Genomic DNA, 72,089 nt, shown 5'->3' with positions numbered 1-72,089 from the left:
ATGCAAGCTTGAGGAACAGTTTATCTTTTGTCTGGGCACATTGCAGCCTGCAGGACACTATACCAAATTCTCCGACACTAGATATCTCACTCTCTCTTTCCATCTGTTCAGCACTGGCTACTTCTTCCCACAATGCTTGTCTCCAGTTTTCTCTTTCTTTCTTCTGTTTTGTATAGTCTGTCTTGCTGGGATGTCGCACAGCTTTACCATTACACAGACAATGAAGCATAATCTGACCTTAGCTGCCCCTTAACTCCCACATGAGACCATCTGGTCTCGACCTATCGGAGATATTCCCTTTGTTCCACCCATCCCTCCCCCACCGTTTCTGCCAACTTGTCTTCACCCTTTCCGAGTTCAGATGAAGGGCCTAGACCTGAAATGCTGACTCTTGTTGCTCTTTCCACAGATGCTGCCTGACCTGCTGAGTGTTTCCAGCATCTTCTGTTCTTTTCCCCTGCATCAGGGTAAATGTTGGAGGAACTGCAGATGTGAGGAGAGCAGGTAGTGTTGTGAGGTGCGAAAGCGAGCCTCTTCAAGAGCGGGACCCAGGAACCATATGGAGGGGTCTATGTGCTGAGACATCAAGGAACCAGGTGCTAGGGAGGAGGACCAAATCAATTGCAGCTGATATAATGTTTGATCTATGTGCAAACGTCCTGAGGAAGATAGAACAGAAGGGTAACAGGACATCAGTAGCACATGCAGAGGAGGATAGTCAACAGCAGACTGAAGACCCAGCCCCAGGGAACCTGGAAGCAGGAACAGTTGGAGACAAGTTTCACTGTATATTTACTGCCTTAAGTTGAAGGTTGCCTTTGTACCCCTCGGTAATGCTCTGACTTAATTAGAGGACTCAAAGCCATACTTTTCAGATCCAAATTGGTCGAGAATCCGAGGTGGCACCAGTTAGGTGAACACTGTCTCATTAAAATTATAATAACTAAAGAGGGAAAATTCTCCCTTAAAGTGCAATGTATATCTGGTTTATCTACACGAGGTGCTGCCTCTAAGTCAAAGTCAAGTTTATTGTCATATACACAAGTACATGTGTGCACAGGTGCAATGAAAAACTTACTTGCAGCAGCATCACAGGCACATAGCATCAGTTAAGCAGCATTCACAAGAAAATCATAAGTTAAACATAACATTGTACACAATTTTTACAAGAAAGAACACAATTAGAACAAAAGTAAAACAAAGTCCATTTTAATGCAAGGTGATCAAAGTGGTCATAGTGTTGCTAAGCTGTAGTGATTAGGGTTTTGCCAGTTGGTTCAGGAACCAAATGGTAGAAGGGAAGTAGCTGTTCTTGAACCTTGGTGATGTAAGACTTCATGTTTCTGTATCTCCTGCCCAATGGTAGCTGCGAGAAGATGGCATGGCCCAGATGGTGGGGATCTTTGAGCATTGATGTTGCCTTCTTGAGGCAGCGTCTCCTGTAGATACCACCGATGGTGGGGAGGGATGTGCCTGTGATGTATTGGGCTGAGTCCACTACTCACTGCATCACGAAGGCAGCATCAATCATCAAGGATCTCCACCATCTGGGCCATGCCCTCTTCTCACAGCTACCATTGGGCAGGAGGTACAGAAGCCTGAAGTCCCTCACCACCAGGTTCAGGAACAGTTACTTTCCTACACCCACCAGGTTCTTGAACCGACCTGCACGACCCTAACCCTACCTCAGCAACGGAACGCTATGGACCACCTCTTGCACGACCATGGATGTCTCTGATTTGTTTTTTTTACGCACTATTGTTTTGCACAGTTTTTTTTCTTCACTGTCTTGTATAATTTATGTATAACGTGTTCTGCGTGTTGTCTGAATCTACGTACCTGTGATGCAGTTTCAAGGAAGTTTCTCATTATACCTGTACCTCACCGTACTTGTGTGTCATCTTGACGTACTTGTACATCAGCGTGCTAAATGAAGCAAAAACAACAATCATTGAAGCCTACGTTATCAAGAACCAACTAAGATGGAGCGGTCATGTTGTTCGGATGAAAGACAAACGTCTGCCGAAACAAATCTTCTACTCCCAGCTTAAAGTAAGCAAACGTATAAGAGGCAGACAACAGAAGAGATTCAGAGACGTCTTAAAAGTCAACATGAAGAAATGTAACATCGACATCAACAATTGAGAAACCAATGCCAAGGACAGGAAACTCTGGCAAACCATCATCCGAGAAGGAACAGCAACCTTCGAAGCCAACAGATGTGCAGAATTAGAGGAAAAGAGAAGAAAATGTAAAGAGATTCAGCAACAACCAAAGCCCGATCTGCCATCTGGAACCACCTGTCCTGAATGCGGAAGAAGTTTCAGAGCCAAGGTTGGACTTGAGAGCCCATAAATAGATCAATGGAACGAAGACCATCATCCTCGACCTCGAGGGATAGTCACGGCGACGACGACCGTACTTGTGTACATGACAATAAACTCCACTTGACTTGACTTATCCTGTACAGAGCAAAAGAAGTAAACACATGGCACATCACCGAGTTACATTGTTGTGCAAGTTAACACATGAGGGATCTCCATTTGAAAAAGACATTGGGCACCATTGATGGGTGTGACTGCTTGCACTGAAGCTGAGATGGTAACCTGTAGTTTAACCAGCACTGCTGCTGTGCCCAGGACTCTGGGAAGGGAGAGCCCTTCCCCCACCACCCCCCCCCCCCCAACCAGGGCCATAGAAGGAGCACCCACAATGCTGGATCTTTCTAATGGCCAATCCTACTTCATCAGTCATGGACGAATCCTCAGATGGCTAAGCATAGTTCAATGGACTTGCTGATACCATTGAGAATCAAGACGTAAGTTGGACCCTGTATTCAGAATAAATCGTTGCGAGAAGATCATGGGATAGGGTGGGGGCACCATCTACCCCATGACACAATTGACTTTGGGTGCTTAGTTCCATCATCAGGGGCTTGGAAGGTAAGTTTCTGAAGTGAGGCCAAGCCACTGATATTGTTTCCATATTCCATATTTCCTTGTGACATAGAAGGAAGCTTTTCAGTCCATTGACTCCATATTGGTTCACGGACTAATCCCATTCCCCACTAATTTTCCTGGCAACCTGTTCTCCTTGCATTTCCATCAACTCCTCCCCGGATTCTACCACTCATCAACACACCAGGGGCAACTGACGTACTAACCTGCGCGTCTTTGGGCAGTGGGAGGAAACTGGAGCATAGAGTCATAGAGTTATACTGCAAAGAAACAGGCTCTTCGGCCCAACTTGTCCATGCCAACCGTTGCCTCCCTGAGCCAGTCCCATTTGCCTGCATTTGGCCCATATGACATGATAGAGACGTACAAGATGATAAGAGGCATAGATCGAGTGGACAGTCAAAGACTTTATCCCAGGGCGACAATGGCTAACACGAGGGGACATAATTTTAAGGTGATTGGAGGAAGGTGTAAGGGGGATGTCAGGGGTAAGTTTTTTACACAGAGAGTGGTGGGTGCATGGAACACACTGCCTGCAGAGGTTCTGGGGGCAGGTACATCAGAGACATTTAAGAGACTCTTATATAGACACATGAATGATAGAAAAATAGGGGGCTATGTGAGAGGGAAGGGTTAGATAGATCTTAGAGCAGGATAAAATGCTGGCACAACATTGTGGGCCGAAGGGCCTGTATTGTGCTGTAGCGTTCTATGTTCTATGTTCTATATCCCTCTAAACCTTTTCTTTCCATGTACAGTACCTGTCCACCTGGAAGAACCCCCACAGTCATAGAGAGAACATGTAAACTCCACATGGACAGCAGTGGAGGTTAGCATTGAACACAGTTGTTGGAGCAAGAGTCAGTAGCTCTAATAACTGTGCCACCGTGCCACCTAATGTTTTCTTTTAATTTCTTGTTGATCATCTAATAGCCATAAGTTGAAGAGCAGCAGGACATAATGCGAACATCCCCAGAGGAGCCGTCTATGCAAAATTGTCTGCAACAGCCCTGCCAGGGAACGCATCAGACACGTGAGGCGAAAAGTCAAGACGTGACATTCTGAAGATGCTGGGATCTGGAGCAACACACAAAAACTGCTGGAGGAACTCAGCAGGTCAGGCAGCATCCGTGGAGGGAAATAAACAGTCGACGTTTCGGGCTGAGACCCTTCAAAAAGTCAAATTGCATTGGTTTGTTCAGCTGGGCAGTGAGAAGCAATGGAAAGCGGGTGTGTCAAGACAATGAGACCAATTTTGGTCTGCAGCATCACAATTTAAGTCAAACAGGCAGGATTTGTCACAAACAGTAAACGTCACATCCGGTCAGTCCGGTGTGGGATTATTGAAGTAAAGAAATGTAGCATCAGAAGGGAAACCTATGGGAGTCAGGGAACAGAATCAGCTGAAGTGTTTTTATTGCATTTGCATATTGCACGATGTCATTATGGCCTTTAAACCAACTCAAACAAGTGGGTAGGAAATTGGAAATATTGCTATAGTTATACAAGAAGCTGGTGAGGCTACATCTGGGGAGCCGTGTGCAGCTTGGGTCTCCTTATTGGAAGAAGAGAATAACCAGGCCAATTCCTGGGATGAGAAGATTGTCCCATCACGAGCAGCTAAAGAAGTGGTATCAGGATCCTTTGGAGTTTAGAAGAATGGGAAGAAAATTGGTAAATTGGTTTATTATTACCACTTGTACCGAGGTACAGTGAAAAAATTTATTTTGCATGTTTTTGGGTGATTTTATTGAGCAACGCACAAGATGCTGGAGGAACTCAGTGGGTCAGGTAGCATCTATGGAGGGAAATGGAGAGTCGACGTTTCAGGTCAAGACACTTCATCTTGACCAGAAACGTTGACTGTCCATTTCCCTCCACGGACACTGCCTGACCCGTTGAGTTCCACCAGCATCTTGTGTGTTGCTCCAGATTCCAGCAGCTGCGGTCTCTCGTGTTTCAGGTGATCTTACTGAAATTTATAAACAGGGTTGTGGATGCAATGAAGAGGGACATACATTTATGAGAGATCGCAGAACTGAAGGCTCTGGGGAACTGGCATATAGGCGGAGTTGAGACCAACACAGATCATCCATGATCATATTGAATGGCAGGGCAGGCTTGAGGTGCCAAGTGCAAGACGTACGGGTTAGGAAGTTGTGGGCATGCTACATTGGCACCGGAAGCGTGGCAACACTTGCGGGCTGCCCCCAGAACACTCTATGCAAAAGATGCATTTCAATGTACATGTGACTAATAAAGATATTGTAGCGACTCACTGTCCGGTCAGGCGAACCGGCTCGGCAGTCGGGTCGCGCGGCGTCGGAGCGACGAGGCCCAAGATGGCGGTGGGCCTCGTCTTTCCCGAGCGACGGGGAGAACCCGCGTGCAGGAAAGACTTGATGTAGTACTTACGTCATTGCCGGTTGCATTGGGCAGGAACAGTCTCCCTTAAGAGGCCCACGCAAGGCGGGAAAATAAACCAGTTCTTGTCTGACAATCCTTCGACTAGCGTCTTGTTTTATTTCGTGGTAGCAACCGCTACAATATCTTAAAAGTGGCCTACTCCTGCTCCTATTTTCTTCTGTTCTTGTGTTCCTTTAGATATTTGCTCACAGGATGTAGATGCCACTGGCAAGGACGTCATTGACCACGCATCCCTAACTGACCCTGTGGGACTATTCTTTTCTCTTGTCCACCTACACTTGGGTTGTTGCTTGAGTTGTCAGCCACTGTGTAAAAGTCCTGATGTGGGATTTTTCGTAAATGATCAAAAAATACCAAATTTCTTATTCTGTGGTGAAGTACTTTTACCGGAGGTTCAGAGGTCATAGTGATCTTAAAGTAACAGCTGGCATTACAGTAGTACTCCCTTTGTCTCTATCCCTCTACATTATGAGATGAAAGCTGCATATACTCCTAGTCCTTCAGAGGCCAATCTGCTGACGATCTACTGAAGCACAACCTCTGGTCATCCTTCCCCATACTACCTGGCCCAAGGAAACAGGTTTCCTCCTCTTCTGACTGATATCTATGTCAGCTGTTTGATATAAAACATTACACAGTCATAATTCTGAACTACATTCCGGGTGGTCACACACAATTTCTAGTTACAACAGTTTGTCTGCTTCAGTTGGGTTACAAGCAGGAAAATCAGCTTCCATTTCACAACAGGGTTACACACGAGATAGGGAAAGTAAAGGTGAGGTTATTTTCTCAAAAGTGTACTTTATTCATAGTATATATAGTAAATACAATGGGGATATGACTTTCTCTACATTCATCTGTTCAATACATTCTTTTACAATGTTTCGACATCACTCCTGTTTCCTCCTGAAACATTGGGTCATTTGCGAGGCTGTTACACAGGGCCCAGCCCTTGGTATCCAGTGGTGACAACACCCTAGAGTGTTGTCTCAGCCCCACACATCCCTCCCTACCATCGGTAGTATCTACAGGAGATGCAGCCTCAAGAAGGCAACATCCATCATCAAAGATCCCCGTGCCATCTTCTCGCAGCTACCGTCGGGCAGGACGTACAGAAGTCTGAAGGCCCACACCACCAGGTTCAAGAACAACTAGTTCCCTTCAACCATTCGGTTCTTGAACCAACCGACACAACCCTAATCACTACCACTGTATAGCAACACTGCGACCACTTTGACCACTGCAATGGTCTTTGTTTTTTGTTCTAATTGTATTCTGTCTTGTAAAAATTGTGTATAATTTATATTAATTTATGTTTTTCTTGTGAATGCTGCTTATCTGATGCTCTGTGCCTGTGATGCTGCTGCAAGTAAGTTTTTCATTGCACCCGTGCACACATGTACTTGTGCACGTGGCGATAGACTCAACTTTGACTTTTGCCCTTTCCCGCAGGGTGGCTGTAAAGGTGAGTATTTTACTTAAAGTGGAACCACTTGAGACTGGGCTGCCAGCACTTGACTCCCTGTTCTGGCATCCGCTCAAGCAGGTCCCTTTTAAGCAATAATGAATGAGGCCTCACTCAGACTGTTGCTGCTTCAGCGTGTGTGGTCTGTGCCATCGGCAGAAGTCACAGGAAGGGTATCCAGGCTTCCTTCTGCATTATAGTGTCACAGAAACTGTGGCACTCACTTGATTTCCCTTGACAATTTTCTCCTGAAATTTAATCATGCAGTATTCAACAACTTAGAGTTATGAGAGCCACGTTCTGGGTCAATATCTGGTCATCGCTGTTGTTTGAACCTTGCTGTGAGAAAACTGCACAACATCCCAACAGTGACTGTGAAAGGGCTTCAGCGACTGTGAAATGGGGTAGTGATGGGCGCTACAGAAATGCAGACTTTTCCTTTATTAAATGACACAAATAATGTTTATGTTATAGTATTGATGCTCAACTTTAATTACATCATAAACTGCCACATTAATTTCACCAATTTGACTCTCAATCCAGTTTTCACACCTGGGTAGATTGCGCTGCTGAGAGAGCACCATTCGTTGGACAATTAGGTATAAAATAGATTCTTGCATTACGTACATCTGGGATTAAGTAATTACTCTGTTATTCTGGTTACACAAGTTTCCTGCATCACAGGCCATGATTCTGCACTGCATTATGATCCAAAGGTGTGCCATAGAATACATGATGTGGCCAGGACTCGAAGGACTGAGTTATAAGGAGAGGTTAGACAAGCTGGGCCTTTACTCCTTGGAGCGTAGGAGACTGAGGGGGTCATCTCATAGAGGTAGGTAAAATCATGTTGGGCATAGATAGGGAGAGGAGTCTTTTTTCCCAAGTTGGGGAATAAACTAGAGGACATAGTTTTACAGTTTGAAGTAGAAAAGTTTAGTAAGAACCTGAGGGGCAACTTCTTTACACAGCAGATGCTGCCAGAGGAAGTGGTTGAGGCAGGTACATTAGACACATTTAAGAAGTATGTGGACAGGTATGTGGATGACAAGAGTTTAGAAGGCTATGCGCCAAGTTCTGGGAAATGGGATTAGCTTGAATATACATGGACACATATGGACTGAAGTGTCTTTTTCCCTGCTGTATAACTCTATGACTATGATTCTATGACTTTATAACAGGGAGGTGTTGGGCACATCTTGTGTCATGGATATTGGTGATGAACTGTCTCACACCCCTTGATGGTGCCCTGTATTAGACTTGGGTTTATGCCATTACAATTCTTGGACATGCTCTGTATAACCAGCCTTGGACATCTTGGCCATCCACCATCTTATGTTCCACGGGTGTGCACTGTATTATAGTCCTCGGGTACGGCCACCCTTAGGTGTGCCCTGTATTGTGTTCCTTGAGTGGACATGTTATGGTCCCTCAGTGCACCCGATATTTTGGTCCTTGAGTCCGTCCTGTATTATAGTTACTGAGTGCACCCTGTAATAAAGTCCTTGGGTGCACTGTGTATAACAGTCCTTGGGTAATTGGTAATTGGTTTATTATTGTCACATGTACCGAGATGCAGTAAAAGGCTTTTGTTTGCGCACCATCCAGACAGATCATTCCGTACTTAAGTACATCATGGTAGTACAAAAGGAAAACAATAACAGAATGCAGAATATAGTGTTCCAGTTACAAAGAAAGTGCAGTGCAGGTAGACAAATAAGGGGCCATGACGAAGTAGATTGAGAGATCAAGAGTTCATCTGTATCGTATAAGAGTCTGTTAGCAGTGGGATAGAAGCTGATATTGAGCCTGGTGGCATGTGTTCTACTACTCTCATTGGGTAATACATATATTATCGCCCTTGTGAATGCCCTGCATTGGAGTTTTGGTGTCCCCTGTATTACAGTCATTGAGTGTAGCCCATATTATAGTTCTTGGTTGTGGCCTTTATTATGGTCATTGTGTGTGGCCTGTGTTATAGCCCTTGCATACGCACGGTCCTTTGTTATACCCTGAATTACATAGCTTGAATGATCTGTATTCTGGTCCTGGGGAGAATCCTGTATATTGTACCTTGTATATGTCTTACCTTTTGGTGCTTGTGTGTGCCTTGCAGGTGTTCTTCTGTATTAGCACTTAGATAGTCTTTGTGATTTTACGGCTTGGTGACAATTGACATTGTTAGCACTCTGTAAGCTCACCGTTAGAACTGTTACAACCATCATTTCCCATGTTGTGCCCCTAAAGCTGCACAAAGAGCTTGGTAAAAGCCACTGAGAGGGACAAGGTGGCCTCCGCTGAGTGCCCCAGGTTTGCTGCTCCTGATCCCCAGCGAGCGGCACTCTGGCCAATACCGAAATCTTCTTCCTTTGAAATTATCACAGAATTCTTTAACATGATCCCCTCTGCTTCTCTCAGCACCTGCCTCACTGTGGGACTCCCTGCCGCATTCACAGTGTGAATTAAACTTGAAAGCAAGTTCTTATCGATTTCTCTTGCAAGGCCATCAATTCTTATCATATCTGTTTGGCTGCAGTGATGGTCCCCAGGCATGTCAGCTCTTCCTGGATTTTGCCATAAGATTTATCACAGATTAGATTTACTTTTTGTCTTCATTTTGTTTTAAGTTAGTGTATAGCGGCATAGTCTCATAGTTCTTGGCAATAAAACATTATCAGGGTTGAGCAAGAGTTGGGCACTGTCCTTAAAGTGGGGTGTTAAATTGCCGCACTGTTTTGTTCCATGTTTAACAAAAGATACCACCCTGGTAAGGATTTAATGACAACTTGGGAATTCTGGAGTCATAGAATTATGCAGCACGGAAACAGACCTTTCAGCTCAACTCATCCATGTCGACCAAGTTGTCTATCCATGCTGGTCCCATTTGCCTGCATTTGGCCCGTATCCCTTTAACCCTTTTCTGTCCATGTACCTGCCCAAATGTCTTTTAAATATTGTAATTTTACGCATCTCTGCCACCTCTTTTGGCAGCTCGTTCCACAAACCCACCACCCTCTCAGTGGAAAAGTTTCACCTCAGGTCCCTTTTAAATCTTTCCCCTCTCACCTTAACTCTGTGCCCTCTAGTTTTAAACTCCCCTACCTTGGGGAAAACACTGTGACCATCCACCTTATCGAAGCCCCTGATGATTTTAGATACCTCTTTAAGGTGACACCTCAGCCTTCTACACTCCAGGGAAAACAGTCCCAGCATCTCCTTGTAACTCCCTGTGAATCTATTCTCCACCCTTTCCAGCTTAATTACATTCTCCCTATAGCTGGGCGACCAGAACTGCACACAATATTCCAAATGTGGTGTCACCAACGATTTGTACAGTTGCAACATGACGTCCCAACTCAGTGTACTCAGCGCCCTGACCGATGAAGGCAACTCTTTTATAGAATTATAAAATTGTCATAGCACAGAGTGAGGCCATTCAGCCCACTGTGTTCATACTGGTTCCTAGTGGAGCAATCCCATCAGTCAAGTCAAGACAAGTTTATTGTCATGTGCACAAGTACGGTGGTTCAGACAACACACAAAATATAAATTATTCATAAATGATACATAAATTATCCTCCCCCACTCCCTCCCATATCACTGCAAATTATATTCTCTTTCCAATTCCAATAGAGAAATGGGGGCTATGTGGGAGGGAAGGGTTAGATAGATATTAGAGCAGGATAAAATGTCGGCACATCATTGTGGGCCGAAGGGCCTGTACTGTGCTGTAATGTTCTATGTTCTATGTAATTCCTTTTTGAATCATGTTATAGCTCCAGACCACAAACTCTCTCTGTGAAAATGTTTATCCTTCCTGTCCCCTTTTTCCCAAACCTTGAAATCCGTGTTCACTGATGGGAGCAGCTTGCTGCTCTCGACCCTCTCTCTGCCAATCATTATCCCACAGAGATTGTTCCAGTGAGAGTTGATTGCATGTGAGCCATTCTGATGGATAGCTGGCATCCAACAGCAATGGACTAATAGATTAGATTAGATTAGTTTATTGTCTTATTCACTAGGGTGCAATGAAATTCCTTGTTCACATGAAGCTCACAGAATAAACAGTATACATGGTAATAGTAGATACTACAATAAATACAACGTCGAGCGCAAAATAGCAGAATGGTGCAAAGATTGTCGTAGAGTCATACAGAACAGAAACAGGCCTTTCGGCCCAACTGGTCCCTGCTGACCAAGATGCCCATCTAAGCTAGTCCCATTTGCCTGCGTTTGGCCCATATCCCTCTAAACCTTTCCATATACCTGTCCGAGTGCCTTTTAAATGTTAATGTACCTGCCGCAACCACTTCATCTGGCAGCTCGTTCCATATATTTCCCCTCAGCTTCCTATTAAATCTCTCACCTTCAACCTATGCCCTCTAGTTTTTGATTCCCCAACCTTGGGAAAAAGACTCTGCACATTCACCCTATCTGTGCCCCTCATGATTTCATACACCTCCATAAGATCACCCTTCATTCTCCTACGCTCCAATGAATAAAGCCCCAACCTCCCTCCATAACTCAGGCCCTCGAGTCCCAGCAACATCCTCGTAAATCTCCTCTGCACATCTTAATGGCATCTTTCCTATAGCAGGGTGATCAAAATTGAACACAATATTCTAAATGCATCTTTACAACTGCAACATAACATCCCAACATCTATACTCAATGCCCTGGCTGATGAAGGCCAGCGTGCCAGAAGCCTTCTGCACCACCGAAGATTATAGTGCAATCTGAGGTAGTGTAAAAAGAATACTAAAGTGACAATAACGAAACAGCCAGTCAGCTTTATAACACTTTGGTCAGCCCGCACTTGGAGTATCGTGTGCCGTTCTGGTCTATATGAAATAGTAAACTATTCCGTATGGTATGTGGATTCCACGTGGTCCGTATCCCTCCATCCCCTGTTTATTCATTTGTCTGTCTAAATGCTTCTTAAACGTCACTATCATATCTGCATCCACCACCACCCCCGGCAGCACGTTCCAAGTACTTAGCATTTACTGTGTATAAAACTTGCCCTGCACATCTCCTTTAAATTTTCCCTCTCTCACCTTAAATCTACACCCTCTAGTATTTGACATTTCTACCCTGGGAAAAAGGCTCTGACTGTCTACCCTATCTATGCCTCTCATCATTTTGTAAACTTCTATCAGCTCTTCCCTCAGCCTCCGCTGCCCCAGAGAAAAAAGTTTGTTCAACCTCTCCTTATAGCTCATGCCCTCTAACCCAGGTAGCATCCTGGTGAACCTCTTCCGCACCCTCTCCAAAGCCTCCTCATCCTTCCTGTAATGGGGCGACCAGAACAGCACACAATACCCCAAGTGTGGCCTGACCAGAGTTTTATAAAGCTGACTGGTTCCTGATGTTCAGAGTTCTTCCACAAAATGACTCTTGCTGGTGAGTCTTTCTCCTTAAAATGAAGAGATGTTTTACGGGTTTCTCACTATAACCAGCAAAAAGATGCCCTCAATAATTTTATTCTCAGTATTGCAACTCTGTTTTCAATGGAGACTGGCTTTTTGAAATGTGATCCACATTCTGCTCAAACTCAACTGAGACTGTTCGATAGGAATAACAAAATTAATAAACTCTGGCGTCATTTTATCTGGCTGGAAGATTATTAGTGACACTAGATTGTCATTAATGCATGGAAACTGAAAGGATTTCTATTCTTTGTTGGATTCAATGAGCAAAGGGAAATGATTTTGGAAATTACAGAACACTTCATGTTTCTACACGGTCACTGGCTGTACTATTACAGAAGATCACAGCCTTCTGTTAGTCCTTACATTTAACTTTATTTTGGTCATGGAATATCAGCATAGAATTATCACTGAAAGCTTGAAGAGAAAGAAAGCACTTCAGATTATTAAAATACAGAATACATTACTGTAACTGTTGAAGCTGAATAAATTACCACATCTAAGATTAAATTAGATAAATATTGGAAGAGGAGAATCATTAAAGGATTGGGGGAGGAGAAGCAGCAACTGGACGGCTGCTGTGTGGGTCCAGCACAGGTAAAAGATTCAATCGGACAAAGAGCTCAAAGGAACGGAGTTCAATATCCCTGCTTGCAATGTATTCAGGAAGGGTATAAAAGAAGGGGGTGTATGGCAGTACCGATCAAAGACACTGTTACAGTGCTGTAAAGGAATTATGTAATTCAAGGTTTAAGCACAGTCTACATGGAGCCAATTAAAGAAGAATATAAGAGCTATTACGCTGATGGGTGTATCTATTACTGGACAACAAGTGGTGGGAGGGAGTGAGGGAACGAATTTACAGACTCACCTCACCAAGATTCAAGGGAGGTGATAATTATCCAAATATAGACTGGAGAAGTAACGATGCAAAGGGCAAGGAGGGGGAGGAATAAACTGCAAAGTAAGTGGAGAACATTTTCTCTTCGGCAAAAATGAAAAGTGAAACAAGTTAGAAGGAGTCAGTCTATTGGGAGGGAAACTGAGTCAATTTTTCAGAGTAATGACCTTCCATCATGTTCCAGTATCACCGAAAGATGATCTACTGTGGAGTGAGTTACCCACATAGAAAAACAAGTTAACGAAAATTGTTGAATTTGTTATTGAATCCACTATCTCAATCCTATTGATTCTGTTCCTCCACAGATACTGCCAGACTTGTTGAACGTTTCCAATGTTTTATTTTGATTTCAGATTTGCAGTATCTGCAGATTTTCGCTTTACATGATTAAATGGAACGTAGGAATAGTCTGGAAGGGCTGAATGGTCGGTGCCTAGGGACTTGCAGAGAATCTCTGCAATTCTCTGCCCCTGAGGGTTGTGGAGTCTGGATCACTGGGAGCATAAAAGGGGGAGGAAGGGTAGGAAATTGAGGGCCATGGGGAATCTGAACAGAGGAGGAGATGAGGCCTGGGGCAGATCAGCCATATTGAATGGTGGGGTAGGTTTGAGGGGCCGAGTGTTCTACTTCTGGTCCTATTTTCTCTGCAAGAAGAAATTCATAAAACATAGAACAGTACAGCACAGAACAGGCCCTTTGGCCCACAATGTTGTGCCGACATAGCTAATCCCTCCTACCTACAGGAGGCCCATATCCCTCCATTTTCCTCTCATTCATGTGCCCATCCAAGCCCCTCTTAAAAGCTCCCAATGAATTTTCCTCCACCACCGTATCAGGCAACGCATTCCTGGCATCCACCATTCTCTGAGTAAAAAACTTATCCCTCACGTCTCTTCCGAACTTACCTCCTCCCACTTTAAATGCATGCCCCACACAGCTTACCCCTCCCACCTTAAACCTATAGTTTGGACTCCCCTACTCTGCGAAAAAGTCACTGATGATCTACCTTATCTATGACCCTCATAATTTTATAAACCTCTCTAAGTTCGGAGGCTGAGGGGGCAACCTGATAGAAGTTTATAAAATTGTGAGAGAACTCGAGAGGGCAAACAGTCAGAGTCTTTTTCCCAGGGTAGGAACGTCAAATACTAGAGTGCATAGATTTAAGGTGAGAGGGGGAAAGTTTAAAGGAGATGTGTGGGGCAGGTTTTTTTACACAGAGAGTGGTGGGTGTCTGGAAGGCACTGCCAGGGGAAGTGGTGGAGGCAGATACGATAGTGATATTTTAGGGGCAAATAGACAGGTACATGGACATGCAGAGAATGGAGGGATATGGATCCTGTGCGGGCAGACGGGATTAGTTTAATTCGACATTGTGCTCGGCACAGACATCGTGGGCTGAAGGGCCTGTTCCTGTGCTGTACTGTTCTATGTTATAAATAACTGTTCCCTAAACTTGTAACGTTCTCCCCTTGTTTGGGATTCCCCCATTTGTGGAAATGAGGGATCTTGGTGAACTCTCTCTCCAGAGACTGTAAGCTATAGGATGGTCCCTTGGGAACTTACTGGAGGGTTTGCAGCACAGTCTGAGGTTCTACCTTTCCTGAAATCAGAAACCTATAGTTATTCACGCTACGCTTAATCGGTAATTAGTTTATAATTGTCACATGTACCGAGATATAGTGAGAAACTGTGTTTTGCCTGCCATCCATACAGATCATTCCAAAACATAAGTACATCGAGGTAGTACAAAGGAAAAGCAATAACAGAATGCAGAATATAGTGTTACAGTTACGGAGAAAGTGCAGTGCAGGTAGACAAATCCCGGATATCAGTTCACAAATTCCAGATAACCCATGTGGAAAAATGAAGAGCCAAATTGGCCTGGTATATCCCTGTCATGTATGCAAAGGAAATATTTCCAGGATATGTACGTGTGTGTGTGTGTGTGTGCACTCATGTGCACGTGTGTGTGCACGTCTGTGGGTGTGCACATGTGCATGTGTGCACGTGTATGTGTGTGTGTGTGTGTGTGTGTGTGCACGCGCATCTGTGGGTGTGCACGTGTGCATGTGTGAATGTGTGTGTGCGTCTGTGTGTGTCCGTGTTTGCAAAATAAGGCTGCCACCACCTTTGAGAGAAGCAGGGCAATCAAAGAGGTAGCAAGTCTGTGAACCAGAAAATTATATCTTGAGCCTGTAAAAACATATTGGTTGGTGCTTCAGACTGCAACATCACTCTGATGGATGAGGGATGTCAAATAGTAAGAGGAGGATGGAGAATACCCATCATACCGCGCTAATTAGTGAATTCAGCGTTGAATCTGACTTTATGTTCAGTCATTCAGGAGCCTAACTAGACATAGCCGAGAGTGCAGGTGGAATGCAAGGAGGTGGGAAGTTCCTCATAGAGTTATGGATAACAGCACGGAAACAGGCCCTTTGGCCCATCGAGTCCATACCAACCACTCAGCTCCCATTTACAGTACTGCCATATTGATCCCATTTTTTGTATTTCCCCCATATTCTCATCAACTTCCCCCAAGATCCTCATGGAGTCATAGAGTCATACAGCACGGAAAGGCTACTCGACCCAACCAGTGCATCCCATCTAAGCTACAACCATTTTCCTGTGTTTGACCCATATCCCTCTGAACCTTTCCTATCCATGTACCTGTCCAACTGTCTTTTTAAAGTTACTATATCTGCCTCAACCACTTCCTCTGGCAGCTCATTCCACATACACACCACCCTACTGTGTAAAAAAGTTGCCCCTCAACTTCCAATTAAATCTTTCCCCTCTCACCTTAAACCTATGCCCTCTAGTTCTTGATACCCCAATCCTGGGAAAAAGACTAAGTGCATTCACCCTATCTATGCTCCCCATGATTTTATACGCAAAATCACATCTCATTCTCTGATGCTCCAAAGAATAAAGTCCTAGCCTGTCCAACCTCTCCTTAAGTCCCTCCTGGCAACATCCTTGTAAATCTCCTCTGCACTCTTTCCAGTTTAATAACATCTTTCCTGTAGCAGGGTGAACTGAACACAATACTTCAAGTGCGGCCTCACCAGTGTCTTGTACAACCGCAATATGACATCCCAACTGTTATACTTAATGCCCTGACTGACAACGGCTATCCGTCTTCACCACCCTGTCTACCTGTGTCTCCTGTTCGGTCTTTGGACCATCACATTGAAACTTATCCCATTTGCTTGCAGTACGACCAGATCCTTCTATGTCTTAACAGTATCCACCTTTGCCTCTCAGAATTTAAACTGTTGATGGCCTTTGAGTGTGATTTGCAGAACATGGAAAGAGACACTAACAGGGCTCCCCTTGGTTAGGGATTTAGATAAGATAAGATTTCTTTATTAGTCACATGTACATCGAAACACACAGTGAAATGCATCTTTTGCTTGGAGTGTTCTGGGGCAGCCCGCAAGTGTTGCCACGCTTCCGGCGCTAATATAGCATGTCCACAACATCCTAACCCATACATCTTTGGAATGTGGGAGGAAACCCACGCAGACACGGGGAAAACATACAAACTCCTTACAAGCATCAGTGGGAATTGAACCCAGGTCGCTAACTGCTGCACTACCATGCCTGCCCACAAAATTTTCTGTCATCAGTGTGGAGATGCCAGGGGTTGAACCCAGGACCTCATACATGCAAAGCATGCGCTCTCCCACTGAGCTACATCCCTTTAAGGTCCTGTAACATTGAGACTGTGCTCAGTAGTCAACCCAAGGTACTTCAGTGGTGCATGTTTTAGGAGACCTGGCTCAAGGACTGTGCAGTGTGGACGCTTGGAAGAATATTTTACCTGGCTGGCAAGCGTTAGGGTTACACTCTTAGATATGAGTCAACAATTTTAACTGAGGTTTGGAGAAATTGCTTCTGTTATAGGGTTGTGAATCTCTGGAATTGTCCTTGTCGGAGGCCTGTGGATGATTAGTCATTATCTGCAAGGCAAGGACAACGGAGCTTGGGAACTGAGAGGACAAAGGCATTATAAGATATAGGAGCAGAATTAGGCTATCCGTTCCACAAGTCTGATCTGCCATTCAATCATGGCTGATTTTGTTATCGACCCCATTTTCCCGCCTTCTCCCCGTAACCCTTAACCCCCTTACCAATCAACAACCTATCAGTTTGTGAACTGAGGGCAGGTAGAGAGGGAGAACACAAAAAAGGAAACACAAAAGTTGCACAAACTTGGTTGGTTGAAGGGTCGAAAAATGGGACAGATTTAAAGTATTGGCATTAGATTTAAAGAGGAGATGGAAAAAAAGTTTTCGCTCAAAGACCAGTGGGAATCTAATCGAGGGGTTCGGAGGATATGTACATAGAATAATGGATACCTGGGAGTGATTACAGACTGGGATCTAATCCAGGGGTTCAGGGGGTTTATATATAGAATAATGAATACCTGGGAGTGATTACAGACTGGGATCTAATCCAGGGGTTCAGGGGGTTTATATATAGAATAATGAATACCTGGGAGTGATTACAGACTGGAATCTAATCCAGGGGTTCAGGGGGTTTATATGTAGAATAATGGATACCTGGGGGTGATTACAGACTGGGATCTAATCCAGAGGTTCAGGGGGTTTATATATAGAATAATGGATACCTGGGGGTGATTACAGACTGGGGTCTAATCCAGGGGATCAGGGGGTTTATATATAGAATAATGGATACCTGGGTGTGATTACAGACTGGGGTCTAATCCAGGGGATCAGGGGGTTTATATATAGAATAATGGATACCTGGGCATGATTACAGACTGGAATCTAATCGAGCGGTTCAGGGGGTTTACATATAGAATAATGGATACCTGTGAATAAATAAGGAGCAATGATTTAATTGAAGAATTTGGGTAAGATGAGAAAACATGACACCAAGCCCAGTTTAGTTGCCTGACTGTCTCGAGTATTTCACAGATTTTGAATCATCCCGTTGTATCTGTGTTTATTGGATTAAGTGCTCCTGTGATTTAAGGAGAATGAGTAGGAGGAGATTATTCAGTTCGGGGTAAACATCCATGCAAATTCTAAGGACCATTAAGCTACGTATTATTGAAATAAACTGACATTGATTGCCATGGAGGCTGGCAGAGATCTGTCCTCTACATCAGCATCAAGTAGCTTGAATTTGAAGCACAGAACATAATGTGCAAAAGTTGAGACCCTCACAGGTATCGAAGCTTTTAAAAAGCGTGACATGCTTTAAGGACTTTTAAACTGTGACACGGAGGCACCTCTAAGATCTACAGGTGGGCAGCACTGCATTCAAATCTAACCTACACGCACACAAACACACATGCACGACACACATACCCACACACAAACTTACTCACACATTCTCATACATAAATACACATACACACACACACACACACACAAAAACACAGTGACCTGCTGACCATTGTTTGGGGTGATTGTATTGGGTTTTGATTCACATATAGGCCAGACCGGGTAAGGTGGGTGAGAATTTGTGTGTGTGTGTGTGTGTGTGTGTGTGTGTGTGTGTGTGTGTGTGTGTGTGTGTGTGTGGGTGGGTGCGTGTGTGAATGTGTATGTCTGAATGTCTGTGTGTTACATAGAATGTGCGTGTTACATAGAATGTGTGTGTGGATGCGTGTGCGTGTTTGTGAATGTATGTGTGCGAATGTGTGTGTGAGATGTGTGTAAGGATACATGTGAGTGAGAATGTGTCTGTGTGTGAGGATGTGAAAGTGTGTGCGTGAGAATATGTGTGCATGTGTGAGTGAGAATGTGTCTGTGTGTGTGAGAATATGTCTGTGTGAGTGAGAATGTGTGTGTGTGAGTGAGAATATGTCTGTGTGTGAGTGAGAATGTGTGTGTGTGAGTGAGAGTGTGTGTGTGAGTGAGAATATGTCTGTGTGTGAGTGAGAATGTGTGTGTGTGTGAGTGAGAGTGTGTGTGTGAGTGAGAATGTGTCTGTGTGTGAGTGAGAATGTGTGTGTGTGAGTGTGTGTGAGTGAGAATGTGTGTGTGTGAGTGAGAATGTGTGTGTGTGAGTGAGAGTGTGTGTGAGTGAGAATGTGTGTGTGTGTGAGTGAGAATGTGTCTGTGTGTGAGTGAGAATGTGTGTGTGTGAGTGAGAGTGTGTGTGAGTGAGAATGTGTGTGTGAGTGAGAATGTGTCTGTGTGTGAGTGAGAATGTGTGTGTGTGAGAGAGAGTGTGTGTGAGTGAGAATGTGTGTGTGTGAGAGAGAGTGTGTGTGAGTGAGAATGTGTGTGTGAGTGAGAATGTGTGTGTGTGAGTGAGAATGTGTCTGTGTGTGAGTGAGAATGTGTGTGTGAGTGAATGAGAATGTCTGTGTGTGAGAGAATATGTGTGTGAGAATGTGCGTGAGTGAGAATGTGTGTGTATGAGTGAGAAGGTAAGTGTGTGTTTGTGTGTGATAATGTGTATGATAATGTGTGTGTGTTCCCATGTCTTAATCATTACACTTTCCTTTTGGTCCTCCCAATACTAGGCACAGCTCCTGCACCTCTGTGGCCAGTCTCCCAGAACCACTAACCCCTGGTGGCGCTGAAGTGAACCTCTGTTGATTGCAGATGAATTTATTTGGCTACGAGAGTTTAAGCTTATACTTAAATCGACAATTTAATTTTACATGTACTTCAAGGGTTGCACCCCCATAGGTGTTAGGCTTCACTGCTCTCCATTACCTGAGCTGTGCTGTGTCTTGCTGAACACACACAGTCCTCCCGTCCCAACCCAGTGACCGTCCATTACCTATAGTCTTTTGCTTATCCCCACGGTGCTCACCTTCTGCTGTTCCATGTTACACCAAAGGCGGTGCTGTTGCTTCTCTCGACGGGTTAATATACATCTGAAAGGCACTAAGATATTTATTTATTAGTCACATGTACGTCGAAACACACAGTGAAATGTTTCTTTTTGCGTTACTGAGAATGTGCTGGGGGGCAGCCCACAAGTGTCGCCACTCTTCCGGCGCCAACATAGCATGCCCACAACTTCCTAACCCGCACGTCTTTGGAACGTGGGAGGAAACCAGAGCACCTGGAGGAAACCCACGCAGACACGGGGAGGACGTACAAACTCCTTACAGACAGCGGCCAGAATTGAACCCGGGATTGAATTGTGACTAATCGCTACACTAATGTTGGATGAATCAAAACCAACAGCAACTTTAATGTTGTAAGCTTTTCCGAGGTGCTTCTCAGGGGAACTACTGCACAAATTTTGCCCGCCTGCCAGCCACAAAAGAGTGAGGACACGATCCAGGTGGACTGGGGAAGTGGGCCAAGGAATGGCAGACGGAATTTAATTTGGACAAGTGCGAGGTATTGCATTTTGGTCAGTTAGGCCAGGGTAGGGCTTACACAGTAAATGGTAGAGCTCTAGAGAGAGGTTCTAGTAAACAAAGCCTTTGACAAAGTCCCACATGATAGGCTAATCTCAAATAATGATGAGTCAGAGTATAGGAAGGAGATAGAGGGCCTGGTGACATGGTTTCATGACAACAACCTTTCTCTCATTGTCAGCAAAACAAAAGAGCTGGTCATTGACTACAGGAAAGGGGGGGGGGGGGGGCGGTACACATGCTCTGTTTACATCAACGGTGCTGAGGTTGAGAGGGTTAAAAGCTTCAAGTTCCTGGGAGTGAATATCACCAATAGTCTGTCCTAGTCCAACCACGTAGACGCCACAGCCAAGAAAGCTCACCGATGCTCTACTTCCTCAGAAGGCTAAAGAAATTTGGCATGTCCCCATCGACCCCCACCAATTTTCATAGATGCACCACAGAAAGCATCCTATCCTGATACCTCACAGCTTGGTATGGCAATTGTCCTGCCCGAGACTGCAAGAAACTGCAGGGAGTTCTGGACACAGCCCAGCACATCACGGAAACCAGCCTCCCCTCCATGGACTCTGTCTACACTTCTCGCTCCCTCGGTAAAGCAGCCAACATAATCAAAGACCCCACCCACCTCGGACATTCTCTCTTCTCCCCCCTCCCATCAGGCAGAAGATACAAAAGCCTGAAAGCATGTACCACCAGGCTCAAGGACAGCTTCTATCCCACTGTTATAAGACCATTGAACAGTCCCCTGGTATGATAAGATGGACTCTTGACCTCACAATCTACCTCTTCATGGCCTTGCACCTTATTGTCAAGCTGCGCTGCACTTTCTCTGTAACTGTAAAACTGTAACACTTTATTCTGCATTCTGTTATTGTTTTCCCTTGTACTACCTCGATGCACTGATATGATGAAATGATCTGTATGGATGGCATGCAAAACAAAGTTTTTCACTGTACCTCGGCACATGTGACAATAATAAACCAATCTACCAATTAAGCTGGACGGTTAGATCGCATGGGATCCAGGGAGAGCTTGCTTAGTGGATACATAATTGGCTTGATGGTAGGAAGCAGAGACTGATGGTGGAAGGTTGTTTTTTGGACTGTGACTAGTGGTGTGCCACAGGGATCATTTCTGGGTCCATTGTTATTCATCATTTATGCAAAGATTTGGATGAGAATGTGCAAGGCATGGTTAGTAAGTTTGCAGACGACACTAAAATAGGTGGCACCGTAGACAATGAACAAGTTTATCAAAATTTACAAGGGGATCTTGATCAGCTGGATAAGTGGGCCGAGGAATGACCAATGGTGTTCAATTAAGATAAGTGTGAAGTGTTACATTTTGGGAAGTCAAATCAGGGTTGGACTTTCACAGTGAGAATGGTAGGGCCCTGGGGAGTGTTGTAGAGCAGAGGGACCTAGGAGCACGAGTACATGGTACGCAGAAAATGGCGTTGCAGGTAGATGGGACGGAGAAGGTGTTTGGCACCCTGGCCTTCGTCAGTCAGGGCACTGAGTAGAGCAGTTGGGACGTTATGCTGCAGTTATACGAGACACTGGTGAGGCCACACCTGGGTTATTGTGTACAGTTTTAGTTACCCTGTTATAGTAAAGATATTATTAAGCTGGAGAGAGCGCAGAGGAGATTTACGAGAATGTTGCCAGGACTCAAGGGCTTGAGTTATAGGGAGAGAATGGGCAGGCTAGGACTTTATTCCTGGGAGTGTATGAGACGGAAGGGTGACCTAACAGAGGTGTATAAGATCATAAGGGGCATAGACAGGGTGAATGCACACAGCCTTTTTCTTAGAGAAAGGGAATCAAGAACTACAGGGCGTAGGTTTAAGGTGAGAGGGGAAAGATTGAAAAGGGACCTGAGGGGCAACTTCTACACGAAGAGTGTGGTGTGTATATGGAACAAGCTGCCAGAGGAAGTAGTTGAGGCACGTGTAATAACAGTTGAAGGACACTTGGACAGGTGCACAGATTGGAAGGGATATGGGCAAAACACGAGCAAATGGTCTTGCTCAGGTGGACATCTTGGTGGGCATGGATGAGGTGGGCTGAAGGGCCTGTTTCCTTACTGTATTCCTCTATGACTCTGTGACCCTGTGAAGTGCAGTCATGATTGTAACGTAGGAAATACAGCAGCCAATTTCCACACAGCAAGATCCCATAAACAGTGATGGGAGAATGGACAGGATCTACATTGTGATGTTAACTAAGGAATTCCAAAGACGTACAGGTTAGGAAGTTGTGGGCATGCTATGTTGGCGCCGGAAGCGTGGCAACACTTGCAGGCTGCACCCAGAACACTCTATGCAAAAGATGCATTTCGCTGTGTGTTTCAATGTACATGTGACTAATAAAGAAATCTTAAATCTTAATAAGCATTGAACAGGACACAGGGGTTTAACTCCCTTGCGGTCCTTAAAGGTAATACCGTGGATCCTTTATTTCCACCTGGTACGGCATTCAGAGGGTGGGGACTCTGGGTGTAAGGTCTTATCTCAAAGAAAGGACACTTCAGCAATGTAGTTTTGGAAACAGCAGAAGAACAGGCTCTTAAAGACTGCCAATCTGATCAAAAGCTTTCCGACTACAAGGTGTTTATTAAATTGCCTTGAAATCTTTGTGGTAATATTCTGTGGGAATCAATGGCTGCAGATTGGATGGGTTTAGCTGATCAGAATTCAGTTAGAAATGTCTTTTGTCCTCACACCATACAACCCACAGCTCTCCTCCTGAGTCAAGGTTTCCTCACCTTTCTTTTCTCATCATCTGCTGGGAAGCCTTATGTACAGCTCTTTGCAACCATTATTCGGGTTTCCACTAATTGTAACACAGTGAAGGTGAGTCCAAATGAATGAGTTATTCTTGCTAAAGCTACAGCTGAGGTGGAACAGCCAGCAACAATGAAACACGTGGGGTGTCAAGTGGCTGGATGGCTATATGAGGAGGGGGCATTAAGAGAGAAGTCTCCAGATTCGATGATGTCTGGTCATCTGTGAAGCTCTGAAGCTTATTCTGTTGACTCCCCCTCAAACAATGGGATGGTGTATCACCCCAGCAGGCCATGTGAACAGCAATGGTGATATGTACAAAAATGGATGTGGTAACATGACTGAATGTGTTGACCAAATGACACTAAGAATGAAAAGAGTGCTGCCCTGTGTTTTTTCTTCCACAAATATTTTTTATGAGTGAAGTTTATTTTTGAAAGTAAAAAAATGTTGACTTCCCTGGCAAACCTGTGAATAATAACCATTTTCCTGTTGTAAATCTGTGTGCAGTTATTGGCAAATAATGCAGAGAGTTGTGGACACCGCCCAGTCCTTCAGGGGCCTGCCTCAAGAAGGAGGCATCTATCATCAAGGATCCCCAACATCTGCGTCATGCCCTCTTTTCCTTGCCAACATCAGGCAGGAGGTATAGAAGTCCCACACCACCAGGTTCAGGAACAGCTACTTTCCTACAACCATCAGGTTCTTGAACCGACCTGCACGACCCTAACCCTACCTCAGCAACGGAACATAATGGACCACCTCTTGCACTGCCATGGACTTGTCTCTGATTGTGTCTATTTTTTTGCACTAAGGTCTTGTTTCTGCACAGTCTCTTCTCTCTTTCTTCACAGTCTTGTATAATTTATATTCTGTGTGTTGTCTGTACCAATGTGCCTGTGATGCTGCTGCAAGCAAGTTTTTCTTTGTATCTGTACCTCACCGGACTTGTGCTCATGACAATAAACTCGACTTGAACAAAGATAAATGGTGCTGGAAAACTCAGTAGGTCAGGAAGCATCTGTGGAAAGAGGAACAGTCAATGTTTTGGGGCTGCAATTGTTTGTCAGAACTGAGAAAGAGAAAATTGATAGTGAAGGTGGGTGGAGGGATGTGCAGGACAAATGCGATGGGATCATTAGAAATGTTTTGGCACAGACTAGAAGGGCTGAATGGCCTGTTTTCTGTGCTGTAGTTTTCTATGGTTTTTCTATAGTTCTAATGGCTTAATAGCTGTAGTTATCAGTGCCTTAAGCTTAATATGTTGATAGCTGTGACCCAGTAGCTTCAGATGCTGATGACTATGGCCACTAAGCCATTGCAACTCATCCTATCTATCACATTTGTCTTAGATTTCCAATGTCTGCATCTTCAGTGGTTATCACTGCATGCCTAAAGCTCCACATCAACATTTAAGGTAACAGAGTTGCACTTCTACAGCACCTTTCACCTCACTTGGTATCGGTATTGATATTGGTTTATTATTGTTACTTGTACCGAGGTACAGTGAAAAACTTGTCTTGCATATTGTTCGTACAGATCAATTCATTACACAGTGCACTGAGGTAGTACAGAGTGCATTGAGGTAGTACAGGATAAAAACAATAACAGAATACAGAGTAAAGTGTCACAGCTACAGGGAAGTGCAGTGCGGGTAGACAATAAGGTGCAAGGTCAAACAAGGTAGATTGTGAGGTCAAGAGTACATCTCATCGTATAAGGGAACTGTTCAATAGTCTTATCACAGTGGGATAGAAGCTGTCCTTGAGCCTGGTGGTACGTGCCCTCAGGCTCCGGTATCTTCTGCCTGATGGGAGAGGAGAGAAGAAGGAATGACCCGGGTGGGTGGGGTCTTTGATTATGCTGGCTGCTTTATCAAGGCAGCGAGAGGTATAGACAGAGTCCATGGAGGGGGGGCTGGTTTCCGTGACACGCTGGGCTGTGTCCACAACTCTCTGCAGTTTCTTGCAGTCCTGGGCAGAGCAGTTGCCGTACCAAGCTGTGATACATCCTGATAGGATGCTTTCTATGGTGCATCAAAAGAAGTTGATGAGTCAACTTTCAGGACGTCCCAAAGGGTTTATGGCCAATTAAATATTTTCTGAAGTATAGCCACTGTAAAAACAAGTATTTGGGAAAAAAATAGTAATTATTATGTGAGGAGTAACACCTCCTCTTGTTTTTAGGTAGTCCTTTGGTATTGAGGATGACTTGCTTCCACTCCAGTGGATTGTCAGATGACTCAGGTCTTCTTTGTGATCTGCAGAATGGAGCTGTGTGGGGTGGATGGTTTCATTATTTGGATTGTTATTTGCTCCCTCCAGTGTCTGTACTTGGTCTCCATGTGCTGCTGTCAACCAGACACAGGTCCTTCTTGGATGCTTCTCCGTCAACTTAAGTGGCCTTGGGTCAGAGATCCCCAGGAGTTTTATCTTACGTCTTCCAAGGAAGCTTTAACTACACTCTTGAAGTATTTCTCTGTCCTCCTGTGACAGTGCTTGGAGTAGAACGCTTGTTTTAGGTGTCAACATAGCTCAAACAACATGGCTCCACCCTAGTGGTAGGTAGGGTGGCACTTTGACACCGTATGTAGCAGATGTGTCTCACTGCTCCAGCAACCCGGGTTCGATCCTGCTCTCCAGGATATTTTGGGCCCCATATCGAAGGAAAGATGTGCTGCCCCTGGAGAGGGTCCGGAGGAGATTCACAGGAATGATCCCAGGAATGAAAAGCTTAATGTATGAGGAGCTTTTGATGTCTCTGGGCCTGTACTCAGTGGAGTTCAGAAGGATGAGGGTGGATCTCATTGAAACCTACCTAGTACTGAAAGGCCTGGATAGAGTGGACATGGAGATGATGTTTCCAATAGCAGGAGAGTCTAGGATCCGAGGGCACAGCCTCGGAACAAAGGGACGTCCCTTTAAAACTGAGATGAGGAGGAATCTCTTCAGCCAGAGGGTGGTGAACCTGTGGAATTTGTTGCCACAGAGGGCTGTGGAGGTCAAGTCATTGGGTGTATTTAAAGCAGAGATTGATAGGTTCTTGATTGGTAAGGGGGTTAAGGTTTACAAGAAGAAGGCGGGAGAATGGGGTTGAAAAAGAGAATCAGCCATGATTCAATGGAGGACCAGACTCGATGGGTCGAATGGCCTAATTCTGCTCCTCCATCTTATATCTGTCAGAAGTTTGCACGTTCTCCTTGTGGGTTTCCTCCGAGTGCTCTGGTTTCCTCCCACATCCCATAAACACATGGGTTGCTAGGTTAGCTGGCCACTGTAAATTGCCCCTAGTGAAGCCTGGCCTACTATTAAACATGTATGAGAGAGAAAAGGTTACAGGGAAATAAGTGGGTTTGATGGGATTACCCTAAGAGCCAAATGTAAAAGGTAGCTGAGAATGCAAGGGTTAATGACCGGCAATGTGAGGGTTAATAAAGCATTAATCATAAGTTTTTTGGTTCTGCTGTTGTCTGATTTATTACAGAGCGCGGGTCGACTTTTACAAATATAAACACACTGAGCTGAATGGCCTCCGTGTCATATGGATGTAAAGTGAAAGTATGATCAGGGCCTTGATGTCAGGCATGTCAGCCTGGAAGAGGACACCATCTTTTGCTCACCTGCCAGTAGATTTGCAGGATTATGCAGTGGCAGCGATGGTGATACCTCTCTTGTGCTTTGGGCTGACTACTCTCTCCAAACATACAGTGGCCCACTCGGTCCCCTGTCCCCTCCCCTTCCCCCTTTGTTCCTATCCGTCCAGCATCCCTCCCTGACCTGGTTCCACTCACCACCTACCTTTCTTATCAGATTCCATCATCTGCAGACTTTAGTTGTCTCCACCAATCACCTCCCAGCCTCTGTCGCCAACTCCACCCTTCACTCCTCCCCACCTGGCTCCACCTGCCCAGCAACCCCTCCTCACCTGGATCCACCTATCGCTTCCCCCTCCTGCCTCACCTCTCCTTCTCAGCTCTCAAGAGTTTTGACCCGAAATGTCTGCCCATCCATTTGCCTCCACAGATGCTGCCTGACCCGTTGAATTCCTTCAGCTGCTTGCTTTATACCACATTATACATCATTATTTTATACTTTTTAGCATTGTATACATGCCTGTGTTACAGATGTGTTGTGTTTCTAAAATAATATCTATATTGCGATTTTCTGTGACGCAAACCCTTGATAATAGTTGATTTGTTACTTTTTTCACATTTTGTGTTAATTTAGTTATTTTTGTTCACATAAATTCCGTAAGAGTAAAAATTGATTCCATATCTGCTCCTAATTCATATGTAAGCTCATTTCTCTGATTCTGAACATCAAGCAAGGTAAATATTTTTCCTGGAAGGACTTTGATGAGCCAGATGGCTTTTTTGGTAGTTTATTGCTCCCAGCTCAGATTTATTTAATTAACTGGATTTAAATTGCCTAGTGGTCTCTGGTGGGATTTCAATCCTTGTCTCCAGATCATTCGTCCAAGCTGTTGGATTGGAGGTCCTGCGTTGTTCTGTAGTACAAAGGCATCTCAGGGAAGTCAGGATTCTTTCAAAGAGTTAGTACAGTGGGCCAAATGGTCTCAGATCTCAGGATCAAAATCAGAATCAGGTTTATTATCACGGAGATATGTCGTGAAATTTGTTGTTTTGTGGCAGCGGTAAAGTGCAAGACATAAAAATTACTATAAGTTACAAGAAAAATAAATAGTGCAAAAGAGGAATAGTGAGGTAGTGTTCACGGGTTCACGGTTTGTTCAGAAATCTGATGGCGGAGGGGAAGAAGCTGTTCCTGAAACGTTGAGTGTGGGTCTTCAGGCTCCTGTACCTTCTCCTGATGGTAGTAATGTGAAGCGGGCATGTCCCGGATGCTGAGGGTCCTTAGTGATGGATGCCGCCTTATTGAGGCACCGCCTCTTGGAGATGTCCTCGATGGCGGAGAGGGTTGTGCCCATGATGGAGCTGGCTGAGTCTACAACCCTCTGCAGCCTCTTTCGATCCTGTGCATTGGAGCCTAGTATGATGCTTGATTTTTAGCCACTAAGGAACAAGTTCAGAATCAGAATCTGAATCAGATTTATTATCACTGACATTTGACGTGAAATTTGTTATTTTGCGGCAACATTACAGTGCAAAGGTATAAAATTACTATAAATTACAAAAATAAATAAATCTTGCAAAACAAAAGGAATAACGAGGTAGTGTTCATGGGTTCATGGACCGTTCAGAAATCTGATGGCAGAGGGGAAGAAGTTGTTTCTGAATCATTGAATGTGGGTCTTCAGCCTCCTGTACCTCCTCCCCGATGGGAGTAACGAGAAGAAGGCATGTCAGTTGGAAATGGTTGAGAAATAGAGACTATACTTAACTAGATGCTCTCCAGAGGACAACTGCAAAGACAGTCAGACAGACAGAAAGGCAGACGCACAAAGAAAGGGGACAGAGAGAGGCAGATAGAAAGGTAGACACACAGACAAAATAAAGAAGACAGACATACAAGCAGACAGACAGAAGACAGTCAAGCAGACTGACAGACAAGGAAAGTAAGAAGGAAAGAAGATGGATAGACAGACATAGACTTGCATTAGTGTAGCACCTTTCCTATCCCTTTCAGGATGTTCTGACATCCTTGGCAACCAAAAATCACCCCTGAACAGGGTCACCTAGGCGTCTCCCTCTGGCTCCTGTGAGCTGTTGGGCACATTGGTGGTTTAAAGAGTCACTGCTGTAATGTGTTGAAACACAGCAGCCAGCTTGTGTGCACCAAGCTCCCATTAACCAGATCATGATAGTGACCTGATGACACATTTAACTAAAACAAAAATAAAATGCCGCAGATGTCAGAAATCTGAAAATAAAAGGCCAGAAGTTCCCACCAGGTAATGTCTCATGTTAACAATCAGGTATCCAATGAAAAGTCATTGACCTAGAGCATTAACTTGGCCTTCCATAGCTTCTACCTGGTCTATGGAGTATTCATTTCCAGGTTCAAGGTTAGACTTTGAAACGGTGTCATGAGATATTTGGGAAAGCTGCCAAGGCACCAGATTAATGTGTGGGAGACTGCAGCTTCAGTCATGAAGCACTCCCTCAGTGCTGCACTATATCATGGACCTGATGGGCTGAATGACCTGCTTCAACTCCAGCGTAAATGAAGCTTTTTGCACTCAAGTCTCTGGACGGAATTGAACCCACGTCCTTTCAACATAGAGTCACAAGTATAGTCAACTGAGCCATAGTTAAAACAAGGCTGAAATAGGAAACAGACCCTGCTGAACAGCCATTATGCACACAGGGAATTGTGGTGCGGAGAATTACGTTGTCAGGGGGAATTGATGTTCAGATGTCTAGAGACTGGCAGCTTGTGGAGGAATGAGAATCGAACCTCCATTGGGGTTTGGAAGGTGATGGATCAATGGTCTGAGGCCAGGTCATGTTGGAGGGGAAGGTCAGCTGGGTGTGATTTGCAGCTGGGACTACTGGTGCCGTGGTGTGAAGAAGTTGTGGACAGTGGAAGGTAAGTTCAGACGCTGGTCTTGGTGGGATCCCAGTCCAGCATTGCACATGAAAGCACGGTTGCTGCAGAAGAATATCAACGCCCACTGCCTCAGTGGATGAATTTCCCCTTCAGATCTGAAACTGAGCATCGCTCGACACACGGAACCCACCCCAAGAAGTGCCAAGTTGAATGTGCGAACTGGAACACACAACATGGAACAGGCCACAAGGACTACCTGCTGAGAGACCCACAGCAGCTGAAACCCCATGTAAACTAAAATGCTTTGGGCAGTTTGATTAAGGAACACACTTGACAACATGTATAATCTGAGATGAGCAGTGCTAGCTCAATCATTCGAGCCCAGAAGATCACTTAATAGAAATATATTAAAGAAATATTACTTAATTCATAACATTTACAAATCTATAATGCAGTATTAGCACATATAAACATTATCAATACAAGCTACCTCATTCCATTTTATTATGTCAGCACGACATCTCATTGATGGGTCAGCGGTAGAAGGGGTGAGCAGCTTCAAGTTCATGGGTGTCAACATCTCGGAGGATCTATCCTGGACCCAACACATTGATGCAATCATGAAGAAGGCTCGCCAGCAGCTCTACTTTGTTAGGAGTTTGAGGAGATTTGGTATGTCACCAAAGACTCTTGCAAATTTCTATAGATGTACGGTGGAGAGCATTCTGACTGGTTGCATCACCACCTGGTATGGAGGCTCCAATGCGCAGGATCAAAAAAGGCTGCAGATGGTTGTAGACTCAGCCAGCTCCATCACAGGCACAGCCCTCCCCACCATCGTGGACATCTTCAAGAGGTGGTGCCTCAAGAAGGCAGTATCCATCACTAAGGAGCCTCACCATCCGGGACATGCCCTCTTCATGTTACTACCATCAGGGAGGAGGTACAGGAGTCTGAAGACCCACACTTAATGTTTCAGGAACAGGTTCTTCCCCTCTGCCATCAGATTTCTGAATGAACACTACCTCGTTATTCCTCTTCTTGCACTATTTATTTATTTTTGTAATCTATAGATTTTTGTGTCTTTGCACTGTACTGCTGCCGCAAAACAACAAATTTCATGTCATATGTCAGTGATAATAAACCTGATTCTGATTTTGATTCTGATCAATTTTCATTTACAAACATACTTTCCTGGAGACATAGAGACATAGCATATAGAGACATTTCACCAATAACTTGTCCTGGTCCAACCATGCAGATGCTGTGGCCAAGAAAGCACACAGTGTCTCTACTTCCTCAGAAGGCTAAGGAAATTTGGCATGTCCCCCTTGACTCGTACAATTTTTATAGATGCACCATAGAAAACATCCTATCCACATGCATCACAGCTTGGTACAGCAACTGCACTGCCCAAGACCGCAAGAAACTGCAGAGAGTTGTGGACACAGCTCAGTCCATCACAAGAACAGACTCCCCTCCATGGACTCTTGTCTATATTTCTCTCTGCCTCGGTAAAGCAGCCAACATAATCAAAGACCCCTCCCACCCCGGACATTCTCTCTCCTCCCCCATTCTATTGGGCAGAAGATACAAAAGCTTGAGAACATATACCACCAGGCTCAAGGATAGCTTCAATCCCACTGTTATCAGACTCTTGAATGGAACTCTTATACTGCCACAGATGAAGTCTTGATCTCACAATCTACCTCGTCTTGGCCCTTGCACCTTATTGTCAGCACACTGCACTTTCTCTGTAATTGTGACACTATATTCTGCACTCTGTTATTGCTTTACCCTTTGTACTACCTCAATGTACTTATTTTTTGAAATGATCTGTATGGATGGCATGCAAAATAACTTTTTCACTGTATCTTGGTACATGTGACAATAATAAACCAATTACCAATTCCGTTATTGTCTTCTTTTTGTACTACCTTGATGTATTTACGTATGGAGTGATCTGTCTGGATGGCATGCAAACAAAAGCTTTTCACTCTATTTTGGATCATGTGAGAATAATAAACCAATTACCATCCCTTTCTAGACCTCTTGGGAAAAGTACATTCCATAGTGGTCTCATCTCCACTGTGCAGACCTTGAGAGAACTTGCAGTGGGATTGAGAGTCTGACTGTGCGTGAAGGATCTGATGGATAGGGCCCTTCTCACCTCCCAACTGAGCAAGTTCTTAGTGCTTGCTTGTGAAGGAAAGGTTTTGTGAAGATTCATTCTGCCAAATGATTTCTGATGGTCTGCTCAGAGTACTATCCGACATGATCCAGTGTCTCCACCTGCAAGAATTCAAGGACATCCTGTGCAGGTCACTGTCTGATTGACTTATGGTCAAGGTGTTCTTCTGCATGACCCAGCTGAAAGGAATTGTAGCCAAAAGTGCATCAACACATTTAATTAATCGTAAACCAAAACTATCTAAAAACAGACCAAAACTATAGCAACACATCATGAGAAACCATAGAACCTTATAAAGAAACTGTTTGAACAGACCATAATTTGAAGATTTACAAAAGGATCCAATATCTAATACAAGAGAGCATCTATTTAAGATGCGAGGGGGTAAGTTCAAAGGAGATGTGCGGGGCAAGTTTTTTACACAGAGAGTTGTGGGTGCCTGGAATGCGCTGCCAGAGGTGGTGATGGAGACAGATACAATAGAGGTGTTTAAGAGGATCTTAGACAGACACATGAATGTCCAAAGAATGGAGGGATATTGGCTTGTGTGAACAGAAGGGACTAGCTTAATTAGGCATTTAATTACTAGTTTAATTATTTCGGCACAGCATCGTGGGCCGAAAGGCCTGTTCCTGTGCTGCCCTGTTCTATGAGCCATTCATGTACAGTCAAGACTACCACAGACCTTTCTTTAATTATCTGTTTTCTCTAGAAGGCATCTGTGGTATGACTGTCAGCGGATTTTTTTTGTCCCCCTGAGTCAACTGGTAGGTGTTCATTGGAAAAATAAGTGTTGAAAATGCTGATAAGATTTTTCCTGGCAAAAGAACTTTTCAGTGAAAGTCGATAGTAAATTGAGTGATGCATGAACTGATCAGTAGATGGAACACAGATGTACAGCCAAATGGGAGGGGGTTCCATCAATCAGTCGTCACAGGCGTGATTTATATATTGTAATTTAGGGGTATCTGCTAGCAAGCTACTTGCAAGGAAGCTGTGCAGGAATTGGAATTGGTTTATTATTGTCACATGTCCCAAGGTACAGTGAAAAACCTGTCTTGCATACCATCCATACAGATCAATTCATTACACAGTGCATCGGGGAAAAGCAATAACAGAATGCAGAATAATGTGTTACAGTTACAGAGAAAGTGCAGTGTAGGCAGATGATAAGGTGCAAAGGTAGGTTGGGAGGTCAAGAGTCCATTTTATTGTACCAGGGAACGGTTCAATAGTTTTATAACACTGGTATAGAAGCTGTCCTTGAGCCTGGTGGTACGTGCTTTCGGGCTTTTGTATTTTCTGCCCAATCGGAGAAGGGAGAAGAGAGAATGTCTGGGGTGGGAGCGGTCTTTGATTATGCTGGCTGCTTTACTGAGGCAGTGAGAAGTATAGACAGAGTCCATGGAGGGGAGGATGGTTTCTGTGAGGACAAGATTATCGCCTGCAGAAGAAAATCAAAAATCTGCACACATTTAAAATCTGAAACAAAAAACAAAAATTGTTCACCAGGTCAGACAGCATATGTGGAGGCAACATCTCGTGGGAATGGTGACCACCTGCGCAGATGGAAATGAACACCTTCGAATGACTTACGGGTGAGTTGTGATCAGAGCCAACCTTAGAGAGAATTATATGCAAGTTGGAGTTACAGCTAATAGTTAAAACTGCATAATGTCATTAGAATAGATATCTTAAGATCTATTTATTAGTCACACTACATCGAAACACACAGTGAAATGGATGTTTTGCTTAGAGTGCTCTGGGGGCAAGTGTTGCCATGCTTCTGGCGCCAACATAGCATGCTCACAACTTCCTAACCCGTACATCTTTGGAATGTGGGAGGAAACCGGAGCACCTGGAGGAAACCCACGCAGTCATGGGGAGAACGTAGAAACTCCTGACAGACAGCGGCCGGAATTGAACCCGGGTCACAGGCACTGTAATAGCGTTATGCTAACTGCTACACTACAGGAAATATATCAAGCCAGATATTTTGTTGTAGTACTTCATGTTAGCTTTTAACATAATTTTATGTATAATTCATTTATAATTCATTGTGATATTTTATATTATATTGTAATGCTTCATATTATATTGGTTGTGATTTTAATTAGTTCCATTTTATTAATACAGTGCTTGAAACAGGATGAACTCAGAAAGTAAATATAAAAGACAACTACATGAAACATCTGTGGCAGCGTAGACAGATTTGCCCTTTGCAAAATCGTAGATGATAGAACCCCAGTACGTAGCAACACTTGGTGCTTGCTCAGTGCCTACGGACAGCTTGATGCAGCCACAGCTAAAGGTGGCCATCAAGATGAAGGCAATGTTAACATCGGCCCCTCCAAAGTCAAAGTCAAAGTCAAGTTTATTGTCATATGCACAAGTACATGTGTGCACAAGTGCAATGAAAAACTTACTTGCAGCAGCATCACCAGCACATAGCATCAGATAAGCAGCATTCACAAGAAAAACATAAATTAAACACAGTTTTTACAAGAAAGAAAACAATTAGAACAAAAAAAAACCCTCCATTTTAGTGCAAAGTGGTCAAACTGGCCATAGGGTTGCTAAGCTGTAGTGATTAGGGTTGTGCAGGTTGGTTCAAGAACTGAATGGTTGAAGGGAAGTCGCTGTTCTTGAACCTGGTGGTGTGGGACTTCAGGCTTCTGTGCCTCCTGCCCGATGGTAGCTGCGAGAAGATGGCATGGGGATCTTTGATGATGGATGTTGCCTTCTTGAGGCAGCGCTTCCTGTAGATACTTCCGATGGTGGGGAAGGATGTGCCCATGATGTATTGGGCTGAGACCGTGACTCTTTGCAGTATCTTACGTTCCTGTGCATTTGAATTGCCGTACCAGACCATGACGCAACAAGTCCACTGCTCAGTTACTGCACTCTTCATACCCACACAAGGACTGTAGAGCTCAAAGCAACACACAAGCAAGATGGAGGAGAAGGGGCAGCTAATATCAATTGGATGACATAAGGACGTAGTTTTAAGATAAGGGGCTGGTCCTTTAAAACCAAGACACATAGAGATTTCTTTTTGCAGAAGGTAGGGAATCTCTGGAATTCTCTGCCCCAGACCGTTGTGGAGGCCGGATCATCACAAGTATTTAAAGTGGAGGTAGATAAATTTCCGTAAGATCGGGGAATTGAGGGCTATGGAGGTTTGAGTCAGAGGAGAAGTTGAGGCTTGGGGGTAGATCAGCCACGATCACATTGAATGGTGGGACAGGATTGAGGGGCTGAGTGGCCTACTCTCGATCCTATTTTCTTGTAGTCTTGCGTCTTGTGGTCTTGGCAATATATCAGCCAATGAAATGGAGGCAAGGCAGCTGTATGACTGATTTTGAACCAATCAGCTTATTGGAAACCTAACAAAGTCAATACACTCTGAAAAAACACTCCATTTAAAGAGGTCAGGAAACTTCTTGCACAGAAACTTTTGCAATTTCTGCCAATAAGAGCAGAATTATTACCCCAGTGAAATGCAGTAGGTGAGGATTAGCTCCAAGCAAGTCAGTGCAGGCACCAGGTTTGATTGACAGAAAAGTTACCCAATCAACTCCACCCTGATCAGGCTAACAGTGATGTCGTATTCAGCCAATCGGGAGATGGGAAGAGGGAGACTGAATTTGTAAAGTGCCTTAACAAATGGCACTTTTTCGCAGCCAGCAAAGTAATTTACAAACTGCAAGATAATAATGAGCAGATAATCTGTTTTAGTCAAATGCTGGTTACGGGGTAATTATTAGCCAGTTATACCAAAGTGATGGTCAGGCTCTGCATATTTGGGGGAGATTAGTCATCATTAGGATGCCAAGCAGCCAATAATTAAAGATGTTTACTTCTGCTGCAATGGAAAGTATGAAGAGCATAATTGAAAATCTGCCTTGGAGAAAGTGCCCAAGTCTCGAAGTTCAACATGCATTAGTCACGCAATCGAGGTACTTATTTGCAATCAGCTATGTGCAGAATAACATCCTTCAGGAGAACACACACAACCACTATCGCAAGTAACAATAGTTAACGCTTGTTGCCTGTGACAAATAAATGGAGCTGGAGGGAACTTAGATAAGTGGGGCCTTGAAGAAGAAAAAAGCCTCCAGGGTTTCAGCCTGAGTCTCGCTGATAAGAAGGGCCTCAGCCAGGGTGTGAGGGAACAGGTGAGAGGCAGTGTGGGCCTGCACAGTGACTAACTGTCGTGGGCTGGAAGGCTGTGGGGGCAGACGTACAGGAGGCAGTTTGTGCTTCTCGGTCTTCAGAGCTTGAATAGAAGTGCAATATCCCAGCTTGTCCTCAGAGGACTGAGGCTCCGTGAATGTACAAGCTGTGAGAATGCCGAGAGGGAGAGGGATAGACAGATAGACAGATAGACAGAGAGCGAGAGAGGAGCACCAGAGTGGGTTATGATTTGTTGGTTTAACCATCCCTATTCTTCTCTGACACCCTGTAGCTTTTGACTGTCCACAGACCTCCTGTATGCACAATGCTGTTGTTAAACTGGCTCCGAATAGTGAAAAGTTGTTGAGTTAGGAACTGTTGAAGCAATGCTCTTCAGTTGTGAAAACAAAACTGCTTTGGCCAAGAAAGCACACCAGCACCTCTACTTCCTCAGAAGGTGAAAGAAATTTGGCATGTCCCCTTTGACCCTCACAAATTTTTACAGATGCACCATAGAAAGCATCCTCTCCAGATGTATTACAGCTTGGTACAGCAACTGCTCTGCCCAAGATCGCAAGAAACTGCAGAGAGTTGCGGACACAGCTCAGCACATTACAGAAACCAGCCTCCCCTCCATGGACTCTGTCTACACTTCCCGCTGCCTCAGTAAAGCAGCCAGCATAATCAAAGACCCCACCCACCCCAGACATTCTCTCTTCTCCCCCCTCCCGTCGGGCAAAAGATACAAAAGACTGAAAACACGTACCACCAGGCTCAAGGACAGCTTCTATCCCACTGTTATAAGACTATTGAATGGTCCCTAGTACAATAAGATGGACTCTTGACCTCAATCTACCTCATTATGGCCTTGTACCTTATTATCTACCTGCACTGCACTTTCTCTGCAGCTATAATGCTTTATTTTGTAATTGTTTTTCCTTTTACTACCTTGATATGATGAAATGATATATATGGATGGCATGCAAAACAAAGTTTTTCACTGTACCTCGGTATATGTGACAATAATAAACCAATTTACCAAGTTTACCTTGTCGTGGCCCTTGTACCTTATTGTATGTAGTTCCATGGAAACTGCCTTCCACTTGATACTAAAGCATGTAACATATCACGCTAATGACTGGAAGTTGTATTTGACCCAGTGGAACGTGATTCAGAAGTAATGATTTTGTAACGTTAGAAAGTGTATCAAAGAGCTGATGTGAATACCCGACAAGAGAGAGGGACAGAGCTGACATCTACTTGCTCAGACTGGGTGGGAGGTGGACGGGGGCGGGGAAGAAGGTGAGAAACATACTCTTAGATCAAAGGGAAGGTGCAATTAAGGCACATCATTTCACCTTTAAAAGTAAAATCTCTCAGCCAACTGGGCTTCTGCAGTCAGGAATGGTCAGTGACCAGCAGATGTTGGCCGAGATAAGGACTGCGCTCTGGGAACGGTGCCCTGGCTAATCAGAAGAAGTCGGGACTTCTTGAATTGTCAGTGGCCTGACCTTCGACATGGTTATGAGTGCATGCAGGGTTCAGCTTGTGGCATTGACAGATAGGTAGAGAGAAGGGGAAGTGTCCTCTGGTGTTACATAAAAACTAAAATAGGATTTCTTTATCGAAACACACAGTGAAATGCATCTTTTGCCTAGAGTGTTCTGGGGGGCAGCCCACAAGTGTTGCCACGCTTCTGGCGCCAACATAGCATGTCCACAACTTCCTAACCCGTATGTCTTTGGAATGTGGGAGGAAACCGGAGCACCTGGAGGAAACCTACGCAGACATGGGGGGAATGTACAAACTCCTTACAGACAGTGGCCAGAATTGAACCTGGCATTGAACTACTGTAATTTTTCAACCTCAAGTAAAGGAATATCATTGCAGATAAGATATTATTTTATCATACTAAAAATCAGGAGTACCACACAACCTGTGGTAATTCTATTACCTGCTCATTGTAACCATGGGTAGAGAGTGGGAGGCAGCAGTCCAGTAGGCTTGAATCCCGTGCCTTGTTGGGTAGGAGGTCAGCAACAATCACAGATGGCTTGAAACATATTCTAGTAGTTTTGTTTCAGATTATAATGCATTGGAACATCAAATTTGATGCATTTGAAGCAAAGCCTTTATTTAATTGTTCATTCACAGGATGTGGTGATTGCTGGCAAGGCCAAAATTTATTGCCTGCCTCAGTTTACCTGCTGAAAATAGGGGCTGGGGCATTTCAGGATCATCAATCTTGGTGGACCTGGAGTCACATACGATTGGTAATTACTAGTTGGTAATTGGTTTATTATTGTCACATGTACCGAGGTACAGTGAAAAGCTTTCGTTTGCATGCCATCCACACAGATCATTTCATCACATCAGAACATCGAGGTAGTACAAGGGAAAACAATAACAGAATGCAGAATAAAGTGTTACAGTTACAGAGAAAGTGCAGTGTAGGCAGACGATAAGGTGCAAGGCCATAATGAGGTAGACTGTGAGGTCAAGAGTCCATCTTAATCTTATTGTACAAGAACTCAGTTCAATAGTCTTATAACAGTGGGATACAAGCTGTCCTTGAGCCTAGTGGTACGTGCTTTCAGGCTTTTGTCTCTTCTGCCCGATGGGAGGGGGGAGAAGAGAGAATGTCCAGGGTGGGTGGGGTCTTTGATTATGCTGGCTGCTTTACTGAGGCAGCAAGAGGTGTAGACAGAGTTCATGGAGGAGAGGCTGGTTTCCGTGATGTGCTGAGCTGTGTCCACAACTCTCTGCAGTTTCTTGCGGTCCTGGGCAGAGCAGTTGCCGTACCAAGCCGTGATGCATCCGGATAAGATGCATTGATAAAAATTGGCATAGGATACAGATCAGAACAGTTCAGGGTAGCAGACAATACTCTGCAGAGGTACGAGTGAACCACATCTGTTTCAACAACATTCTGATACATTCACAAACGCCATCCCTGTTACCAGCTTTTTAATCCATTTGCCAGTTATTTAATCCTACATCACCGCAATGAAATTTGAGCCCACATCAAGGGTTGGTAAGTCCGTCCTATTAAAGTAAAACAAAGGGAGGTTGTATAACCAGGTCCTGATTATTATAAAGGTGGGTTATATAACCAGGTCCTGATTATTATAAAGGTGGGTTGTATAACTAGGTCCTGTATTTGTGTTGTATATCCTGGCTCACAATAAATCAATGGGAGTGTGTAAACAGTTCCACTAAATCAATGTATGGAGTGTATAACCATACACTACATAACTAGTGATGGAGATCGGTAACGTATCTCTGCCTACATCAGTCTATATCCAACCTCCATTCAATCATTGGGTGGAATCTATACCTCCTCTCCACTAAATCATTAGGTGGGGTCTATACCCAATCTCCTCTAAATCATTGGGTGGGGGTCTATACCCAATCTCTACTAAATCAATGGGTGGGGTCTATACCCAATCTCAACTAAATCAAAGGCTGGGCCTACGTCCAGGTTCCCACTGACTACATGGGTGTCCAATCACACATTCTTTTTGTTAATGATTTGTTACTTCTGTGAGAAGTTTCTAATGAAGGCAAATAACCAGTTACTTATAAGTAAAATCAGAAAATGCTGGAAGTACTCAGTATCTGTGGTGACAGAAACAGTTCATGGATGACTGGTCGAATGATCTAAGGACTGTACCTTGAAAGGTTAGCTCTGTTTCCCTCTCCACAGCTGCTGCCTGACCTGCTGAGTGTTTCCAAGCTTTTCCGTTTCTATTTCAGATTTCCGGCATTTGCAGCATCTCACGTTAATCTGATGTCTCCCTTTACTTTCATTTCCTGGGTGAAAGATGATCAATTGCCTGAGTTGTTCCTCTTAACACAGGGACCTTGAAAACCTGATGGATGACTGCTTTAGAAATGGCTGGATACTTGTACTGCATGATTGATGGCCAATACTAAATCCTCTTCATCCCAGGTAATGACAACTCTTCCATGGTTAAAATCATTTAAACTCCTGCCACTTCTCACAAGCCTTTCTTAATTTCTACACGGAAATCCATCTGTCATTGCTAAATTCTTCTGTGCAATTAGCCCCAATCCCTCTTAATACCATCAATCTCCTTTCTGCTAATTGCCTGACCTGTGAATTTTATAATACCATGTCTCTAATACCTGATATCATTAAAACATAATATGAACAGAACAGTTCCCTGCAGATTGTACTCGTTACTGTGCCCAAGGAATGGCAAAACTTTAATCCATGCGGATAACCCATTAACAACTTTAGTTAACAGCCTCATGTGAGGTACTTTGTCAAATGCTTTCCAGAAATCCAAGTGGATCTGATCTGTTAGGAAGCCTTTACTCACAGGAGAATCAGTGATGAGGGCCACCAAATGATTGTTTTGAAACAAAAGTCCTTCCAGAAAGGAAGTGTGCTGCCCTTATCTGGTGTGGCCTGTAGATTTTCTCTTTACTTGTTCATAGAACTGTGTACAGTTCTGGTGACCTTGTAATAGGAAGGGTGTCATTAAACTGGAAAGATTTACAAGGATGTTACCGGGACTGGAAGGTCTGAGTTATAAGGAAGAGGCTGGATTAAACATTGGTATTGTATCTGCATCCACCCCCACCCCTGGCAGTCCATTTCAGGCACTTACCACTCTCTGTGGAAAATACTTAAATGGAACGTAGATGCATAGGAACAGGCCCTTCGACCCACCATGTTGTGCCGAACTAATTAAACTATTGACGTCTAATTAAGCTAATCCCTTCAACCAGCACGTGGTCCATATCTCTCCTTCCCTGCATATTCAGGTGCCAATCTAAGAGCATCTTAAAGGCCTCTATTGTATCTGCCTCCACCACCGCCCTGGCAACACTTTCTATATACCCACCGCTCTGTGTGAAAAAGTTGCGCCTCAGGTTCCTTTTAAACCTTTCCCCTCTCACTTTAAACCTGTAGTTTTGGACTCCTCTACCCTGGGGAAAAGACTGTGGTTATTCACCTTATTTATGCCCCTCATGAATTTATAAACCTCCATAAGGTCGGCCTCCTGTGCTCCAGGGAAAAGAGGCATTTAGGCAGGTACATGAACAGGCAGGGAATGGAGGGATATGGACCATGTGCAGGCAGATGGGATTAGTTTGGATTGGTGTCATGGTCGGCACAGACATTGTGGGCCGAAGGCTCTGTTCCTTTGTTGTACTGTTCTCTGTTCTATGATGAGACTGTGGACCTACGAAAACCCATTTTACCCCTCCAAAATTGGTCAAATTTATGTCCCGTACACAGCCCAGTCCAGACCTCTGCAGTCGAGACGTTCCCACCAAATCCAAGTCCCCACGGTCAGCTGTTTGTCCTGTTGTGGCCCCTCTACACCAGCAGCCTGGATCTCACCACCTTGGCCTGGTCCTGAAGGATTGTCAGTGCAGATAGTTGGCTGCACTCACACAACAGCTTTGACAGCCAGTGCGGCCTAGCCCAGGCTCAGACTCTTCGTGCACTGTTGGAGTGATTTTTGGTATCAGTAACTACTCTAGACAAGTAAAGAAATGGTTATTAAAATCTAAAATATTGTAAAGTAATTTACAATTAAAATAAGCTCACATTCATATTTAAAACATGGAAAATAACTCAAATAATGAAAACACAATTAATTCTCTTTCTCCCAGAAGCCAATTATTCCCATTCATGTGGATGGGAGCTGCCGCACTTGCTCTGGGGTTAATTCAGCACAGACTGGGAAGTCGCAGACAATCCTGTTGCCCTGTGAGACTTGAGGAGGACTTCACAGAACTATAGGCCACAGCTGATGGGGGTGGGGTGGGAGTTCGGGTGAAGGGAAAGATGACAGCACTGATTTAGGCCAGAAGATGGCAACCAGGACTCCCACGGACATTCTCAGATAAGTCCTGGTTATCAGTCCTGGAATTACAATGGAAGGTCCGACCCGTTAACTGAGAGCCCTGCCTGGTAGTGCAGGGAAGGCAAAATAAAACATCAACAAGTGGCGCTTCCTCAAGAAGGCAACATCTATCATTAAGGATCCCCAGCATCTGGGCCATGCCATCTTCTAGCAGCTACCATCACGCAGGAGGTACAGAAGCCTGAAGTCCCACTCCACCAGGTTCAAGAACAGCTACTTCCCTTCAACCATTTGGTTCTTGAACCAACCTGCACAACCTTAATCATTATCTCAGTATAGTAGCACTATGACAACTTTGTACCATAATGGACTTTGCTTTTTCTTGTTCTTTCTTGTAAAAATTATGTTTAGTTTATGTTTTTCTTGTGAATGTTGGGTATCAGATGCTATGTGCCTGTGGTGCTGCTGCAAGTAAGTTTTTCACTGCACCTGTGCATCTGACAATAAACTCGACTTTGACTTTGACTTTGCAAAGCTCTTTTCAATATTGCAAAAGGCCCCAAGGGGGATGTTTCAAACAGAGTTTAACACAATCACAAAGGGGCAGATCGTCAATGAAGTCGGTTGTTCAAAAGACTGAGAACAAGTTAGGGAGATAGTGAGACCAAGGGAGAAAATTCCAGAACGTAGGGAAGGCAGCATCTATTGGTGCAATGGATAAAATTAAAGGAACATTGGGAATGATCTGAAGGAGAGAAGAGAGCCTCAGTGTGTTGCAGGGTGGGAAGAGATGGAGGGCTGAGAGTGTGGAGGGCCTTGAAAGTTTCATGACCAACCTATATCCTCCAATAAAAAAGCACTTGAAAGCAGATTAATCGGACAATAACCTCTAGTGTTTTGGGGCCTTGTTGTTGCCAATTAATTAAATAAATCTGAAAGCAAAATAAATGGCAGATGTGAGAAATCAGAAAAAAATTGGTACTGGTTTATTATTATTGTCACATATACTGAGATACAGTGGAAAGCTTTTGCTTTGCATCCCATCCAGATAGATCATGCCGTACATAATTACATTGGGGTAGTAAAACAAGAAAAAAACAGAATGCAGAATACTCAGCAGGTCAGGCTGCATCAATGAGCAGTGAAAAAGAGTAGATATCTCTGGTGATACAAGAGACTGCGGATGCTGGAAATCTGGAGCAACACACAAAGCGCTGGAGGAACTCAGCGGGTCAGGCAACATCTGTGGAGGGAAATGGACGGTCGACGTTTCGGTTTGGGACCCTTCATCAGGACTGGAAATAAAGAAGGGATATAGCCAGTATAAAAGGGTAGGGGGAAGGGGTGGAGCAAGAGCTGGTGATAGGTGGATCCAGGTAGGGGGGGAGGGTGATAGGCAGGTGAGTGGGGGGGGGGGGTGGGTGGGGAGAGTGGGATTGATATCAGAAGCTGGGAGCAACAAAGACCTTTTTCCAGTTCTGATGAGGGGTCATCAACCTGAAACGTTTTTCTCTCTCCACACATGCTGTCTGACCCGTTGAGTATATCTGAATAAATCTTTGTCCTGACACATAGGACAGGGCTTCAGAAAATCATATTCTCTGTCATCAGTATCTCCGGAATCCAAAACCAAAAAGGCAGCCCAAACGCCATGAATTGTTTGCTTGAGTCAGTTGGGGAGCTGTATATCAAGCTATTAAAATCATTCAGATCAAAATCCTGAGTCTGCAAATAGTGGAAGGCTTCTGAGCAAAAAGTGACAGGCCATATAATGAACGTTTCTCCCTGACACAGTAAAAGGTATTTTTCCAGCAGCAATGAAAGTGCAATGTATTAAGGAATAAAATTGTGAAATAAAGCTGAATAGCTGTAGAATGGTGTATTACTCCAAGGAGCAGAGTTACCTGTTGGGGTGGTACGGTGTAGGGGTCAGTAGAGCTACTACCACAGCTACATTGACCCAGGCTGAATTCTGATCTCTGTTCTCCCTGCAACTGTTATTTTCCTCCCACAGCTCAAAGTCGTATGGATTGCTAGGTTAATTAGCTACTATTAATTGCCCTTTAGTGTAGGTGGGTGCAGAAGAACTACAAGGGGCATTGCTGGACGTGTGAGAGAGAATAAGTTGCAGGGTTACAAGAAACTTGGGGGTATGGGTTTGAATGGACTTTCCTGCTGGGAGCTGGCATGGACCTGATGGGCAGAATGGCCTCTGTTTCACAGCAAATAAATATCTGTACTATAAGCAACTAACGCTGGATGAATACATTGGATTTAAGATGGATTTACCAGAATGATATCTCAACTCCAGGGGTTAAGATACATGCAGAGATTCCACAAGTTAGAGTTCTGTCCCCTGGGTAGTCAGGTTATCAGGTGAATTGATTGAAATTTTCAACACATTGGGAGGAGGTGGGAAGCTGAGGGAGAGAGAACCTGATCTCCCCTCTTTGGAGATGAGGCAGGTGGAGGCATCTCCCCAAAAGTTAAAGCAAGGAGTGGTCAGGAATCACATGCGCAGAGAAGATGGTAGACATATGGAATGCTCTTCCACAAATGGCATCTGAAGCCAGGACAACTGTTCAACTTAGATTTGGGATCGAGAGGTTTTTTGTAAGTCACAGAGTCATACAGAATAAAAACAGGCCCTTCGGCCCAGATTCCCATCTAAACTAGTCCCATTTGCCTGCGTTTGGCCCATATCCCTCGAAACCTTTCCTATCCATCTACCTGTCCAAATGCCCCCTAAATGTTTTTATTCTACCACTTTCTTTGGCAGCTCATTCCATATACAGACCACCCTCTGTGTGAAAAAGTTTCCCCTCAGGTCCCTATTCATTTTTTCCCCACTCACCTTAAACCTATGCCCTCTAGTTCTTGATTCCCCAAATCTGGGAAGAAGACTGAGTGCACTCACCCTATCTATACCCCTCATGATTTTATACACCTCCATAAGATCACCCCTCATTCCCCTACACTCCAATGGATAAAGTTCCAACCTGCTCAAGCTCACTCCATAACTCAATCCCTCGGGTCCTGGCAACACCCTCGTAAACCTTTCAGCACTACTTCCAGCTTAATGGCATTTTTCCTGTAGCAGGGTGGCCAAAACTATTAATTGATGCTCTAAAGGGACTAAGTGGAAAAGGGCCAAAAACCCCAATTTACACCACGTTTAATTTTATCTTTAAGAACCCTTAGGGAATGTTGGAGGGGCCAGGCTTGTATCCGCTGGAGTTTGGAAGAGCGAGTGGGCATTTGATTAAAACATGTAAGATCCTGAGGGGTGTTGACAAGGAGAGGATGTGTCCTCTTGTGAGAGAATCTAGAAACAGTGGTCACTGTTCAAAAATACAGTCATCTATTCAAGACATGAGAGATTTTTTCTCTCTGTAAAAATGATGTCTTTGAAACACTCTTCCTCAAAGGGTGATGGAAATTAGTAAATTGCTTTATTATTGTCACTTGTACCGAGGTGCAATGAAAAACTTGCTGTGTATACTGTTCATACAGATCAATTAATTACACAGTGCATTGAGATAGTACAAGGTAAAACAATAACAGAATGCGGAATGAAGTGTTACAGTTACAGAGAAAGTGCAGTGCAGGTAGGAAATAAGGTGCAAGGTCGTAAGAAGGTAGACTGTGAGGTCAAGAGTCCATCTTATGGTACTAGGGGACCATTTGATAATAGTGGGATAGAAGCTGTCCTTGAGCCTGGTGTATGCGCTTTCAGGCTTTTGTATCTTCTGCCTGATGGAAGAGGGGAGAAGATAGAATGTCTAGGGTGGGTGGGGTCTTTGATTATGTTGGCTGCTTTACCAAGGCAGAGAGAGGTATAGACAGAGTCCATGGAGGGGAGGCTGGTTTCTGTGATGTGCTGAGCTGTGTCCACAACTCCCTGCAGTTTCTTGTGGTCACAGGCGGAGCAGTTGCCATACCAAGTCGTGGTGCATCCAGATAGGATGCTTTCTATGGAGTATCAATAAAAATTGTTGACAGTCAAAGGGAATATGCAAACTTTCTTTAGCCTCCTGAGGAATTAAAAGCACTGGTGAGCCTTCTTGGCCGTGGCATCTACGTGGTTGGACAAGGACAGGCTATTGGTGATGTTCACACCTAGAACCTTGAATGTCTCAACCCTCTCGACCTCAGCATCGTTGATGTAAATGGGAGCGTGTGCACCACTCACCCTCCCTGAAGTCAATGACCAGCTCTTTTGGTTTGCTGACATTGAGGGAAAGGTTGTTGTCATGACAGCATATCACTAGGCTCTCTACCTCCTTCCTCTACTCCGGCTCATTGTTATTTGAGATACGGCCCACAATGGTAGTATCATCTGCAAACTTCTGGATGGAGTTGGAGCGGAATGTGGCCATGCGGTTGTGAGTGTATAGGGAGTAGAGTAGGGGGTTGAGGACGCTGCCTTGTGGGGCATCAGTGTTGAGAATAATCATGGCGGAAGTGTTGCTGCCTGCCCTTACTGATTGTGGTCTATTGGTCAGGAAGTCAAGGATCCAGTTGCAAAGGAAGCAGAATCTGTGAATATTTTTGTCAGCAGTAGATAGATTCTTGATCAGTAAGAGGGTGAAAGTTTAATAGGGATAGGCAGGAACGTGTTGAGGTTGCAATCAGGCTAGCCATGATTTTATTGAATGTAGGAGCAAGCTTGAGGGACCAAGTGGCCGACTCTTGATTCGTATGTTCATGAAATGTTTATGTTAATGGAGAAAAAAATCAGGCATAGTTTAAGAAGCCAACCATTTCTCTGGTGCTAGAGACATGCCATTGTCCATGGATCAACTTCAGCTTCTCCACCCCTCTACACCAGATAACCAAACCCACAACCTTGGTTAATGTAACTGAGAATACAGCAATCTCTCGGCTAAGTGATCACTCCCAGGCTCCAATGAACATTCCTCCACAACCTATTTTACTAAAACTTAGCAGTGATTTTTGCGTTAAAATGTAATCAGTCTTGTTGTACTAAACTTCAGTCTGCTTTCTTGGACATTAACCAGGACTGTTCAATATAATTCAAAATCAAAGTCAAAGTCAAGTTTATTGTCATATGCACAAGACCATGTGTGCACAGGTGCAATGAAAAACTTACTTGCAGCAGCATCACAGGTGGATCACAGGCACATAGCATCACATAAGCAGTATTCACAAGAAAAAAAACATAAATTAAACATCTTTTTATAAGAAAGAACAGAATTAGAACAAAAACAAGCCAATTTTAGTGCAAAGTGATCAAAGTAGTCATAGTGTTAACCTAATCAGATCTTTTTCGATAAACATACCAGGGCTATTTTACTAAACTTTAACTGGCCCTGTTGTAATAAACTTCCAGGTCTATTTTACTCATCTTTAATTGGCTTATTGTAATAAACTTTAACCAAGCATATTTTAGTAAACCTTTACTGAGTTTATTGCAGTAACCTTTAAACAGGCCTTATTTATTAAACTATAACCAGGTCGATGTTAGCAAACATTATCCAGGCCAATTGGGTCAAATTTTAACCAGTCCTGTTATTCTAAACTTTATCTGCGCTTCCTGAAATCATCTATAAATAGACCTATTTTCCCAAACTTTATCTGTACCTGAGGCAATCAACTTTAACCAGGCCCTTTTTTACTACAGCTGACCAGTTTTGTTTGATACTCTTTCTCTCAAAGACGTTTTAATCCATTCTGCACTCTGGGTAGTGGTTAAATCTTTAATGAGGTGCCAGTTTAACACAATAAATTGCTTTACTTCACTTAGCTGATAAACCATTGCAAAACACCAATAATCCCAAACAGATCCCCCATAAACCTGGAAACAAATCCAGAATTTGCATCTTATTTTCCTTAATCCATGTTGAGATGTGACTGCAGAATCTAATTCTCACGTGTGTGATTAGCTCTTGCTTGGGGAGCTAATGTTGGGCTTTAACAGGATAGCAAGGTTCAAAATAAAATCAGCTGATGCATGCACTGTTATATTAATACACTCATCATTCAATGATGCCTCATTGTGTGGCTTGAGCTATACAGCAGAATCCAGGAACTTAACTGGACCATAAAATAATCAAGGCCGATCTTGCAGCACTCACTGACATCAACTGCTCCTGGGACATTATCAACTCTTGAAAGATGCTCTTTGGTATGTCCGAAACTGCCTTGTCCTCCAGTACAAGAACACAAGAAAATAGGAGCAGGAATAGACCACCAGGCCTCTCAAGCCTGCCCCACCATTCAATGTGATCATGGCTGATCTGACTCAAGCCCCGTCTCCTCTTCAGTGCCAAATCCCCAGACCCCTCAAGTCCCCGATCTTTCAAAACAAAATATCCACCTCCTCTATAAATACTTCCAATGATCCGGCCTCCACAACTATCGGGGTTGAGAATTCCAGAGGTTCACCATTCTCGTGGGAAGAAATTCCTGTGCACCACAGTTGTAAATAATTGACCACTCTTATCTTGTAACTACCTCTCCTTGTTTGAGATTTTCTCACTAGTGGGAACATCTTAATGTAGAATCATAGAGGCATCGAATTATCTAGCACAGAAACAGGCCCTTCGGCCCAACTCGTCCACGGTGACCAAGGTGCCTATCTGAGCTAGTCCCATTTGCCTGTGTTTGGCTCATATTCCTCTAAACCTTTCCTACCCATGTACCTGTCCAAAAATCTCTTAAATGTTGTACTTATACCCACCTCTACCACTACCTCTGGCAGGTTCTGTATACCCACCACCCTCTTGAGTGGAAAACTTGCCTCTCTGGTCCCCTTTAACTCTTCCCCCTCCCACCTTAAACATATGCCCTCTTGTTTTAGACTTCCCTACCTTGGGAAAAAAGACTGTGATCATCCATCTTAATCATGCTCATCATGATGTTAAAAACTCCCTTAAGGTCACCCCTCAAGTCTTTCGCTCCAGGGGAAAAAAAAACAGCCTATCCAGTCTCCTTATAATTCAAGCCCTCCAGTCCCGGCAACATCCTTGTGAATCACTTCTGCACCCTCTCTAGCTTAATTACATCCTTCCTATAACATGGCAACCAGAAATGGACACAGTGTTCCAAGGGCAGTCTCCACCAACGTCTTGTACAGCTGTAACATGACGTCTTAACTATCGTACTCTGTGCCCTGACCGATGAAGGCAAGCGTGCCGTACATCTTCTTCACCACCCTGCCTCTTTGCCTCCTCTGTCATAGTGAATGATATGGACTACACATTCCTCGTAGAGGACTGCCTGCTGAGGGACAAGCTGAAGATGGGTGCAGCCTCAGTGGAAGTTATCCAAGGAAAGTCCATAGTTTAAGGTCCTCCCATCTTTACATACCAAGGGGCTGGAACTCATGTGAAATCCCCTCGGACATCACCCATGAAAAAAATAACTTACGCTGTATAATGTAAATTTTGTTAGCAGAGAGAACAGCACAGACAATAATGATAAATCGATATACTTAGAGAAATACACCACAGAAACAGTCCCTTCAGCGCCACTAGTCTATGCCAACCAAGATTCCCATCTAAGTTAGTCCCGTTTGCCTATGTTTGAGCCCATATCCCTCTAAATCTTTCCTCGCCATGCACCTGTCCTAGTGTTTTTTAAATGTTGTTAATGTACCTGCCTCAACCACTTCCTCTGGCAGCTCATTCCATATACTGACAACCCTCTGGGTGAAAAAGTTGGTCCCTCAGGTTCCTATTAAATCTTTCCCCTCTCAACTTAAACCTATGCCCTCTAGTTCTTGATTCCCCAGGTCATCAGAAGACACAATGCTCAAGTATTAGTGCTTTGGACTTATATAGGCTGCAGCAAAAATCATTATCACTCTAGATTCCTGGGTTCAATCCTGACCTGCAGTCAAAGTCAAAGTCAGAGTGGAGTTTATTGCCATATGCAGAAGTACATGTGTGCACAGATGCAATGAGAAACTTACTTGCAGCAGCATCACAGGCACACAGCATCAGATAAGCAGCATTCACAAGAAAAACATAAATTATACAAAATTTTTACAAGAAAACACAATTAAAACCAAATGAACAAAGTGCAAAGTGGTCAAGGTGGTCACAGTGTTGCTAAACTGTAGTGGTTAGGGTTGTGCCAGTTAGTTCAAGAATTGAAAATAGCTGTCCTTGAACCTGGTGGTGTGGGACTTCAGGCTTCTGTACCTCCTGCCCGCTGGTAGCTGCAAGAAGATAACATGGCCCGGATGGTGGGGATCTTTGTTGCCCTCTTGAGGCAGAGCTTCCTGTAGATCCTACCCATGGTAGGGAAGGTACTGTCTGTGTGGAGTTTGCATGTACTCCTTGTGTCCGTGTGGGTTTCCTCCGGGTGCTCTGGTTTCCTGCCACGTCCCAAAGATGTGTTGGTATGTTGACTGGCCACTGTAAATTGACCCCTAGTGTGTGTGGGTGAGTGGAATTAATGAAAAGTAGGGGAGGATAGAATGGGATTCATGTGGGTTTAGTGTAAATGGGTGCTTGATGGTTGGCATAGACTCAGTGGACTAAAGGGCTCCTTCATTAACGTTGGACTAAGCAGTGCCTTATTTCAGTGAGAAATAAGGCAGTGCTTATGCAGTGTTCAGTATCCAGGTAATGGAATTTAATGGGCATCTATCAGGAGGCAAGTGGTGGAGAGGTTTGAGAGGAATCCAGAAGTTAGGCTTCTCTTCCATTTGTGAGTCACTTAAGTCCAATGATCCTGCAATTCGAGGTTCACACACATTACTTCTGTCAGCAGAATGGTGTTTCAAAACCATTTTTATTTATTTGTGCATCTTGATTATTATACAAATATAAATGTCGTGGATTGAGCACAGTATCTAGACAGCACAAGTGAGCAGATGTTCTCCGTAATTATTTTCTCTATACATTAAAAAAGTTGTCACAAGCAATTTAATGAGGAATAAAGAGTTATGAGATGTCAAGGATTGATTAATTAAAAACATGTTCTGATTAATTCTGTTAGATCCTTGCAATGATTAGAAAATATGTCCAGCTGATGGAAATGCACAGGTAATTGAGAAGTAACAAGGAACTAATTTCAGTCTCGGTGATTCAGCCCCAGCATTGTGAGAATACCACTGTAGGTGCTAACGTGAAAGCATTCTCACTTGTAATGAAACCTGACTGAAAATAGCAAGCAGCAGTACCTTAAACCCCTGCCTTTGGCTGTTCATCCTCCTTCCCTTGTCTACAATCTGAGTAGATCACAGTGGCACAGGTAGTAGAGCTACAGCCTCACAACTCCAGCGACCTGGGTTCGATTCTGACCTCTGGTGCTGTGTGCGTGCGTGCGTGCGTGTGTGCGTGCGTGTGTGTGTGTGTGTGTGTGTGTGTGTGTGTGTGTGTGTGTGTGTGTGTGTGTGTTACCCATTGAGTTTGTGCCTTACCTCCAACCTCGCCCCCATTGAAAGCAAGACCACAAAGAACAGCAGAGAGTTGTGACACAGCTCAGCACATCACAGAGACCAGCCTCCCCTCCGTGGACTCTGTCTACACCTCTCGCTGCCTCAGTAAAGCAGCCAACATCATCAAAGACCCCACCCACCCCAGACATTCTCTCTTCTCCCCCCTCCCATTGGGCAGAAGATACAAAAGCCTGAAAGCACGTACCACCAGGCTCAAGGACAGCTTCTACCCCACTGTTATAAGACTATTGAATGGACCTCTTGTACAATAAGATTAAGATGGAGTCTTGACCTCACAATCTACCTCGTTATGGCCTTGCACTTTATTGTCTGCCTGCTCTGCACTTTCTCTGTAACTGTAACTCTTTATTCTGCATTCTGTTATTGTTTTACCTTATATTACCTCACTGTTGTACTGCTGTAATGAATTGATTGGTATGAACGGTATGCAAGACTAATTTTTCACTGTACCTCAGTACATGAGACAATAATAATAAACCAATTCCAGTTAATGTGGATGGGGTGTTTGACATGTTGGGCTGAAGGGCCTCTCTCTGTGCTGTATGACACTGTGGTGCTGTGGTTATGTAATTGGGTTAGTAAACCTGTAACAATACATAAAAAGTGCTGGAGGAACTCAGCAGGTCAGGCAGAGTCCACGGACGTTTCGGGCTGAGACCCTCTATCAGGACTGGAAAGGAAGAGGGCAGAAACCAGAATAAGAAGGTGGGGGGAGGGGGAGGAGCACACGCAGGCAGGGGACAGGTGAGTTCAGGTGATAGGTGAGTCCAGGTGAGGGGGGGAAGGTAGGTGGGTGGGGGAGAGGGAGGGGCTGTAATAAGCTGAGAGGTGGTAGGTAGAAGAGGCAAAGGGCTGAAGAAGAAGGAATCCGGTGGGAGAGGGCAGTTCCTCCAGCAGTTTTTGTGTATTGCTCCAGATTCCAGCATCTGCAGAATTTCTTATGTCTTAGTAAACCAGTACGTATATATAAAGTGCAACACCTAAAATTGAACACAGTCGTATCCCGATCATTTGTTTATAAACTTTACAGATATTTGTACTTTATGCCATGGGCTCTTTTTACCATTTTAACAATTTTCTTAATTTGTCCTGTGAGTTTTAAAGGATTGTGGCCATTGTCCATTGTATTCTTAGGTCTGTCCCCGCTTTAAAACTGTGCCATTTCTTTTATGTTGCCTGTTCTCACTCTTCCAAGCAAGATGAATCACTTATACACCATTCCTGACCTCAAAGCATTTTACGACCAATTAGCAACCCTTGAAATGCAGTGACTGTAATGAAATGGGAAACACAGTGGCCAATCGCACTCTGAGGGGTCACACAAACATTAATGAGATAAATGACCCTATAATCTCCATCGTTGGGAAAGAGTCGCACAAAGTCTTCTAAGCGGGTCCTTGGGAATCAAGGATTACTTTTCTCCACTATGTTTCTGAGGTGGTTAATAAGACCAATGTGGGCTCTGCCACAGGCAGTGCTGGAGGTGGTGTCTGGATGGACTGTTTGGGACGTTGCCTGCTTGGATGTGCTCCCATCATAGAAGTGCAGGGTGCTCAATGCCTACTGCCTTCTTAGATGCTCCATCTTCATTTTGAGTGGTCATGGATTCCATGCTATGAGGATGTTGCTCATTGTCAAGGAGAACATCCTGAAGGGCTTTTCTCTGTCTTCTGGAAGATTCTTGTTGCCATGATACTGCTCGGAGTGGAGGAACAGAGTTCACCTGAGGTGTAGAACCCTATAACACGTACTTACTTTGTGTCCCTTTGATAGAGTTGGGTCAAGTCCCCGATTGGGAAGTGGTACGGAGGGTGGTACAGTGGTTAAGTTACCAGTACTAGTAACCCAGAGCAACAAACAATCTGCTGGAGGAACTAGCAGCATCCAGTTAAGGAATTGTTGATGTTTTGCATTGAAGCCCTGCATCAGGATCAGCTTGCTTGCTCCAGATTCCAGCATGTGCAGTCTCTTGTGTCAATCTCTTACCCTCCACAGATGCTGCTTGACCCATTGAGTTCCTTCAGCAGATTGTTTGTCGCTCTATGTTCCAGCATCTACAGTCTCTTGTGTCTCCCAGTAACTCAGCCTCAGAGACCTGAGTTCAAATCCCGCCGCAGCAGCTGTGGAGAAATTCAGATTAATAAACTGGTAATATGTAATTAATTATAAGTATATATTTTTTATTAATTAAATGGGATTAATTAATGGGAATAATAACCTGTCCAAGACCACAAGAAATTGCAGAGAGTTGTGAATGCAGCCAAATCTATCATGAAAACCAGCCTACACTCCATCGACTCTGTCTGCAATTCCCACTGCCTCGGGAAAGCAGCCAACATAATCAAGGACCCCTCCCACCCCGGATATTCTCTCTTCCCTCCTCTTCAGTTGGGCAGAAGATACAAAATCCTGAGATCACATACCACCAGGCTCAAGGACGGCTTCTATCTCACTGTTATAAGACTCTTAAATTGGCCTCCTGTACGATAAAGATGATCTCTTGATCTCTCAATCTACCTCGTCATGGCCCTTGCACTTTGTCTACATGCACTGCACTTTCTCTGTAGCTGTAACACTATATTCTGAATTTTTTTTTTCCTTTTGTACTACCTAGATGTACTTATGTATGGAATGATCTGTCTGGATGGCACGCAAAACAAAAGCTTTTCACTGTACCTCGGTACATGTGACAATAATAAACCAATTACCAATGACTGAATTTTTAAAAAATTATTGGTCTTTCAGAATGGTGATCACACAACCACTGGAATGATCCTGGTCCTCTAATGTCCTTCAGGGGAGGAAATTACCCTCGATGCCAGACCTATATGTGACTCTAGACCCACCAATCTGGTTGATTCTTAAAAATGCCCTCTCAAGTAGCAGAGCAACCCCTCAGTTCAAGGCAATTAGGGATGGGCAATAAATACTAATCTTGCCAGTGGGAAAAAAAATTTGAAAAAGTTGCTGAAATACATTCGGTTACCCTGAAAGACATTTAGTTACTCTCCCTGTTCACAGCTCAGAACTTTTTACAACCAAATGGGTTCCTATGAAAAGTGGGAATTTTAGTTTTCATTTATTTCTATGTTCTTTAATAAGTAAAGCGGAATAAAAGTTAACGCCCACAGGGCACTCATATTAAAGTGCCAGTATATTAATGATAGTCTGCCCCGAGCACAATGGTGCCATTGTGATTTGTTCATTTATCTTCTGCTGTGTTTTATGTTCTGTTAGTCTGGAGACCAGTACATTCACAACATCCAGCACTACCATTAAGTGTTTCTTTTAACCCACCTAAATCATAAAACTGGGGCTATTGGCCATTATCTTTAAAGAAAAAAAGAATATTTTATGCACTTGATATTTGAATAAAAGTGTTTTTTCAGGCACTATAACTATTCCTGTTCTGCGCCACTTACATTAACCTGGATTTTATTACATCTCACATCCTCTGCACTGGTTACAAATTACCGTGCCTAACAGCCCTTGCTCTGTGTGCGTTCAGCTCTCTCTGGGATGATACTCACTGAGCAGGTTCATAGAATTGTTACGGCACTGAAGGAGGCCATTTGGCCCATTGAGTTTGCGCCTTACCTCCAACCTCGCCCCCGCTGAAAGCAAACAAGCAGGTGATGCAAGCGGTTGAGAAGGCAAATGGTATGTTGACCTTAATGGCAAGAGGTTTTGTGTTCTGGAGCAAGGATGTCTTGGTACAACTATGCAGGACTTTGGTGACACAACACTTGGAGTATTGCCTTTCTAAGAAACATGAGCGAGGAAGGAGTGCAGCAAAGGTTCACCAGGCCCATCACATGAGGAGAGATTGTGTCAACTCTGCCTGTATTTATTGAATTAAGAAGAATTGGAGGAAATATCATTGGGCGGGAAAGGTCTGGAGGTTTATGGACTGGGTGCAGGTAAATGGGACTAGCGGAATAATGTTTCGGCATGGACTAGAAGGGCCGAATGACCTGTTTTCTGTGCTGTAGTGTTCTATGGTTCTATGGTTCTAAACATATAAAATTCTAACGAGGCTTGACAGACTGGCTGCGGGGCCTAGACAAAGGATCAGAGCCTGAGGCTGGAGGTTAAGACATTTACAATTGAGATGAAAGAGAGTTCTTCACTCGGAAGGCGGAGAACCTGCAGCACCCTCTGCCGCAGGAAGCAGTGGAGGCTGTCACTGAATGTACTGAAGAAGGAGATAGCTTGATTTCTGTAGGCAAGACATTATCAGGGTGATGCAGAGCAAGTGGGAATACGGTATTGAGATCGAGGATCTGCCATTGAGTGGTGGAGTAAGCTTGAAGAACCAAAACACCTATCGCTGCTTCTGTTTTCCTCAATCCCTGCAAATTATTTCCCTCAGCCTTGACTCAATAGTGAGGTAGTAAGCACCAGTTCCTCTGCCCCTTCCAGATATACTCGTTATTGTAAACCGTGTCATTGTCCTGCACTTCTGCCTTCTCCATTCTCCTTGTTTTCCAAGATCACCTGAACCCCGATTCATTATTTCCAGCTTCGCTTCTCTCCCTTCTGATCCTACCCACAGATTTTGATCGCCCTGCCATGCCAGTTTAAACCCTCCCCAACAAATCTCCTCTCAACAGAGTTGAGCGAAGCAGCACGGAAACAGGCGGTTCAGCCCACCTTGTCTATGCTGACCATCAAGTATCCATACTAATCCCGTTTACCAGCATTTGGTCCATAACCTCCTAAGTCTTGGTGATTCAAGAACTCCATTCAGGAAATAAAAGTCTTGCATATCCAGGTGTAGCATGAAGCAATGGCTCCACAATTAGCCTGAGACATAAAAGTACAAGAAGCAGAAGTACCGCTTTCTTGCACTGACCCCATTTCCCTTGATTCCCTTAATAACTAAAAATCTATTCATATCTATCTTGAACATACTAATTGGTGGATCCTCCACTATTCCAAAGACTCACCAGCTTCTGGGTGAAGAAATTTCTTCTCATCTCTGCTCTCAATGACCTACTCTGTATTCTGAGACTGTAACCCCTGGTTCTAGACACCCAGCCAGGGGGAGTATCAACCACCTGTCAAGCCCTGTAAGAATTGTGTAAGAATGAGGTAACTTCTCATTCATAGAACATAGAACATTACAGCACAGTACATTACAGGCCCTTCAGCCCACAATGTTGTGCCAACATCTTATCCTGCTCTAAGATCTATCTAACCCTTCCCTCCCACATAGCCCCCATTTCTCTATCATTCATGTGTCTATCTGAGACTCTTAAGTGTCCCTAATGTATCTGCCCCCACAACCTCTGCTGGCAGTGCATTCCATGCACCCACCACTCTCTGTATAAAAGACTTATCCCTGACATCCCCCTTATACCTTCCTCCAATCACCTTAAAATTATGTCCCCTCATGTTAGCCATTGTCGCACTGGGAAAAAGTCTCTGACTGTCCACTTGATCTATGTCTCTTATCATCTTGTACATCTCTATCAAGTCACCTCTCTTCCTCCTTCTCTCCAAAGAGAACAGCCCTAGCTCACTCAACCTATCCTCATAAAACATGCTCTCCAATCCAGGCAGCATCCTGGTAAATCTCTCCTGCACCCTCTCTAAAGCATTCGATCTCCCGAACTGTATCACTTCACACTTTCCTGGGTTGAGCTCCATCTGCCACTCCTCAGCCCAATGCTGCATCCTATCAATGTCCTGTTGTAACCTACAGCAACCTTCTACACTATCCACAACACCACCAACCTTTGTATCATCAGCAAACTTATTAACCCACCCTTCCACATCCTCATCCGAGTCATTTATAAAAATCACAAAGAGCAGGGGTCCCAGAACAGATCCCTGCAGAACACCATTGGTCACCGACCTCCAGGCAGAATACGCTCCATCTACCACCACCCTCTGTCTTCTATGAGTGAGCCAATTCTGAATCCACACAGCCAAGTTCCACTGGATCCCATGCCTCCAGATGCAAGAGACCTTAGCTTGCTTAATCTCTCATACAACAAATCTACCGTTCCAAGAATCGGTGTTGGTAGAATATTGAACATTACACCGCAGGATGTCCGTGCCAAACATGATGCCAAATTAAACCAATCTCTTCTGCCTGCACATGATCCACCTCCCTTCAATCCCTGCACATTCACTTGCCTATCTAAAAGCCTCTTGAGTGCCACTAATGTATCTGCTTCCACTACGGCCCCTGGCAACCCATTCCAGATACTTACCACTCTTGGCCCCACACATCCCCTTTAGACTTTCCCCTTAAAGTTGTGCCCTCTAATATTTGAATTGTGGTAAACCTTTGTTGCACTCCCTCTACCACATATATATCCTTCCTTGGGCAGAGAGACCAGACCTGTCCAGCTTCCAGATGCTGTCTCACCAGGGCTCTACATAATTGGAGTAAGGCATCTCTAATCTTATACTTAAATCTTCCTGCAATAAAGGCTATCACACCATTTGCCTTCCTAATTGCTTGCTGAACACTAACTTTCAATGATTTATGTACCAGGACATCCAGTTCTCTTAGAAATTTAGTCATGTAGTGCCTGTTTGCAACGCACTGGTGATTTATTTGAGAATGAAAATAGATGGGGAAACAAGACGGCTCTTAGCAGGTACAGTGAAATTTGATCACTGGTTACTGTGTGCTTGGTACCCCTACACATGAGGTCCCAGCACACGCCACCACTAGAATACTGTGCAGGTGGAGGCTGAAGGAACCGTGTAAGGCTCTATGAGGAGAACAGATCACGAGATCACAACGCAAAGGAGCAGGAGTGGGCCATTCGGCCCATCGAGTCTGCTCCGCCACTTCACCATGAGCTAAACTATTCTCCCATCTAGCCGCAATTCCTGGCCTTTTCCCCATATCCCTTGATACCCTGACTAATTAGGTACCTATCATTCTCCTCCTTAAACACCCCCAATGATTAGGCCTCCACGTCTATATGTGGCAATGAATTCTATAAATCCACGACCCTCTGGCTAAAGAAATTTCTCCTCATCTCTGTTCTAAGTGGGTACCCTCTAATTCTAAGACCGTGCCCTCTTGTCCTGGACTCACCCACCAAAGGAAACAACTTAGCCACATCTACCTCTGTCCAGTCATTTCAACATTTGAAATGTTTCTATGAGGTCCCCTCTCATTCTTCAGTACTCCAGTGAGTACAGTCCAAGAGCTGACAAACGATCCTCGTATGTTATAGGGAAAGTGAAGACTTGCTTATGAACAAAGTCAAGTCTGCCACTGAGGCCCCTGTTGAACCTGAACCCTCTGTGGTCTTCATGACTTTGGGACCTTGCAGGTTCTGATAACTCCCCAGGGTGCTGGTCATCTGTGCGGAGAACTGGAGGGGACATCCAGCATCCAGTCTGAATCACACACAAAGGCACTGGAGGAACTCAGCGGGTCAGGCAGTATCTATGGAGGGAAATGAACAATCGACAGGTCAAGACTCTTCATCTGGAGATTCATTCAGTCCTAAAATTTCAACTGTCCGTTTCCCTCCACGGATGCTGCCTGACCCATTGAGCTCCCCCAGTGCTTTTGGCGTTGCTGCAGCTTCCAGCATCTGCAGTCTCTTGTGACTCCAGTTTGAGTTTCCTTATTTAAGGAGGCAATTCAGAGAAGCTTGATTTCCGGCATAAAGGGTTTGTCATGAGGTACGGTTGGGCAGGTTGGTCCCACACTCATTGGAGTTAAAAAGAATGGTGACCACACTGCAACGTATGATGAGGATAGTCAGTTCACTGGAGGGAACCTCATCTTCCAACTGCCTGTCACTTTAATTCTGCAACTCACTCCTACTCCAGTCTTTTAAATTTTTTCTCTCTCTGATGGTTTCGAGTTTCTGGAGCTTCCTTCCTCAAAGGGGAGTGGAAGCAGAGTTCTTTAATATTTTTAAAGCTTAGGTAGATAGATACTTGATAAGCAGAGGGGTGAAAGGGTATTCGGTTAAAGGCAAATGAGGGAATTAAGGTTACAGTTTAAGACAGAGATAGATAGATACTTGAAGTGCAGTGGGGAAATGAAAGATTACCAGGTAACTGGGAATAAGGAATTGAGATTATGATATAAAACAGAGATAGGTATATAGATACTTGAAAAACACGATGATGCTGGGGGAGCTCAGTAGGCCGGGCAGCATCTGTGGAGAAAAGCAGGCGGTCAACGTTTTGGGTCAGGACCCTTCTTCAGGACCGAAGATAGGAAAAGGGGGAAGCCCGATATATAGGAGGGAAAAGCAGAGCAGTGATAGGTGGACAGAAGAGGGGAGGCGGGGTGGGCGCAGGGTGGCGATAGGTAGATGCAGGTAAGAGATAGTGATGGGCAGGTGCGGGGGAGGAGGGCAGAGCAGATCCACCAGGCGATGGGTCAAAGGTAAGGAGAGAGAGGAAATGCAAAAGGTAGAAAAAAGGAGGCTAGGAAAGGGAAGAAGAATGTGGTGGGGGGGGGGTTTGTGGGGAAGGGGGGGTGGGGATTACTTAAAGCGGGAGAATTCAATGTTCATGCTGTTAGGTTGCAAGGTTCCAAGATGGAAAATGAAGTGCTGTTCCTCCAGTCCTCCACCTATCACCACCCGGTGCCCACCCCGCCTCCTCTCTTTTGTCCACCTGTCACTGCTCTGGTTTTCCCTCCCATATGTTGGCCTTCCCCTTTTCCTATCTTCAGTCCTGAAGAAGGGTCCTGACCGGAAACATCTTATGGCCTTCTATCTTATTGTCTGCCTGCACTTCACCTTCTCTGCAACTGTAACACTTTATCCTGCATTCAGTTAGTTTTCCCTTGTACTACCTCAATGCACTGTTGTAATGAAGTGATCTATCTGGATGGTATGCAAGACAAAGTACGTGTGACAATAATAGACCAATTTACTGGCAATTTACATGTAATAGAGTATTAGATTTGAGTCTTAGATAATAGATAATTAGATAATTGAATACTAGATAATAGAGTATTACACTAGTACAACACAGAAATGGACCCTTTGGCCCATCATGTCCATGCCGACCCTTTATGCCCATCTACACTAATCCCATTTGCCTGTATTGGGATTGTATCCTTCTATGCCTTGCCTATTTAAGTGTCTGTCTAAATGACTCTTAAAGGTAGTAATTGTATCTGATTTGACTACCCCCTCTGGCACGGTAGTGTAGCAGTTAGCATAACGCTATTACAGCGCCAGCGACCAGGGTTCAATTCCTGCTGCTGCCTGTAAGGAGTCTGTACGTTCTCCCCATGTGTCTGCGTGGGTTTCCTCCGGGTGCTCCGGTTTCCTCCCACATTCCAAAAACAAGAGACGTACGGGTTAGGAGATGTGGGTATGCTATGTTGGTGTTAGAAGAGTGGCAACACTCGCGGGCTGCTCCCGGCACATTCTTAGCAACGCAAAAAGATGTATTTCGCTGTGTGTTTTGATGTACGTGACTAATAAATAAATATTGTATCTTATCCTACATTCCAGATGTCAACACTCTCTATGTGAAAAAATGTACCCATCAAATCCCCTTTAAAAATCCTTCCTCTCACCTGAAACCTGTGCCCTCTTGTTTTTGATACCTCTACCATGGGAAAAAGATGTTGATTATAGGACATAGAACAGTACAGCACTGAACAGGCCCTTCTGCCCATGATGTTGTACTGACCAATGCCAATTTATATCTCCCCTATCCATGCCTCTCATAATCTTATATCCTTCAATCAGGTCACTAAACTTTCACAGTTTTCTTTTTCCTTCGAGTTATTTTGCTTCTCCTTCCTCTTCCCCTCTTCACACCTGCCCCAGACACTCCTTTCCCTGTTCATGAACCTTTGGCCTCTCCCGTCACCATTTTTCTCTTTGCTTTCCAGCGGGATCTGTTGACGGTTCGACCAAAATAGATGACTGGTCAACATCACACGGCAGCTCGTGAGACCTCGTCTGTCTTCACTCCTTGGCTGGGATGCTGACATCACCACTGCCCCGCAATGTGACGAGCACGTCATTGGCCAGCGAGCAGTTTGTGTTCCGGAGCTTGTGAAAAACAAGTTTTAATCACTACTTAATAAAACCAGCCCAAGACAGACAAGTTTAATTGGTGTGAGGTCAGGAGCGTCGACAGTTCTATATTTTACACCCAGTGTTAGCAGCATGTTGGAAACAACCATGATGATGTAACTGGCTGTGTTATTTGAGATTGTTTTTGGGTCTGGAACAACGTGTGATGTCTGCAATGTGACATCCGGAGACTGACGTCTGGTGTGTGACATTTGTCACATTGTTTAATGGATGCTTGCTGCCTTGGTCCTCTTCTGTTCCAGACTTTCAGCTAGCTCCATGCTAAAGGTGTTAAATCAACACAGAATTAATTGCGTTGGATGGGAGTCTATACCACACATTCACCGCACTATATGCATTAAAAAGCATTTCTGTCAAAACCACAAGGTTTCTTCTCAAGGGTTACAGTGTCCTTGCTCATTTTCCTTGCAGTATTAATTACTGCAAAATTCTTCCAAACTCTTAAACTGCTGGGCTTCGTATCCGTTAAGTTATTTCTCTGCCTCATTAGACTATCAGCACAACTGCTGCACCACTGTTCCCCTTGTAGAATAGGCTAAAGAGGAGAAGGTAAAGGAACAAGGATGGGGTAAAGTGTGGGGACACAGGCATAATGCGCCAAAATGGTCTTGTTGCTGAGTTAGAGTCACAGAGTTGTACAGCAGAGAAACAGTCCACCGCATCTATGCCCACCATCAGGCACGGTAGTGTAGCAGTTAGCGTAACACTGCTACAGCGCCAAAGAGCCGGGTTCAATTCCGGCCGCTGTCTGTAAGGAGTTTGTACGTTCTCCCCGTGACTGCGTGGGTTTCCTCCGGGTGCTCCGGTTTCCTCCCACATTCCAAAGACGTACGGGTTAGGAAGTTGTGGGCGTGCTGTGTTGGCGCCGGAAGCGTGGCAACACTTGCGGGCTGCCCCCAGAACACTCTACGCAAAAGTTGCATTTCACTGTGTGTTTCGATGTACGTGTGACTAATAAAGATATCTTATCTTATCTATGCTAATCATACCTGCCTGCATTAATTCCATATCCCTCTTTCCGTGCTCATTCCTGTTCCGATGCCTCAGGTGTTGATACTATTCCTGCCTCCCTCACCTCCTTTGGCAGATCATTCCAGATACCAACTACTCTTTGTGGAAAAGTGTACCCCTCAGATCCCCTGTAAACTTCCTCCCTCTCACTTTAAACCGACGGGCTCTAGTTTTAGTCACCTCTGCCATGCGAAACAAGACACTGACCACCCACCCTGTCTATGTCTCTCATTATTTTATACACCTCTATCATGTCACCCCTCAGCCTCCTTCGCTCCAGGGAAAATAAATCAAGCCTGTCCAATCCCTCCTGATAACTCAAGCCCTCCAATCCAGGCAACATCCTTGTGATTCCTTTCTGCACCTTCTTACAGTTGTTAAACAGCAGTATATTCGTTTTTGTCAGCATTTCCGTGGAATATTGTGTTTTATTGCAAGCATAATGGCAGTAAAAATCAACTGTATTGAATGTTGGACTGGGAATACCACATACAGTTTTGGTCTCCTTGTTTATGTTTTACTCTTGCATTGGAGATAGTGCAGAGAAGGTTCACTAGGATGAGTCTTGGAATGAAGGAATCCTACAAGGAAGGGTTGAGCATGCTGGGCCTATACTCAACTGAAGTTTCGAAGAACGAAAAGCGATCTTATTGAAACGTGGGATTCTGAGGGGGACTGATTGACTAAATGCTGAGAGGAAGTATCCCCTCATTGGGGGATCTAAAATATGGAGGCACAACCTCAGAATTAAGTGGCTGCCCATTTAAGGCTAAGATGCAGAGGAATTTCTTCCCTCAGAGGGTCGTGATTCTTTGGGATTCTCTACCCCAGAGTCATTGAATGTGCTCAGGGCTGAGATTGACAGATTGCTGGTCTTTAGGGGAATCGACATTTATAGGAAGCAGGCAGGAAGGTGGAGCAGAGGCCAACATCTGATCAGTCATGATCTTATTGAATGGTGGAGCAGGCATAAGGGGATGAACAGCCTTCCCCTGATGTTTCTTGTTATTTATACAGCATGGTAACAGGCCCTTCCAGCCCAGCGAGCCTGCACCGCCCAACTACACCCAGTTTAACCTACTAACCCGTACGTCTTTGGAATGTGGGAAGAAACAGGAGCATCCAGCGGAAACCCACGCTGACACACAGGGAGAACGTACAAATTCCTTACAGGCAGCGGCGGGAATTGAACCCCAATCGTTGGTGCTGTAATAGTGTTACACTAACCGCTACACTACCATGCCATCTTATGCATATTTCATTCGAGGACTGTGAATGTTGCTGCCAACGCTGGCATTTATAGTCCATCCCTCACTGGCCCTGAATTGAGAAAGCAACTAAGAACCAATCAATTCGGTGGGTGACTTATAGCCAGACCATGAAAGGACGACAGATTTCTTTCTTTCAGGGTATGAGGGAACCAGAAGAAATTTTAATCAAGATCCAACAAATTCACAGCCGTCATCATTAAGGCTATTTATAGAGCCTCCCCAGGTCACAACAGTGTTCCATTCCTGAGAACTGTCCGTAACCCGAATGGTTTGCAAGTCAGAAATGCAGCTGCCCATCATTATGTTAAATAAAAACATAGGTCAACCGAGGCAGCGTGCGGTACGCCAGGACATTTAACGCAACCATTCAGCTGTTCATAGAAAGCATCCTATCCGGGTGCATCACGGCTTACTATGGCAACTGCTCTGCCCAAGACCGCAAGAAAGAGTTGTGGACACAGCTCAGCACATCACGAAAACTAACCTCCCCTCCATGGACTCTGTCTACACTTCTCGCTGCCTTGGTAAAGCAGCCAACATAACCAAAGACCCCACCCGCCCCGGACAACCTCTCTTCCTCCCCCTCCCATCAGGCAGAAAATATAAAAGCCTGAAAGCACGTATCACCAGGCTCAAGGACAGCTTCTATCCCGCTGTTATAAGACTATTGAATGGACCTCCTGTATGACACGATAGACTCTTGACCTCGCAATCTACCTTGTCATGGCCCTTGCACCTTATTGTATGCCTGCACTGCATTTTTTCTGTAACTGTATTCTGCATTCTGTTATTGCATTTCCCTTGTACTACTGCGATATACAGATGAGGTGAAATGATCTATCTGGATGACATGCAAAACAAAGTTTTTCACTGTACCTCGGTACATGTTACAATAACAAACCAATTACCAATTACTTTTGCCACAAACCGAGTTCCCACACAGCAGACAATACCTGCAGCCAAGCAGCAGCCAGCAAATCCATCCCGCCAATCCATACCGTCGGTACCCCAAACACTTGTTTGTATTTACAGGCTGTATATAAGTCAGGTGTTCAAAACCCAGAGAGCGATTACCCTAAATTTAAAAACCCAAATGGTCATGGTGGGATTTGAACTCCTGTTTGTAGATCAATTGCTCTACCGTCTGGAATCAGTCCTGTGACTTAACCACCATGCTACCGCAGCCAGTTTCTTACAAGCTCCCAAGCGACGTTGAAGCTACTCTGGGCAGGATTTTGCAATGGATTAAGGAGAGTTACCTCATGTCCAGAGATTAATCCTTAATCAACATCTGTAATAAAAGCAGATTAACCGGTCGCAGCCTCCTCCACTGCCAGGAGAATTCCAAGCAAAACTAGAGGAACAGCACCTCATTTCCGTCTTGGAACCTTGCAGCCTAACAGCATGAACATTGAATTCTCCCACTTTAGGTAATCCCCACCCCGCTTCCCCACAACACCCCCCCCCCCCCCCACCACATGCTCCTTCTCTTCTTCCCTTTCCTAGCCTCCTTTTTTATTTCCTCTCTCTTCTTACCTTTGACCCATCCTCCGGTGGATCTGCTCTCCCCTCCTCCCCCACACCTGCCCATCACTATCTCTTACCTGCACCTACCTATCACCACCCTGTGCCCACCCCGCCTCCCCTCTTTTGTCCACCTATCGCTGCTCTGCTTTTTCCTCCTATATATTGGGCTTCCCCCTTTTCCTATCTTCAGTCCAGAAGAAGGGTCCTGACCTTGAAACGTTGACCGCCTGCTTTTCTCCACGGATGCTGCCTGGCCTGCTGAGTTCCTGCAGCGTCATCATGTTTTTCATCTAGATTCCAGCATCTGCAGCCTTTTGTTTCTCCCACCATCTCATCATTGTTTATGGGACTTTATTGTCTGCAAATTGGCCTGTGACTATGCTTTAAATCTACTTTGCTGGTTATAAAATCATCTGTGGGTGAGTTCGTGTTGTGACTTTCTTGCTAAACAGTAAAGATTAATGATCTTCTGAATGCCAACCTTGGTCACGTGGACTCCATCCAGTTTTGTGAATCGGTATTTCCAAAGCTGGCTCAGATGAAGGGGAAATTCAGCCCACATTACACTAGTGAGCAGTTCCATCTTTGGTAAAAGATTTTTTTCTGTTCGAATAAAGCCTCTCTTTTGATATTTCCTTGCTCAGTTCAATTGTCTCATCAACAGGCCCTCGTGGGTGTGATAGCATGATGGTTAAATTAACTGGACTAACATCCAGACTCTAGTTCTATCAATCAAGGAGCAGGCTGGGGAATTTAAATTCGGGTCAATAAGTAAATTGTATCATTAATGACAACTGCCAATGTGTTGGATTTTGGGAGAGACACAGTAATTCAGCAGGGAGAGCTACTGCCTCAGAGCTCCAGAACCCAGGTTCGGTCCTGACCTCAGGTGTCATCAGTGCGGAGTTTGCACGTTCTCCCTGTGACCATGTGGGTTTCCACCGGGTGCTCGGATTTCCAACCACATCCTAAAAACGTGCAAGTTGGTAAGTTAATTAACCGCTGTAAATTGCCATAAATCTGTTGGTAAGTGGTGGAAGATGGGTAGTTAATGAGAATGCAGTTGAATACAAGATATGAGAATACAATAATGTTTGAAAGGCATCGAAACATGTGCATGGATGGGAAAGGTTTAGAGGGATATGGGACAAATACAAGCAAATGGGTCCAACACCCCAAGGGTAAAAGGGCTAACATACGAAGAGCGTTTGATGGCTCTGGGCCTGTACTTGCTGGAATTTAGGGGGAATCTCAGTGAAACCTACCGAATGTTGAAAGGCCTGGATAGAGTGAACATGGAGAGGATATTTCCAGTAGCGGGAGAGTCTAGGACCAGAGGGCACAGCCTCAGAATAGAAGGACATTCCTTTAGAACTGAGATGAGGAGGAATTTCTTTAGCCAGAGGGTGGTGAATCATTGCCACAGATGGCTGTGGAGGCCAAGTCATTGTGTGTATTTAAAGTGGAGGTTGATAAGTTCTTGATTAGTAAGGGTGTCAAAGGTTAAGGGGAGAAGGCAGGAGAATGGGGTTGAGAGGGAAAAATAAATCAGCCATGATCGAATGGCGGAGCAGACTCAATGGGCCGAATGGCCTAATTCTGCCCCTATGTCTTATGATCTTATAGCTCAGGTAGGCAATTTGGTCAGCACAGACGAGTTGGGCTGAAGGGCCTGTTTCCATGCTGTACAACTCTATGATTCTAATGTGAGGAGAATAGATTAACAGGAAAAATTAGAGGGGGAATGGGATTGTTTGGTGGGCTGGCATGGACTCAGTGGGCCTACTGGTCTACGTTGTAAGGGAAAATGAAAAAGTAGTATGAACATGAGTATGAAACAAAGGAATATATGAGCCATCAAATACTAACAAACAGGAGAAGCAGAGAATTCCTGGTCAAACTTAAAGAGGGTTAAGTGAACCTCCTTTCACTAGATGTGGGCTTTCTTGGCACTTATTGACTCGAATTGACATTGAACCAAGAGTCTGGACTTTAACATATTTATTCCTGGCAATGCCAGCATTTATTGTCCATCCCTAATGATTGCTCGTTAAGAGTCCATCACTTTGGTGGGTCTGGAGTCACATTGAGGCTGGACCAGACAAGGTTTCCTCCCCTGAAAGACATTACATAAAAACACAAGATATTGGAGACCTTCATCCTCTCTGCTCTGCCATTCAGTAAGGTCACGGGTGATTGCTTAATGTAACTTTCTTGTGCTAACCCAATATTCTTGACTTCCTTGCTGTCTGAAAGACTATCCATCTCTGTTCACTAGTCAGCCAGATGTGCTTTTTGCAACTTTCTGCTTACTATTACCGAGAAAGTAATTCCAAATTTATTTAATTACTGAAATATAAATGTCTCCTCTGACATGACACATAGAATGTAGAACAGGACAGCGCAGGAAAAGGTCCTTCAGCCCACAATGTCTGTGCCAACCATGTCAAAATGAGCTAATTCCCTTCTGCCTGCGATTGGAATTGGTTTATTCTTGTCACATGTACCAAGATACAGTGAAAAGCTTTTGTTTGCGAGCTATCCGGACAGATCATTCCACACGTACGTACATCGAGGTAGTAAAATGAAAAACAGAATGCAGAATATAGTGTTACAGTGACAGAGAACGTGTAGTACAGGTAGACAAATAGGTGCAAAAGCCACAACAGGGTAGATTAGAAGATCAGTTCATCTTTTAGCATATAAGTGGTCTGTTCAAGAGCCTGATAGCAGAGGGATAGAAGCTGTGCTTAAGTCTGGTGGTACGTGCTCTCAAGTTTTTGTATCTTCTGCCCGACAGGAGGGTAATTGGTTAATTATTGTCACATGTACCAAGATAGAGTGAAAAGCTTTTGTTTGCGTGCCATCTAGACAGATCATTCCATACATAAGTACACTGAGGTAGTACAAAAGGAAAGCAATAAAAGAATGCAGAATATAGTGTTACAGTTACAGAGAAAGTGCAGCGCAGGTCGACAAATAAGTTGCAAGGTAGATTGAGAGATTAAGAGTTCACTCTTATCACATAAGAGATCCATTCAAGAGTCTCATAACAGCGGGATAGAAGCTGTCCCTGAGCCTAGTGGTACGTGCTCCCAAGCTTTTGTATCTTCTTCCCGATGGGAGGGGGGAGAAGAGAGAATGTCTGGGGTGGGTGGGGTCATTGATTATGTTGGCTGCTTTCCCGAGGCAGCAGGAAGTGTAGACAAGAGTCAATGGAGGGGAGGCTGGTTTGTGTGATGGACAGGGCTGCGTTCACAACTCTCTGCAATTTCTTGCTGTCTTGGGCAGAGCAGTTGCCATACCAAGCTGTGATGCATGTGGATAGGATGCTTTCTATGGTGCATCTGTAAAACTTGGTGAGGGTCATTGGGGACATGCCGAAATTCCTTTGCTTTCTGAGGAAGTAGAGGCACTTGCGTGCTTTATTGGACATAGCATCTACGTGGTTGGACCAGGATAAGTTCTTGGTGATATTTACACCTAGTAACTTGAAGCTCTCAACCACCTCCACCTCAGCACCATTGATACAGACCTGCTTCCTGAAGTCAATGACCATCTCTTTTGTTTTGCTGACATTGAAGGAGAGCTTGTTGGCTTGACATCATGCCACTAGACTCTCTATCTCCTTTCTGTCGTCCGCCTCGTTGCTGTTTGAGGTCCAGCCCACCATGGTGGAGTCATCTGATGGTGACATTCTCTGCATATTCATGTGTCTATCTAAAAGCCTCTTAAGTACCACTGTCATATCTGCTTCCACCACCACTCCTGGCAACCCGTTCCAGACACCTACCCCTCTCTGAGTTAAAAACCTATTCCACACATCTCCTTTTATCTTTCCCCCTCTCACCTTAAAGCTATGCCCTCTAGTATTCGACATTTTGACATTTCTACCCTGAGGAAAAGGCTCCGACTGTCTTCCTTACCTCTGACACATCTTGGTCTAGAGCTTATTGTACCTTAACCACTCTGCTACTGAGATAAAATATCTTTATCAGTCACATGTACATCGAAACACACAGTGAAATGCATCTTTTGCGTAGAGTGTTCTGGGGACAGCCTGCAAATGTCGCCACGCTTCCAGCGCCAACATAGCATGCCCACAACTTCCTAACCCATACGTCTTTTGGAATGTGGGAGGAAACCGGAGCACTCGGAGGAAACCCACGCAGACATGGGGAGAACGTACAAACTCCTCACAGACAGCGGCCGGAATTGAACCTGGGTCTTTGGCGGTGTAATAGCGTTACGCTAACCGCTACACTACCGTGCCGTCCTGAGAGGAGTAGTTCAGCCGCTTCAGAGGGAAGAAGGGTTTGGAGTCACGTATAGGGCGGCACGGTAGCGTAGCGGTTAGCATGACGCTATTACAGCGCCAGCGATCGGGGTTCGAGTCCCATCGCTGTCTGTAAGGAGTTTGTACGTTCTCCTGTGTCTGCGTGGGTTTCCTCCGGGTGTTCCCCTTTCCTTCCACATTGCAGAAAGACGTACGGGTAGGTTAATTTGGGTTTAAAATGGGCTGCGCGGACTTGTTGGGCCGGAAGGGCCTGTTACCACGCTGTAAATAAAATTAAAAATTAACAAGGTCAGACTGGGTGAGGAGGGCGGATGTCCTGCCCAAAAAGACACCAGGGAACCGGCCGCAACTGTGCAGTAATCTGGCAGTTGCAGTGGTCTAATCCAACAACAGCTGGAGCAGATGTGAAAAGGACGACTGGTGCTTGCTTTAAAGTTTATGAATCCCAAGCTGGTAAAACAAAGCGAGGAGAAGCACAAGTGAGTAAACGTATTACAGACCTGATTAAGTAATTAAAAGGTCTGCCTGAAAGGTCAAAATAAATGCGAGCACATGGAATAATTACAATAATCATCATATTTATTGGTTTAATTGCTGCAATCAGGGATATCTTTACGAGATGATGGCTGTTGTGTGACTTGCGGTTAAACTAAAAATATTTTGGCTGTGCTGTTTTAGAGGGGGTTTTGCTGTCAATCAGCATACAGTGTCATTGGAAAGATGTTCAGTTAAAGAGGCTCTGTTTTGTACTAGGGTGAGAGTTGGACAGTCAGTCATAAGAACAGAAGAAATAGGAGCAGGAGTCAGCCATCTGGCCCATCGAGCCTGCTCTGCCATTCAGTAAGATCATGGCTTATCTGGCCGTGGACTCAGATCCACCTACCTGCCTTTTCCCCATAACTCTTAATTCCCCCACTATGCAAAAATCTATCGAACTGTGTCTTAAATATATTTAATGAGGTAGCCTCTACTGCTTCCCTGCGCAGAGAATTCCGCAGATTCACTGCTGTCTGGCAAAAGCAGTTCCTCCTCATCTCCATCCTAAATCTAGTCCCCCGAATCTTGAGGCCACGTCCTCTTGTTCTAGTCTCACCCACCAGTGGAAACAACTTTCCTGTCATATAATATGGAAACAGGGCTTTGACCCATCAAGTCCACACCAACCATCAAGAATTCATTTTACATTAATCTTACATTAACCCCATTTTATTCTCCCCATATTCTCATCAACTCTCCTTAGATTCAACCAGTTACCTACACGTGACATAGAAGGAGGCCATTTCAACCCTCTCACAGAACGATCCCATTTCCCATGAATTTTCTCTGTAACCAATTCTCCCCACATTCCCATCAACTCCCCCTGGATTCTACTCTCACCTACACACTGGGGGCAATTTACAGCAGCGAATTAACCTTCCAACCCATACATCTCTGGGATGTGGGAGGAAGCCAGAGGACCCAGGGGAAACCACGGGGGTGAGAGGAAGAACGTGCAAACTCCACACCAAAGTGCCGGAGGTCAGGATCGAACCTGTGAAGTAGCAGCTCTCCAGGCTGTGCCACGGTGTTGTCCCAGGCAGGGCATGTGGGATATAAAACACTGGTAATACATGAAACTGTTCTATAATTCCTATACTCCTATTGTTTATAAGTGTAAAGTTTAAGTGGACATGTGAGTCATGTTCAAATAATGTGGCAGTCATTTAACCAGCTTAAAAAAGCCATGCACATCTATGGTCCTGTTAATGAGAATGTAGAGAGAATTTACGAAATCCACATGTTCCACGATGGAACCCACACGACACCTCAATCTCCGATGATCTCCATTGCTTTGTTCCAAAGTGTTTGCCACCCCGAAGGCATTTGACACTTGGCCATCCACAAAAACACCTGTGCTTCCACTACAGGTTAACGACAAAGTGGACTCTACTTGTTTTTGTTCCAAAAATCCATACATGGATTGTAGTGACAGACACAGCTATTGTTCTTCATCCATTGATACCTAGACCAGCAGTCAGTGTCTCTCTCTCTCTCTCTCTCTCTCTCTCTCTCTTCTTGATTCACATCAATTCACTGAGCAAAACCATCAGCACATTGTTATAATCTTGCTGTCTGATGACACCACACACACACACACACACACACACACACACACACACACACACACACACACACACACACACACACACACACACACACACACACTACTCTATTGTCCAGGTGCCTTAAAGGGACATTCACCAAATAGCAACCTGACTCGTAACAGTAGAGTCATACAGGCAGTTGTAGAGTCGAGTTGCAGAGTCATACAGGCAGTTGCAGAGTCATATAGGCAGTCGCAGAGTCAAGTTGTAGAGTCATACAGGCAATTCTGCCCACCACATCCGTGCTGCCCAGTGGGTACCCATCAAAGGATGGAAGCAAGAAGAATATTACCTGTTGGGCCTTCATTCTATCTCGTACAAATTCCTCAATG

General features: G+C 44.5%; 1 long non-coding RNA gene and 1 other non-coding gene across 2 annotated transcripts; one reads left to right on the top strand and one right to left on the bottom strand.

The window, feature by feature from the left end:
* Nucleotides 1-16,816: 16,816 nt before the first annotated feature.
* Nucleotides 16,817-16,888, bottom strand: trnaa-ugc (transfer RNA alanine (anticodon UGC)). The gene has a single exon. It is a non-coding gene; the product is annotated as a tRNA-Ala (tRNA).
* A 16,459-nt stretch (nucleotides 16,889-33,347) lies between these two features.
* LOC127575250 (uncharacterized) lies at nucleotides 33,348-61,872 on the top strand. Its single transcript, XR_007957022.1, has 2 exons — nucleotides 33,348-33,592; nucleotides 61,300-61,872. It is a non-coding gene; the product is annotated as an uncharacterized LOC127575250 (long non-coding RNA).
* Nucleotides 61,873-72,089: the final 10,217 nt, after the last annotated feature.

The sequence above is a fragment of the Pristis pectinata genome, chromosome 10 (assembly GCF_009764475.1).
Source record: "Pristis pectinata isolate sPriPec2 chromosome 10, sPriPec2.1.pri, whole genome shotgun sequence".
In the NCBI taxonomy this organism is placed as follows: domain Eukaryota; kingdom Metazoa; phylum Chordata; class Chondrichthyes; order Rhinopristiformes; family Pristidae; genus Pristis; species Pristis pectinata.
This window is presented reverse-complemented; position numbering and strand designations above follow the sequence as displayed.